We start from the raw sequence: 72089 nt of genomic DNA on the forward strand, positions 1-72089 counted from the left end.
AATAAGTTTAGAAGTTCTAGGCATGGAGTGGGGAACACCGAGTTCTAAGAACAAGCAGCTGAATGCCTACTCCCCCCCCCCCCCCTTCCAAAGCACCCAGCCCTGTGTAAGCAGTCATGTCTCACCTCCCTGCACTGGGCCTGGGGGAGGCGTTTGCATTGAGAGGGTGGATCTGCCCCTGCATTGTGACTTGTCAAAAGTCTGACTGCTTGAGTCCTGCCTCGCTCCAGCACAAGGCGCAGGCTGCCTTCACACAGCTACGCTTATTTTAGCCTCGCTGCATTTTCTGTCCTAATGAGAGTTGCATTACAACAGGCTTAAGTCTCTTTTGTGAGTATCTCCTAGCTGCTTGCTATGTTTCTGATCACATGCATGTAGCGTGCGGATGTACCAACTATGAATGGGGAATGCTTCAGTAGAAGGCCTAGTAGTTATATGGAAGGGGTTAAAGACCTTTGTGCTCTCTACAGATCTGTAGCTGAATGGCTGTGTAGGGATAGCACTCCTCGTTATTACTAGCCAGTAGGCATGTGGTAAGACGTTCTAGCAAGCTGTTTTTAGTATTGGCTTATTTGTATATGTCTATAGAGGTCCCAGTACCTATTACCTTGCTTTTAAATGCAACGCTATGTTTGGCCGTAGAAAGAAATTCTGATGGGTTTTGTAGTTCTTCTGTATGATCGGCACGTAAAGTTTTAAGGGGCACACTCAGTTCTTTGGGAAGTAAAGTACTTACGTGGCCTGAATAGACCACTACCTGTGACATTTGCCAAGACAGATCTGGAAGTTAGTGTATTACATGCAAGGAGATATGTTTGGTTAAATAGCTCGGAAGGAGAAGTGGAAAATGCATATGGGGATTCCATGGAATCCTCCCCATACATTTTCAAGGAGGACACCATGTAACTTTACTGGAACCAGCCAGCTATCATATGCATTAAAGTGCACTTTAAATGAACCCTCAATCCTTATCAAGAGAAAAATGCATATTGGAGTAGGTGAACTATTTGGACTAAAAAGACATGTTTGTGCTATCAGCAATAGATTTTTTTGGGCGAGGGGGTGGTACAATACATGAGATATTTTGAAGGCCACTTTTTTCTAGCAGGGCAAAAGTTGAATATTATTGATGATTGAGGTCAGTAAAATGGACTTTCCTCCCAGGGTGTGAGAGGGTCAGACTTGTACATGGGTAATGTTTAACCCTTCAAGTGACAGGGGTTGGGGCATTTTCCCCTGGGGATAGGCAGCTTATAGTTTTCTTCTAGTTCATTTAGAAGACAACCTTATATACAAGATACCCATTAACTAGGGAACCTGTGTAATTTTTTTACACATTGTTTTAAGCATTTCACCGATCCCTAGTTTAAGGCAATGCGTGAGTCACATGCTATAATAATACAAACATGGAAAAAACCCAGAAAAACATTATTTGCCTACATATGCCACACAAATAATAACAAGCGGAAGATGTTCTTTCTGCATACATAAGGTTGGGTTGGGTTATATGTATTAAGTATACCAAAGAAACACAATCAAGAGAGAAGGTACACTGTTGCCTAGTATGGTAGTGTTTCTTTTATGCAACTTCCATGACATTCTTCATTTTGGCTGAAGGTCACAGGGCTTGTAGTCTACAAATGCTATACATCAAGTTTTTTAAGGAAGTTAAAAAATGATTTGGTTCTGTGTATTTTTTTCAAATTATGGATGGTGCATCTGCAGCCAACCTATTTTTTCCTTACGCATGCTGGCAATCGTAGGTAGGTAATCGGCAAACATGTAGGCACTTCTTATGAATAGCTGTTGTTACAGTGGTAGCGGGTTGCCATTTTAACCCTGACTCCCATTCTAACCCTGACTCCCATATGTGGTTGGCTCCGAGGGGTAATTAAATATCAAGAGTTCCACTTGGCAACGCCAGAGTTTGACTACTGAGTTAAGTAGCTGAGAAAGAGGGCTGCACGTGGCAAATACAGCTAAGTAACAAGGTATAAGCTAGTAACAGAAGACTATGTGACCTAAGGGAATATCATCTTGGTTATCACAAAAATTCTGTACCTGTTCTGTATTCTGAGTGATGCGCTGCTTTTTTTAGTGTGGAGTGCAGCAACTTGCCTGGGGTGGAATATCATCATGTCGTGTAATACACTAGAGCCTATGGGAAAAGTGCGGGGTCTCATCTGTATGCAAGGTGCCACTTGGGCATAACTAGATGGTATCCAGCGCAAAGCGGCCTAGTAATGAGCGCAAAACAACGCTCCGTCACGCTTTCTGACCAAAAGGCGCTCTTATTGTGTGTGTCTTCTAAACCAAGCCCTTTTTAAATATATTTCATCCTAGAGTCTGTCGTCTTATGGGTTTAAATGGAGCGGCACCAATGAGTTTGCATAGAACATCTCTTGGAATGATGGCACCATTACATGTTTGGTTCCTGACTATGTCCCTTTAGTGTCCTCAGTTTTAAAGAAAGGGGTGGAATTGGCTTGTATCAGGATTTTCTTGCTGATTCACCGGTTATGTTCTGCTTTTATTATTTGTTGTATGTAACCGTGTATTTAGTTTTGCTTCCTTCTTTTCCCTTCTGCGTCATTAAGTTACTTTTATTCGTTTGTTTCTTTTGTGAAAAATGTATAGTAATGTTGGAAACTTAATAGACAGTTACCGCAAACACATCACAAAATGTTAATTGCCAACCTTTGCACACAGCTGCTGTGAGCACGATACATCATTGAATTTTGTTGATGTTTTTTTGGGTATTAAACCCCAAGAGCAAAGAATTGTGGCTTTGAACTTTGTCCTCATTCTCACTTCCAGCATTTAACCTGTTTGGTGATTGCTGAGCAGGCATTTTATCTTTTATTACTGCTGGAGAAATTATCCAGGAAAGTTTTTTTTTTTTGTTTGTTTTTTTTATTTGGCAAATGACCTCCCACCGGTTTTTGAGTTGATCGTCAAGCATCATGCTTACCAGAACACCTTATGAACATGTCCCCACTTGCCCACCACCTAAAGATTTTAATTCCTTCATGACAAGCGGTCATTTTCCACCCTAATGACCGGAATTGTTTTTACCCATGTGTTTGACCACATTTCTATGTTTAGTGCATCCAATGTTTCTAACATTTTGGGTTTCTCAAGGGCCGTTAGGGTTTTGTTGATGCCGTTTTTATATGCATAGTCCATCACTGGGTATATTAAAAATATAGAAAAAAAGGCAATGGGTATACCTACTGTTCACAGGTTTTAATGTTTTTTCCAGAGCTCTATAGCCCTTTCATCTTAATCACTTTGCCAGCCAGAGGGGTGATCAGAGATCCCATCAGGCTCTGAGTAGACTGTTTGGGATCTCTACTTACCTATTCCAAAGCTATCAGCATTGGTACTGCTTGAAGAGAATGCCCAAACATGAGTTTACCATTGCACTTCGTCTGTCGGCATTGAGCCTGGCTCTGTAGGCTCCAAGCTGTCTCTAGACAGCCTTTTCTCCTCTGTACTAGTAGGAGAATGTTCCCAGCTGTTATAAAATACCAATAAGGTACCATTACAAGAACCAAAAATCGAATTGAGGTAACAAGCACGGTAGTTTCTGTCACTCCTTGAGTTATCTGGTGCTTCTTGTATTGTACTGCAGTGGTGTATGAGCGTTATTTTGTGTAAATACAATTGAGAGGGAATTTGTAGCCATGGCTAATGGGATTAATTTATGTATAAAAAGTCTGAAACTGGGTCTTAACACCATAGCAACCGGTGGAATGTCCATAGGTTTATAAGACCTAACGCACAAATTCCGAGCTGCTTGTGCAGTGTGTTATGTCTTTGTGTGTTAAAGTTCACAGTAGAGAAAGGGTAAAATGAAGACTTTGTACATATTAACATAGAAAAAATGGCTTGCGAAACATATATACAACCAAAGAGTAACAAAATTAAACATTTCTGGACAACTTATCATTATAGTCCTGAATACAGGTTAAACAGCCTTTCTAATTAGGTACGGATCCAGAGCCTGACCACACGTCCAGACATGCAGGCTAGCACACACACTTAGACACTCACACAAACCTAGCAAGACAATCACACTAACCTACCCAAAGACACATGCTCATTTACACTGACATACACACATTAACATACCCCCACACACACTAACACACCCAGACACACCCTTAGCCTGCGAAGCCTCAGCCTGACTTTGATGCAGCTTGCCCTGGAAGCTAGCGCGGGGTCAAGCAATGCAATGTTATGTGACCCGCTAAACCCAATCTCCCTATGAAAATTAACAACATAAATTGCCCCATTACCCCCCTGGATCTGCCAGTGTTTCTGATCTGTACTATATCTGTTTTGGACTCTGTTCAGGAACAAACATTAAGTGTTTGTATTCTGAAAGTAATATAATTGCCTTCTGTCTTACAGCTTTGCACAAAAAATCGATCAGTTGGGGCAACATGTCTTCTTCTGGAATACTATGCTTTTTGTGGTTTAAAATGTTGTCTTCACTGACTTTGCGCTCTTTATTTATACATTTCAGGTGTTCCTGGAGCATTCACCATGAGCAACCCATTTCTTCACCTTGTGGAGGTTCTAGACCCTGCACAGCCAGACAAGAAGTTTTACAATCTGAGCAAGTTAGGGGACACAAGATATAGTACGTACTGAACCGCACACATGATATTCTTCTCCCAAGAAAACTGCTATTTCTTTTATAGACAGATCATGAGATGAGTGTCCTTTTTTTTCCCTTGCTGCAAGATATTGTTGACTTTTAATTAGATAACTTAGCAATGAGATCATGTATGACCTTGCCCCTGCATCTGACTCATGGCCCAAGATGAGCAGAATTATTATTCTTGAGGACTGCTGTAAAACAGGGCTTCCAGAAGAATCCATGTACCCTCTTTTATTATAGTAGTTTAGGTCGAGAAAAGATTTGTGTCCATGAAGCTCAACCCTTCTCCTATTCCTGTTTAACCGCTGGTGATCCAAAAGAGCGCAAAAAAAACACAAAAAAAACCCTTATCAAACATTTAAAAAAAAAAAAAGCTTTCTAATTATTTTGCCCTTAAAGTGGTGTGTAAGCTAAGGTCATTACAATTTATGGCGTTATTGACAAAAATATCATTATATGATTTGGTCTTTCTAGATATGTTTTCAGCTGACCTATTCCTAACCCTTGCTTGAGGGAGGTTTTGAGTGTTTTAATGGTTTCGTGTTAAATAAGTCAGCGGATTTCTAATGCTTGTTCTACATTTTTTTATGTGAGACTCGTTATATCTTTTATATTGTGAGTATGCGTAATGTGTTAACAGAAGCTTTTTTTTTATGCGTGCTAACCTAGTAGAAAGATGTGTCCCGGTTTAGGGTCTGAGTATGTGTTTGAGGCCTAAATACCTTTCACTACAAAATTGCAATAAATCCCTCAATGGCTAATTTGTTTGTTTTAATTGTGTTTTTCAATGTTTTCTGCTACCTTTTACTGTCCAATCTTCCACAATAAAGTCTATTTTCTGCCTCTGTAGCACGTTTACCGTTCTCTATCAGAGTGCTCCTTGAAGCTGCCATCAGGAACTGCGATGAATTCCTTGTCAAACAGAAAGATGTGGAGAATATCTTGAACTGGAAAGTTACCCAGCATGAAAATGTGGAAGTCCCATTTCGACCAGCACGTGTAATCTTGCAGGATTTCACGTAACTACCATTTTCTATTTATTTTTTTAACGTAATGGTATACCAGAAATAAAAAGTATTGCAGACCCTTTCACAGCTATATTGGTCTTGCCCTCCATATTGTACATGGACATGACATGTCTTTTCATAACCATTGGGTACACCAGTGACCTATGTGAAAAGGTGAGAGAAATCAGAGATAGAGGAGTCTCGGAAAACTACGTATCGGTATGAAACACCATGGTTGTGAAAAATGTAACTTTTTTCAAGCGAAAGGCCTTTGTTTCAGTGGGTTTTTTTTGGTTTTTTTTTTAAATGAAGAAAGGTTAAATTGTAAAGGATTTTTTTGAGAAACCACTTTGTTTTGTTTATTTTTAAACTCCCTTTTTTGGATTATGTCTGCTTGGTTGTTAAAATAGTAGCCTTTGATAAAACTTCACCTCCAACTGTAGCTGTCTCTGAGAACTATGTATGTAAATATAATTATTGTATTTCAGACAGGCAGTCTACTACCTAAGACTAAATATTATTACATTTTCATTACAGAATTAAAATTTTCCTTTGAAATTAAAAACCTGGTGAATATGTGGTTGTGGGGATATAGAATTTGACGTATATAATCCATAAATTATTTTCATATTTTTTTTTTTAATTATTATTGCATGCCTGACAAAACCAGTACATGTTTTGTTTCAATCTTTAAACAGAAACATATTAAGTAACTTTTTTTAATAAAACATTATATTAAGCTGTCTTCAACATACTGCTACACAAGATAAAGACTCTTGCCAACAAAAAAAAGTAACAGTTTTTTTTCTTATTACAGCGGTGTTCCTGCTGTAGTGGATTTTGCTGCGATGCGGGATGCAGTTAAGCGGTTGGGAGGTGACCCTGAAAAAATCAACCCAGTTTGTCCAGCAGACTTAGTCATCGATCACTCCATCCAAGTCGATTTCAATAGGAGGTGAGACTGTTCCGGAATAAAACTCTTCTGTGTTTTGACTAATATATATATATATATATATATATTTAAAATCAACCTAGAACTAAAGTGGACCAGATTTAAAAAAAAAAAATAAAAATGGATCTATTTACCACATTCAAATGCACCTGAACCAACAAATCAACTTCAGTTCAGTAGACCATACACTAATGAATATTGCCTCGGTTGTGCACGTTTCTATTCTAGAACAAAAAACCACAATTAACAATATTTAAGTTTTTGTATCGAATATCTTATATTAGATTACAAAACGCCATTAGCTGCTGAGAAAAAAATAAAATGAATTGAGAAAGAATGGTAAAAGTTGCACAGCTGTAGGGGGGCAGTAACAGTTCATAAATTGTGTATTTTCCACATTTTTGTTGATGTTAAGGGTATTGCTGCACTTACAGGGAAGATGTGTTTTAAAGGTTTAGTTAATTATGTTTAATGCATTTTTGCATTAAGCTTTAATTGCCATTGACAATATTTGTTACAGGATTATAGTTTATAAAAAAAAATACTAGTAATGTGCGTGATCCTTTTGCAAAAAAAGAAGAAAATAAAAAAATGCACTGGGCAAACACTTTATTTTATGAAGAAAATAAATCCCCTATGTCTACACACCTCCTTCCTCTTATCCCTTGTTTTTCAGGGCTGACAGCTTACAGAAAAATCAGGATTTGGAGTTTGAAAGGAACAGAGAACGTTTTGAGTTTTTAAAGGTCAGTCTGCTAAGGAAACTATCAAATGCTCAATTAAGAATTCATTGCTGTTCTTAGGATTGGCAAACATTGGGCAGAATAGGTACAGCCTAATTTAATAACTCGAACTGCTGTGTTTTTACCGGTTTTCAAACTCTGTGTGCGTACCAAAATTGTAAAAAAAAAAAAAAATAAATATATATAGTAATAATGCTACTGTTCATCGGAAAAATGCAAATGTTTTATACCTTTTAGATAGTTGTACTGGGTTAGCAAAAATGAGTGTTATTAACCCAGTATTCTAAACTGAGTGTAAATATGCGTAAATATGCATTAAATCCGTGTGGATTTGATAATGAGTGAAAAACTAAGCCAAGATCCTAACCTTGGGTACATGTGATTTATCATCCATTTGTATACGTGGCCATTTGTATCTGTTCAGACATACGTTTTGCTGATGCAGCTCTTTTGCTTTCAATTCTAGTGGGGTTCTCAAGCTTTTCAGAACATGAAAATCATCCCTCCAGGTTCTGGCATCATACATCAAGTTAACCTGGAGTACCTGGCACGAGTAGTCTTTTGTCACGATGGCTACTACTATCCGGATAGCCTTGTTGGAACCGACTCTCACACCACAATGATTGATGGTTTGGGAGTTCTTGGCTGGGGTAAGAATGATGCACCATGTAAAAAAAACCCACTATCTATTTGTCTTTTGAAAGTTAACATACCAATATAAATAGGTGGTGACTTTCTTTATTCATATTTCATATAACTCAACATATGATGAATCTGCAATAACCTGTTGTTCACAACATTGTTATAGAATGTCCTTTGTATGATATGTCCGGATCAAACGTACGGATCAAAGATGAAAAAAAATCTTTTCTCTTGCAGGTGTAGGAGGCATTGAAGCTGAAGCAGTAATGCTTGGCCAGCCAATCAGCATGGTGCTTCCCGAGGTGATTGGCTATAAACTGAGAGGTAGCCCTCACCCATTGGTAACATCTACAGACATTGTACTCACAGTGACCAAGGTAACATGACATGGACAACACCGAAGCAGATTTAACCGCTAAACATACTTATTAATTACTTAATAATTTTCATTACCGATTAGTCAAATTGATTTTTATCGATTATAAAAAGAGGGTTTTTCAGAGCAAATGCTCTGAAAAACTCCTCTCCTTATATAATCCGACCTCAAACAGAGATCGGATTATAGCACTAGAATCCAGATCCCCCGCAACGCTGCAGGGGACCTGGATTCCACTCGCTGTCAGCCAGTGGGTGTCCGTGCGATGCGAACAGACAACTTCCGTCTCCCCCTCCGCTTCCATACACTCCATGTATGGGAGGGGGGAGGAGTCAGAGGGGTGTATGGGAGCCACCCTCCCATACACCACTCTGGCTCCTCTCCCTCCCATACACCACTCTGCCTCTCTACCCGGCTCCCTGGTGTCTTGTGAACCTCCGTTGCTGACAGGAGGCAGAGTGGTGTATGGGAGGGGGGAGAGAGGCAGAGTGATGTATGGGAGGGGGAGGAGGCAGAGTGGTGTATGGGAGGGGGAGGAGGCAGAGTGGTGTATAGGAGGGGGGAGGAGCAGGGCCGGCCCGACAATGGAGCCAAGTGGGGCAACCGCTCCAGGTGGCACTTTTGAAGGGGCGGCACTTTGCCGCCCCAAGCCCCTTTTTTTTTTTTTTTTTTTTTTTTTTTTTTTTTTTTAAAGAGAGAAAGGGGCGCCGAGTGGTTTTCGCTTACCAAGCTGTCAGTACCTTCTCAGCGCCCCTCTCTCTCCTCTGCGGCGAGTCTCCCTGTTCGGTCTCTGTCCCGGCTTGTAATGCTGAGTGCCGGAAGATTTCCGGCGCTCAGCATTACAAGCCGGCACCAAGACCGAACAGGGAGACTCGCCGCAGGACTGCTGAAAGGTAAGTACAAGGGGGGGGGACGGAGGGAGAGGAAGGGTAGATAATGGGGGGGGGGGCGGCAGGGACGGAGGGAGAGGAAGGGTAGATAAGGGGGGGGGGCGGCATTTTAAAATTCGCCCCAGGCGGCATTTTGCCTTGGACCGGCCCTGGGGACGAGGCAGAGTGGTGTATGGGAGGGGGGAGGGAGGCAGAGTGGTGTATGGGAGGGAGAGGAGGCAGAGTGGTGTATGGTAGGGAGGAGGAAGCAGAGTGGAGTATGGGAGGGGGGAGGAGGCAAAGTGGTGTATGGGAGGGGGGAGGAGGCAAAGTGGTGTATGGGAGGGGGAGGAGCCAGAGTGGTGTATGGGAGGGGGAGGAGCCAGTGGTGTATGGGAGGGGGAGGAGCCAGAGTGGTGTATGTGAGGGGGAGGAGCCAGAGTGGTGTATGGGAGGGGGGAGAAGGCAGAGTGGTGTATGGGAGGGGGGAGGAGGCAGAGTGGTGTATGGGGGTATTATGAATTTCAGGGTAGCAGAGTGGTGTATGGGGGTGTAATGAATTTCAGGGAGGCATATCTGGGGGAGGCAAAGTGGTGAATCAGGGAGTATAATGAATTTCAGGGTGGTGCAGGTCATCTATGGGGGGCAGAGTGGCATATCAGCGTGCACAGTGGCATATAGGGAGGTATAAGGCATAAATGGCGGCGAGTGGCATATTGGAAGTTATAAGGCATATAGGGGGTATAAGGCATATCAATATTAGGCATATCTAGGGGTAAAAGGTATATCAGGGGGCTCAGTTGCATATCACTGGCATATAAGGAGTATAAGGCATATTGGCATATCAGGGGGCACAGTGGAATCTCTGGCATATAGGAGGTATAAGGCATATATGGGGGCAGAGTGGCAAGCTGGGGGTCAGATGTGCATAACTGGGGCAGTTTGGTAAATAAAAGAAAATATGAACAAGGCTTTTTTCTTATAGTTTTTATTAAATATGAAAATAGTTAACATATGAATTAATGTTTACTAATAACTTTGTATTAAAACCTAGTTTGAGAAACACTGTGTTTGGGTTCTTGTAGCTTTTATTATTATGTCAGTAAAATAAGTAGGTGAATAGAGAGAGGCCATTGTGATAAAGAGATGAAAGTGTAAATTGTACGTTTTTTATTGCAAATTTTTTTTAATTTAAAATAATGTATTTTTTTATCCGATTATTGGAAAAAATAATCAGCCAACTAATCGATTATTAAAATAAAAAGTTGCAGCCCTACTTTTGTTTCCTTTATCTCACAACAGAAGTGAAGATAGGAGCCGGATAATTTCAATTGTCATGATAGTAGTAGGAGTAGTAGTAGTATTAAAGTCATCGTTGTTCTAGGGCAGGCATCTCCAACTTTTCATTTAATGGAAAAGATGAATAATGAACTAAAATGTATTTGGGTTGGATTTAGGTTTAAATATATATTTTAGACAATTTGTCGTTTTGTTTTATTTTTTTTGAATGCTATTTGTTTCTTGGTACCAAGGCAGACACTTTATACACTATGTATTTGCCAAGGAGTTACCAGTAGCTTGCAAGCTAAATGTTGGGGTTCCTTCTTCCGGCTACTCTGTAAACCTAAAACATTCTTTGTTGTATTTATATAATTTCTCAGGATTAACCTTTATATACAGGTCAGTTACAGGATTTTTGTAAAAAAAATATATATATTAGAACTAGTGAAAGTACATGAACGTTTTTTCCACACAGAAATTCTTATTTTTGTTGTAGCACCTACGTCAAGTTGGCGTCGTTGGTAAATTTGTTGAGTTTTTTGGACCTGGTGTTGCTCATCTGTCTATTGCTGATCGTGCCACCATTGCCAACATGTGTCCGGAGTATGGAGCAACAGCCGCCTTTTTCCCTGTGGATCTTGTCAGCGTGGAGTACCTGCGGCAAACAGGTTAGCACATCATCTCTTTCGGAAGTTTTTTCCAGATGGCGGACAAATTAACCTTTCCTAAGATCGTACAATGCAGAGCTTACTTGAACAGTACGGCAAGTAATTTCCAATTAGGGCAGTTAATTTACACAATGGACACAGGGAACTGGTAAACACGCTTTAGAGACAATGTACATTATGAATTTCTTCATAGTTATTCAACACAATTAAGCATTTTAAAGCCAAAAATACTTGGCGATACATTTATTTGCAGAATTGGGTCATTGTTAGGACCTGTTAAATCCTGGATGATCATGTAATGCTTTAATTATTGTTTTATGTGCGGGTATTAAAATTCAGTATTTTGTCAAAAATAATTACCAACCCAGATGAGTACCTTTTCTTTGGTTTGGTCCCAGCTTCAGAAATCACGTCATGTCAACTGTGTGCTGAATTTATAACTGGCAGTAGAGCAACAGGAGCTTAGACCTTTCAGCCTGAAGCGTAGTTACATTCAACTGTGCTCCTATTCAACATTTTCTTCTTGATTCTGTGACTTCCCATTAGAATTTGCTTTACTGGTTCTCAGTGGTCAAAGGAAATGTACTGGATGCCTGATATTGAATTGATTCTGGTGACTGCGTGCTTCTCCATTTACAGGTCGCGAAGAGGAAAGGGTTAAATACATCCAGAAATATTTGGAGGCTGCTGGGTTGTTCAGGGACTTTAACAATACCGAACAGGACCCTGATTTTACCCAGGTAACAAACCAGCAACCTTAATAACTGTTAAGTGTTGCTGATGTAAGAAATTGTATCAGTTGTATTTATTAACAGGAGATTGAATGATAAATATTTCTTTAATGCGTTTGACGGCTTCATATGTGCGCAGGTCGTTGAGTTGGATCTCGGCACAGTAGTACCATGCTGTAGTGGACCCAAGAGGCCTCAAGACAAAGTAGCGGTTTCTGAAATGAAATCTGACTTTGAGAATTGCTTGGGAGCCAAGGTGAGGAAACCAAGCACTTTATTCAGAATTTGACTAGGAGTTGTTCTCCTTTTATGCAGTTATGTTTCTCACATTCTCTTGTTGAGCACAGTTTTGCATATAATGGGTGTTTTCACAAGGTTTGCCAACCAAGGCACGTTTCCCCTGTGAGAAGTCCCTCATTGGCCCTACATGATAAATAATTAATTCATAGTGACTATGCATTAGGTAGGGTCACCTCAAAAACTTTGTTCTGTTTTTTCTTCCTCTGCAGCAAGGATTTAAAGGATTCCAGATCCCACAAGGTCACCACAATGACAAAGTAAAATTCACCTACAATGACAGCGACTACGAGCTCTCTCATGGCTCTGTGGTCATAGCAGCCATTACAAGCTGTACCAACACTAGCAATCCTTCTGTCATGCTAGGGGCAGGTGAGTCTTCTTATTTCCCCACGCAGTTCCCCCTCACAAGAACTGTCTAAACCAATCACAACAACCAACTGCTCCGCTATGGGGCAAAGAACACTTTATTGGGAGAAATATTAATCCACGTCTAAGAACAGGAAGTTAAGATGGCTGCTCCTCTTTGGAAATGGAAAGAGTGACAGACTTAAGAGTTTATCATTGTATATCTCAGTTTTTGTAAATGTTCTTTGTTATCTTAACCAACTTTAGGATTGTTGGCCAAAAATGCGATTAAAGCCGGACTGTCTGTGAAACCTTACGTCAAAACAAGCCTTTCCCCAGGGAGTGGTGTGGTGACCTATTACCTCAGAGACAGTGGAGTTATGCCCTACCTCTCCCAGCTCGGGTAAGAGGGTGCTCTACCCCCAGCAGCCATTTTGTACATTACAAATGCAGTTTAACGGGATTATGTGATCAGTTTTTAACCCCTTAAGGACCAGGCTGTGTTTTACCTATTGTACCATTGGGACCAAGGCTGTTTTAATACTTTTGCGGTGTTCGTGTTTAGATGTAATTTTCTCTTCACTCATTTAGTGAACCCACACAAATTATATGTTGTTTTTTTCAGGACAAGAAGGGCTTTCTTCAGATACCATTGTTTTAATCATATTATCTAATTTCCCATAAAAAAAAATAATAAAATATGATGAAAAATGTAAAAAAAAACCACATTTTCTGACTTTTACCCCAAAAATCTTTTACTCATCCAAAAAAGCTAATGAAAAAACCTACTAAATATATTCTACTATTTGTCCTGAGTTTAGAAATACCCAATGTTTTTATGTTTTTTTGCTTTTTTCTGCACGTTATGGAGCATTAAGTACAGGTAGCGTTTTGCTATTTCAAAACCATTTTTTCCAAATCTGGTAATTCTTCCCCCCATGTGCCATTTCGGGTATCTTTGAAGCCGGCCAATGCAATTTACCCCATCAAATCATATATTTTTGAAAACTAGACACCCCAAGGTATTTCAAATGCTAGTATTTTAACCCTTTCCATGCATAAGATTCTACCACCAGCCTTTGCCACACTTTGTGTTAGTATTTTTTTGGTATTTTTTTTTACACAAATTGTACTTTGGGTATACATTTATAGCTCCAGGTATACGTCACTATCAAACAACACCCTAATATGTGTTCAATAACATCTCTCGAGTACAGTGATACCACCCATGCATGGGTTTGACTGCTGTTTGGGGTTAAAAGGCCACATTTGGGAAGTGCGCTTTTTTTCCCCTATTTTGGTCAGTCTGTGCCTATGCCCTATCTTTGAGCCTGGCCACTACAATTTACCTCATAAAACCATATATTTTTGAAAACTAGACACCCCAAGGTACTTAAAATGGTAGTATTTAACCCTTTCCATGCATCAGATTCTACCACCAGCCTTTGCCACACTTTGTGGTAGTATTTTTTTTTATTTTTTTTTTCACACAAATTGTACTTTGGGTATAAATTTATAGCTCCAGGTATACGTCACTATCAAACAACACCCTAATATGTGTTCAGGAACATCTCCCGAGTTCATTCATACCCCACATGTATGGGTTTGTCTGGTGTTTGAGGTTAAAATGCCACATTTTGGAAGTGCGCTTTTTTTTTTCCCCATTTCGGTCAGTCTGTGCCTATGCCCTATCTTTGAGCCCGGCCACTCCAATTTACCCCATCAAACCATTCATTTTTTTAAATTAGACACCCCTTGGGTATTTGAAATGCTTTTATTTAAATTTTTCCACGTCAGGATTTTTGGGAAGATACAGCGCTAATTTTAGCACTTGCTCATAATAATAAACTTTATTTTTTTATTTTATTTATTTTACTCTTTTTGGACTTTTTTTTTACATTTTGCTGGAACTGGATAGTTCCTCTAAAGCATAATAATTTTTAAATGTTACCATGTTTTTTTTAAGCTTTTTCTTTTTTTCTTTTTTTTTTAAAATATTTTACTAATCACATAGTGATTAGAAAGCTGTCCTCCATTGACTTGTATGGTTGAATGCAGTACCTGTATTCAACCAGCAAGTGGAGCCAGAGTTCTCTAGAAGGTCAGGAGACTGTCTAGCGAACTTTTTCAACTTTATTATTTTTTTCCCGGACCGCCGCCATCTTGCGGATGGTGAAGACTGCGTGCAGCTGCGGCTGTGACCGCTCTCCGGAGCGGTCACAGTCCATCAAGAGGTAAGTGTTTGGTGTCGCTGGATGCCTCCTGATCGAGGCATTCCAGCGACACCATTGAAGTTTAGGAGGTGATCGTTGATCGCCTCCTAAACGCTTTTAAAACGGGCGTCCGCCGCCATACAATGTATGGCGGCTGTTGACGCCCCGGGGAGGGGCCAGACATGGCCCATCATGCCGATCTCGGTGTTGCTGAATGCCTTGACATCGAGGCATTACAGCAACACCGTTTAAGCTTAGAAAGTGATCATTGATCACTTTCTAAGCTTGTTTAAGTCTGATGACGTGTCAGGCACGTCATAGGTCGTTAAGTGACCGTTTTGCATGACGTGCCTGACCCGGCAATGGACGTTAAGGGGTTAAAGTGATGTGTCCTTGGTAAACTGTAATACGGTACCATCCCTATTAGTTACCTGTGGTATTGTGTCTCTTAGGTTTGATGTTGTGGGATATGGATGCATGACTTGCATAGGTAACAGTGGACCCCTTCCTGAACCTGTTGTGGAAGCCATAACTCAGGTATAAAATCCAATACGGTGTTTATAAAATGCATTTTCCACCAAATTTGCTCTTTCCTCCTATGTCTTGACTACAAAAAACAAACTGTCTGCACTTCTCACCCTAATAAAGTTGGCAACAAATATATAAACATAATATAAATGAGAGGTTTTGGTTATATGAATTGGCCAAAGCATAATTAAGCTCACACGCCACGACAAGGCATGCTCTCAGTAGGGTGAGAACTATTATTATGTCTTGATTATTTTTAAAGAAAACAGAACACTATTCATAGTCAATCTCAGAGGCATTATGCTAGGCTTAAGGCGATCTTTTATGAGCATGGGGATAAGCCTGGGAAGTACTTGGCTCGCGCCTTGCGTCGGAAGAGGCAACTGTCCTACATACCCAGAATTCGTTCCCCGGGTGGTCGCATGCATTATCTCCCGTCGGCTATAGCCGAGGAATTTGTCACTTTCTATTCCGCCCTGTATAATCGTTCCCCCACACACGATGCCCCTGAGGCGCTTGAGAGCCACAGACTGGCTATTCGCCAGTATTTGTCGCGATTTTTGCCGCGCCGTTTGTCCCCGGCCGACTCTGAGCTACTAGAGGCTCCGATCTCCAGTGAGGAATTGGCTTTTGCACTCAAATCCTCTAAGCCAGGGAAATGCCCGGGCCCGGATGGATTGTCTTTAAGTTACTATAAGGTTTTCTTTGATGTTCTTGGCCCCCAGTTGGTAGCTGTGTTTAACTCCATTTTGGATGGTGCGGGTTTCCACCCCCACACTTTGGCCGCTACGATCTCTGTGATTCCGAAGGAGGGTCGGGATCCGGAGCTCTGTGGGAATTATAGGCCTATTTCCCTTCTCAATGTGGACTTAAAGCTGTTTTCCAAAGTTCTCGCTATGCGGATTGGGCGCTTTCTCCCTGGTTTGATACATCCGGACCAGTCGGGGTTTGTGCCTGGTAGGGAGTGTAGGGACGGGACCCTGCGGGCGGTAAACTTGATCCACTTAATTAAGCGGTCGGGAGCCAAGGCTATCTTACTGTCTACTGATGCCGAGAAGGACTTTGATCGGCTTGATTGGACTTTTATGCTTGAGGTGCTGGGGGCGGTGGGCCTTGGCCCGCATATGCTGGGCTGGGTGTCCGCTCTCTATACTTGCCCGTCGGCTAGGCTGCGTATTAATGGGGCCCTCTCGGACCAGTTCTCTATATCTAATGGTACTAGGCAGGGTTGCCTGTTGTCCCCTATGCTCTTTGTCCTTTCTCTGGAGCCCCTTCTGGAAGCTGTTCGAGTTAATCCGGACGTTACCGGTGTGGTGGGTGGGGGCGTGCACCATAAAACGGTGGCTTTTGCGGATGATATGTTATTCACCCTTGTGAACCCGCATGTGTCCTTACCTGTGCTGATGGATGAGTTCAAGAGATACGGCTGTCTTGCTAACTTGAAAATCAACTTGTCCAAATCTGAAATTTTGAACATTTCCCTTCCTGCGACTGAGGTGGAGGCGTTGGCTTCCTCCTTCCCCTTCCGGTGGTGTGTGAGTAAACTGCGGCATTTAGGGGTCTGGTTGGCGGATGATGTATCCCTCTTATATGAATTTAATTTTCCCCCTCTTCTTGATGCGATCCGGGAAGATCTTCGGTCTTGGGGTTCCCTGTTTGTCTCATGGGTGGGCAGGGTGAATACTCTTAAAATGAACATCCTCCCCAGGGTGCTGTATTTGCTCCAAGCCTTACCGATAGCTTTGCCGCGTGCTTTCTTTTCCTTCTTAAGGGCGTTGTTCCTCTCCTTTATCTGGGCGGGACTGGCTCCGAGGCTGGCTCTGGCCTTGTTGCAGAAACCTAAAGACGAGGGGGGCTTGGGCCTTCCCTGCATTCGCACCTACTATTTTGCTTGCCACCTGTTGCGTACCCTGGAGTGGACCTACCGCCCTGCCCATAAGATGTGGGTGGCTCTGGAGGCCGACGCCGCATCTGTGCCGATACAGGTGCTTATGTGGCTTGAGCCGTCTGTGGCTCGGAGGCAGGCGGGGGGTCACCCCTTTCTTTTGGCTACTTTGGCGGTTCTCCATTCTGTGTCCCGTAGTTCCAGGCTACTCACCTATCCCTCGCCGCAGACGCCGTTGCGGTATAATCCTGACTTTCCCCCGGGTATGTCGGGGGGCTCGTTTCTGATATCGGGCGCTCCATCATACCAACACGCCTGTTGCGGTGTATAAGAAGTCTGTGCTCCGCCATTTGCTGGACGAGGCTAAAGCCTTGATTCCCTTGCATTGGGCTTCTGTCGCCCCACCCTCATTTAGGGAATGGATCCTAAGGGTGGAGAGAGTGCACGCTCTGGAGGAGTTGGTGGCCCGCTCTGATAGACAGGGTGAGCGCCATAGGCGGACCTGGTTCTACTGGTCCCAGTACTTTCTGGACCCCTCCACCCAACTTCTGTTGCCTTAATTGAGCTGGGGCCCTGGGCTTCCGTTGTTGGGGTCTCGTTTTCCTATCATGATTTTACTGTTTGGGATGTGTCAATGTACTTTGCCCTGCTGCGTCAGGGTCTGGTGATGTACTCCTGAGGTCATGCGCTGTCCACTTTGGTTTTTTTTGTTTTTTGTTTTTGTCTTCCTCCCCTTCCCCATTCTGTTTCTGTTTCCCCTTCTCACGTTGTGTTATAAACTGCTTGAAAACCAATAAACTTTTGATTTACAAAAAGAAAACAGAACAAAACTTTGTTTTTTATTGAGGTTTTATTACCATGCAGTGATTTGCCTGTTACAGGGAGATCTGGTGGCTGTTGGCGTCTTATCTGGGAACAGAAACTTTGAAGGTCGTGTTCATCCAAACACACGTGCAAACTACTTGGCTTCTCCACCTCTTGTCATTGCCTATGCCATAGCCGGGACTGTCAGCATTGACTTTGAGAAAGAGCCTCTGGGTAAAACATCTACTTGTATGTCACGTTGTGGTTGGCAATAACTTAAATGACTTTATCTGCATACGTGGTTTTAAACAATGGTTATCAGCTGAAAAGAGCTAACCATCTCCCTTGCGTAGTACTATGAGGCCCAATCCCTTTTTACCATAATGCAATTTGAAATGTTTTTTTTGTTTGTTTTTTATTTAGGTTTTTTTATGTATAGTTTTATGTGTTGCTTTGCAGGATTTAATGCAGATGGTAAACCTGTGTTCCTGAATGATATCTGGCCCACAAGAGAAGAAATCCAGGCAGTGGAACGTAAATATGTTATACCAGGAATGTTCAAAGAAGTGTATGAAAAAATTGAGGTAACGTGATCTCTGTGAGGCAAGATGAAATATGAAAAGCTTCAACTTGTCTTAAAGAGAAATCTAATACTATGGTGGCAGTCATAGGTACAACTAGTCAAAATCATTTTAGTATTTGTTTGCTGCCATTTTTGTTCCTCTGCTTGATGGCCTTGAGGGGCTTTGGGGGTTGCCGTATCCTACCCTAGAGACTGCATTGACAACCAAGGCCATATAGGAGACTTTGGAACGTAGGTAAGCGTGACCTATAGTCGTTTAGAAAGGGCTGTCCATACAAGCAATAAAGGCCTGTTTTGCTTACTTCCTGCTGTGCATCTTACAAAATGAATCCCGACAGTTGTGGATTGAGTTTTTAGCTGTAGATAAAGGCAGGAGCCAAGTAATCAAATGTTACTGTTGGCTTCTAACTTCTATTTTTCCCGCTCTGAAAATTCTCTGTGTCTCTGAAACCTAGCCTAGATTTTCTAGCCCTGTGTGAAATAAAATGTGCACGTGTTAATACCAGTATTATTATTATCTTCTATTTATATAGCGCCAACAGTTTGCGCAAGGCTTAGTACAATACATATATTCAAGGGGTATGACAAGACGAGAATTGACAGACTAAGACAAATTATTATGTGTTTCTGCACTAAAATGATTAAATAAAGCTTCTTGTGTGTTGCATCCACTTTACCTCACTAGCTACGTTTTTTCCACAGAAAGTCAATGAAAGCTGGAATAATTTAAAAGCGCCTACTGATAAGTTATACCCGTGGGATCCTAAATCAACGTACATCAAATCTCCGCCATTCTTTGACCATCTGGTATGTGCTATGTTCTGTACTTAGTAATCTTGCTTATGAAATGCACAATACTTCATTATAAACGTAGAGTTTGTTGGCAGATAAGAACCATTTGGCCCATCTAGTCTGTCAGTTGTTCCTGATGTCAGTCCTTGGGGTTTGTCGTAGATTCAAGATTGCTTTAAGCCTATCCAGTGCGTGTTCAAATTCCCCACTTCTGCTGGGAGGCTTTTCCATTTATCTACCACTCTATCAGTATCACATCCCATCTTATCCTGCATGTCATTCACCTTTATGGCTACTCTCCTCTGAACTCTCTTCAAAATGTCAATGTCCTTCTGGAGATGGGGTCTCCAGCACTGTACACAATCATCTAGGTGGGATGTGGCCAGAGATCTGTAGAATGGCATAACCAGCACCCCCTTTCTGCTACAAATGACTCTCGCTATTACAACCCAGCTGGTTTTTTTTCTCCTTTTCAGACAATGGAACTCCAGCCTTCCAAATCTATCACTGACGCTTATGTCCTCTTAAACCTGGGCGATTCCGTAACAACTGACCACATTTCACCTGCTGGGAATATAGCAAGAAACAGCCCAGCGGCACGCTTTTTAACCAGCAGAGGGTGAGCGGAACTGCATTCAATGTCAATTATCTTACATATGTATCTAATCTATATGTGTATGTATGCATGTATAACAGACTAACTAAAAGGTTTCCTTGTCATGTTTTCCCTTCTTTTTGTGTCATAGTCTAACCCCAAGAGAATTTAACTCCTACGGCTCCCGTCGAGGTAACGATGCTGTCATGGCAAGAGGAACGTTTGCCAACATCCGCTTGTTTAACAAGTTTATTAACAAGCAGGCTCCACAAACTATACACTTTCCTTCCAATGAAACAGTAAGTGCGAAACCCCTAAATCATAGTTTGTATCAACTGGCATATACAATTCTTAAGAATATAACATGTATTATACTGTAGACCTTTAGCACTATTTATAGGGCTTATTACTGTGCATGTTAATTCTGGCATCTTGGGATGTGATAAAGCAAACTATTTGTAGTAAAGACTTACTTGTAGTAAAGTTTTACACCTCCTATGCCAGAGCAGTTTTTGGGGGATTTTTGCTTTCTCCAACCGTTTATTTTCTCTCTCTATCCATACTAATTTTTTGAGGACAAGGACCAAAAAATATGTTTGACGCAATATTTCTACGTATTACCAGGAATAAAATATCATAAGAGGCAACAATTAGAGATTAATTTGTAGTTTTAGTTAGTGCATTTTCAACATAAGTACTGTATATGTTGAGCAACAACCCCAGGTAATTATTTTTAAAACATTTCATAACAAACTACTCTATTTTTATGTTTTTTATGCATTTGTGTTGGTTTAAATTTCTACAGAGTAAGGTATAAGATAATTGCTAAAAACAAAAATTGTATTTTTTTTCTGTAACAAAATAATGCTCTGCCACCTTCTCTCCAGTTTTTTTCTCTCAACAATATTCCTATGCTTTTATTCGGGTTTATTCCTTTTGTCATGTGTACACATCACAGATGTCAGGTACCCAAAACCAGAACACCTTGGGAGTGTGGCTATGATAGGACCGCCCACCTACCTTACCAAAAGATCAGCCTCGCAGAGCATCTCAAAGTGGCCATATGGGAGTGAAAATGGAGATCCGTGCTGCAACCGCACAGACCACCATTAATTTTACAGCCCCAAGGGTTAGTCCAAGGAAATCAGAGGATCCCCGCAGCCAACCCATCATGCCCTTTGCCTGCCCGAGACTTTTGTGCAGAAAACAGGATGGGTGGGGGTTTTGCAGTGGTTGTGTGCCTTTTCTACCATATACATATGTACGTGATCATCTTTTTATTTCTGCTCATTCAGCTTGATATATACGATGCTGCTGAAAGATACCAACAGGCTGGACTCAATCTGATTATCCTGACCGGAAAAGAGTACGGTTCAGGAAGTTCTAGAGACTGGGCAGCAAAGGGACCTTTCTTACAGGTGCATCTTCTGTTTATTACAGTTTATTATTAGTAAAAAAACCAATATAATATGAAACCAAGTTTGTGTGGAATAGAAATATTTGAACGATGAAATATGTAAGGTGCTTTTATAGTTTAAACTAAGACATCCTTACAACTTCTGAAGCTACTTTTGTGATCACTGCAGCATAACTGTATTACAATGAAGGCTCTATGGCGTATGGATATACTCTGAAGCAACAGAGTAATCTTCGTGTGCTTTGCTTTATGGGACAGAGCCAACCTTTAGATTTTAACTTGGTGGTAGCCCTGGCAAATTTAGGTGAAATAAGGCGTTTTGTTTTGCACAGGGTATTAAGGCCGTTCTTGCCGAGAGCTACGAGCGTATTCACCGCAGTAACTTGGTTGGAATGGGGATAATACCCCTTCAGTATATGCCAGGAGAAAGTGCAGAGGCATTAGGACTTACTGGACAAGAACGCTACACCATCATCATTCCAGAAGACAAAGATCTCCGGCCAGGAATGAACATCCAAATTAAGGTAAATACTTCTGAGATAGAGGAGAAATGCCGTGGTGTCTACTTTTTCACAGCACTGGATACTGTATTTGCCCTATCCCGATTTCTAGTATTTTTGCATATTTATCGCACAACACTTACAATATTGTGAGTCAATTTCCCTCCTGATTTCTTATATTTTTGCTTATTTGTCACATATAAATGTTTCAGATTATCCTACTAATTTTAATATTAGACAAAGATAACCTAAATAAACACAAAAAGCAGTTTTTAAAGGATGATTTCATGCATAGAATGAAAAAAGCTATCCAACCCTACCTTGCCCTATCTGCAAAAGGGATTGCCTCCTCAGTTACTATATCAACCAATTAACATAATTTATTGACAATTAGGTTAGAAACACCCAGGCATGACTACTACCAGTCCTGTTGAATCTAAACAACAATTAAATAGAACCTGTCTTGCAAAGTGAAGTAGGCTAAAAGGTCTGAAAAAGCAGCATGTGATGCTGCGGTCCAAAGGAATGCAAGGACACATGAGATGTCATTGATCTGAAACATTTAAATGTGACAAATAAGCAAAAATTTAAGAAAATCGGGAATGGGGAGAATACTGTATATTTGTGTGAATTAGAAGTGACAAAAAAGCAGATGTTAAAATATTTGTCTTGTTTCATAGACATGTTAATCTAAAACTATGATAGCCTCTAATAGCCTATGTGCCAGTGAATCTGTTTCACAACACAGTGTATAAAATAAAAGGAAAAAGTCACCAATTCAGTGAGTTAAAGTGAAAAAGGAATATAAAGTAGAATAATATATAAGTGATAATTAGAAAAAATCTCCTACACGTTCTGCAGCTCCCAAACGAAAAACTCTCCTCATAAATGTTCAAAACAAGATAAACTTCACAAGATTGGGGCGCAAGTACATGTGGAGAAAAACAAAAACAACAATAATAGTGCAGTAGAAAAAGTATACACTTAATAGTGTAAATGTGCAATGCACTCACAAAAGTTGCAGTATGGGAAGCTCATCAAAAGAAACCTTTGTGATCTTCTTTCAGTCTGGAAATGTACAAAACAGAAACCCAAATGGTGCAGAATCTTTTTATCCAAATTTTAATAAAGTAGAATAAAACTTACAAAATTGGTGACATAACTCAAATGACGTTATGCTAGATAGACCATACAGTATAAAAATCCTGAGAGTGGGACAGCAGATCAAACATCCACAGGTGAATCAGGATCCGAGAGTAGCAGCATACAAAGCAATATACTCAAATAAAATACGTTCTCAACGCGTTTCGACGTGTGGAAACGGCTTCCTCAGGAGAAAAAATAAAGTAAACAAAGTCCAGAGGTTTTATATAGGCACTTCCTGATAGCGTGATGACATCATTCCGTTGCGTCGTCCCGTAACCGCGTCCAGACGTCCTCACAGTCTTCTAGTTCGGCTCGTATTGTCTCATTTTCATTAGTTGTCAATAAAGTTTTTGTGTTGTTCTCGTAAGCTGAGGGCGGTACTCCTCCTCGCATCAGTGTTATTGTAAACAAGTGAGGAATGACGAGCCGCTCATCGTACAGCGGAGTGCCGGACGGAAAGAAAGAGGTTTTTAATAAAACATATGGGACTTCTAAATATATTGTTGTGTTGTTATTTCGAGCAATCAGATAAACGGTCTTAATAAAGGAAAGAATGTGCAATCGTAACTGAAGGCATGGAATGTTAAAAGTGCACATAATAGAAAGTGCAGGCAGGTGAGTATAACAGTACCCATAGTGCAAATAGATATAAATAACATTATAAATACGGGTATAATATTCATTATTAATTGAATATGAATTAATATAAATAAGTAAAAAATTACTGTTTATAAAAATAGCCATTGATAAATATGATAGGAACATGATCATTATGTACACCATTTCATTAATTTTTTATGTACACTAAATTAATGTGGATATAAGAAATATATATTAATATGAAGTTAATATCATTAAACTATTATATTAAATGTTAATATAAAATATATAATAAATATCCAAAATATATTATTTAAAAATGTTTATAAATTATTGTTTACATAATAAATAAGTAGTGTACAAATTTATTTGTATAGAAATTGATATTAACACAAAGGGTGTATTAAATATATATATATCAAATTAATATCATCTATTTAATTCATTCTCATAAGTATTAAAAATTATTTAGAATTAATAAATATGGAATGTAAAAAATATAATAAATATATATTTAGATAAATGTTAAAATATCAAAATCTACATTAAGACCATCTTTTTTAAAGGTCTGAAATTTAAAATCCACTCTGTCTCTTTCTTTGATAAAAACTCTTTTATATCTCCACCTCGCCAATGGGGAGATATCTTATCAATTCCTATCATTTTAAAACTAGAAACAAAGAATTTTTTACAGTTTATGCAATGTCTGGGTACACTGTGTTTTATATTTTTGTTTCTTATACCTCCTAGATGTTCAAGACCACGTACTTTTAGTTCCCTGGATGTTCTTCCTATATATTGTATCCCGCATTTACATTCTATTAAATAGATTACATTTTTTGATCAGCAGTGAATGAAATGCCAGATTTCGTACTTTTTTTGTGTGCATTTAAACAAATTTATTTTTTTCTTCTGTAGAGTACATGTATTCCAAAATTTGCATCTACCACATCTGAAAAAACAGAAGGTTTATATGGTAGAAAAGATTCATCTCTGATAGGATTTTCTTTTGGAAGAGCACTGGGAGCTAGGACTGTTATACTCACCTGCCTGCACTTTCTATTATGTGCACTTTTAACATTCCATGCCTTCAGTTACGATTGCACATTCTTTCCTTTATTAAGACCGTTTATCTGATTGCTCTAAATATATTGTTGTGTTGTTATTTCGAAGTCCCATATGTTTTATTAAAAACCTCTTTCTTTCCGTCCGGCACTCCGCTGTACGATGAGCGGCTCGTCATTCCTCACTCGTTTACAATAACACTGATGCGAGGAGGAGTACCGCCCTCAGCTTACGAGAACAACACAAAAACTTTATTGACAACTAATGAAAATGGGACAATACGAGCCGAACTAGAAGACTGTGAGGACGTCTGGACGCGGTTACGGGACGACGCAACGGAATGACGTCATCACGCTATCAGGAAGTGCCTATATAAAACCTCTGGACTTTACTTTATTTTTTCTCCTGAGGAAGCCGTTTCCACACGTCGAAACGCGTCGAACGTATTTTATTTGAGTATATTGCTTTGTATGCTGCTACTCTCGGATCCTGATTCACCTGTGGATGTTTGATCTGCTGTCCCACTCTCAGGATTTTTATACTGTATGGTCTATCTAGCATAACGTCATTTGAGTTATGTCACCAATTTTGTAAGTTTTATTCTACTTTATTAAAATTTGGATAAAAAGATTCTGCACCATTTGGGTTTCTGTTTTGTACATTTCCAGACTGAAAGAAGATCACAAGCCCTTTGGTTTCTTTTGATGAGCTTCCCATACTGCAACTTTTGTGAGTGCATTGCACATTTACACTATTAAGTGTATACTTTCTACTGCACTATTATTGTTGTTTTTGTTTTTCTCCACATGTACTTGCGCCCCAATCTTGTGAAGTTCACAACACATTGTTTTATGTAATTGTGTAAACTGAGTGATGACTTACGATATTGTCAGTGTTGTGCACATTAGATGGCATTAGTCACTGACAACTGATTGGTAGATCCCCTGATCGTGTGATTGATGTGATGACCGCTCACACCAATCACAGCTACAGCTCTGTTTCTTTCCCCATTTGAAGGTGTTCCCTCCCAATAATGGTTCAACTCGTTGGTCACTAATCACAGCTGCATCTCTGTCCCTACCCGTAGCCAAATTCTTCCTCTTGATCAGGTTATATATACGTAACTCGTGTGAGTGCACCAAATGGAAAATAGCGGTTGTACAACCACTGAGCAAAATGCTTATATCAATATGTAGTCTATGATTCACAGATGCAAATATGCACCCGACATGCATAGCTTATCATTGTAGCAATGAATTCTGGGAGCCCACAAATAGCTGCCGTCTTCCCATTTCACATTTATTGACATAATGTTGGGTTTAAACCCGTGTATCATGTAATATGAACTGTTTGCACTTTTCTATGTTAACCTTTTTATCCTACATTATTTACTCTCTACCCAGCTTGATACTGGAAAATCATTTGAAGCCATCATGAGATTCGATACAGATGTGGAGCTCACCTACTACCGCAACGGCGGTATTTTGAACTACATGATCCGTAAAATGGCAAACTCTAGTTAAGACAAAAGAAGGGCATGGTCTTGTTGTTGTTGGGAACTGTGGAGATTTAAAAATCCAAACCAGCTATCTCTTATGTCTCCACTATAAATGGCCAGAATGCACATTAAGTAGTTTTCATGCTTGTGTACATTACACAAATGACATCTTTTATAGTTGGCTTGTAGGTATTTTGTGATAAGGAATGAACTTAACACCTTGACCAGCCAGATAACAATGAAGTTTGTAGGAAGCGAGTAGGATATTGTAATGAACCTTGCTACTGCTGTTGATACTCAAACTGTCAGGAAATTCACCCAACATACAGTTGTGTTTTGAGCTGTCCAAAATGGTGTAAAGTTAAGGCTAAGAATAATAAATTAAAAATGATCTATACTTTCTCCTGTGTCTATTGATTTGGTTCTGATTTGCAGTGTGCAAGTCGATCATGTCTTAATGTAATTTATAGTTTGAGACCCTGATTTGAGCTGGCACTTCACTATTTAATGAATTGTTCAATGTAAATCCATTCTCCGTTCTACTTAGGTTTCTGCTGAACTCAGTAACTCCAGGTTCTCATTCTCCACAGTGTTAAAAGTGAACTTTGCAGTGTTCATGCTGCCTAAGGCCTCTGCCAGCTTGTGTTGGCCACTTCAGAAGGCGTACAGCTGATTTGCTCCTTACAACTCATTCAATGCTCTTTGCTACAAATACTGGACACCATAGATAGTACATTCTATTCACAAAATACAGTATAATCCTACCTTGTGTTGGCAACATCTTCCATAGCTTCCTAGTCCATCGTAACCTGTATTAGCTCTGTAATTTACAGCCCATCAGGAGATATGTTCAGTTGAATGCACCTTCTACACAGAAAATAGCTGGTGGTGCAGATAAAGAGACAATGCATATTGGGGGGGATTCTGCAGAATGTGTTTGCAAGGGAGACGCCTCTATTAAAGTGCATGTGATGACTGGAGTGTCCCTTTAAAGACCAGGTGAAGCCAGATGTTGTGGAAGTACATCTCCCATAATCTGTGTATATCTTGTGAATATAGGCGCTCTTATATAATGTTGCTGCAACCCAAAAATAGTGTACCCTTCAAATATACCACTAAAAGTAAAACTATAACGAAAAAAACACCACAAATGATATATACATCACCAGGATTGATCACTCTCCAAAGATACATATGCAACAAAATTAAAAAGCAACATGGTATAGACCCTTTGGTAATCTCCCATAACCGTCCATAAGAGGCACTCCTCTTTTTTCAGGATGCTGTCCAAGTGTTCTTGGAGTAGTAGTTTTAGAAACTCCTTTTGGCTATCCCGACATAGATGTTATAAGAAATATGACAGCTTTGGTGGCTCCAAAAAAACAGACATTCTTTACCTTTGTCATGTGAATTGGTTGAAAACTTTTAGTTTAGCGTTCCATGTTAGCTTTGTTTCTTAAAGAATATTTGTTTCAAATTGATAAAATGTGAATATTTTTTTTCCCTACGTAGTATTTTCCTGTAATCCTAGTTTTGCTTTTTCACCTTTGCGAAAATCTTTACAAACTACTTTGTAAATTCAAGCCAAATAAATCTATTTTCAAGAGACGTGATTTGGTGGTTTCCATTCTAATTTTAATTAAATTGTGTATAAATGTGATAAAAACCTCTATTCATTGAACTACATTTTGGTAAAGGATCAGTCAACCCCAACTGTCTTAGAGTTTAAAAGTATTAAGTAAACTTTTGTTTCTGTAGAATTCTGTGAAATATGGTGCTATATAAATAAGTATAGTCAGTTCTCACTTAACGTCATTAATAGGTTCTTGGAACCTGCTACTATAAGTGAAACAATGTTTCTCTTATCTTAAATCTTCTGTCTTGTTCCTTCTGTCTTCGTCCGCTTGTCCCCTCTTTCTTGCTCTTTGCCCGGACCGCTTCTTTGTCCCTGTTTTCTCTGATCTTGCACCTTCTGTCTTGTTCCTTCTGTCTTTGTCCGCTTGTCCCCTCTTTCTTGCTCTTTGCTCTCTTCCGCAAAAGGTCGAAGCTTGTGGGAACATCCTATCCCCGAAACGGAGGAGACAATATTCCTGAAAGCTGCACCCTTTTGTGGAAGTGCACCAGGAGGCCGGTTCCACGGCGTCACGGACCAAGAAAGAAGACACAAGGAGAAGCGGACAAAGTCAGACAAACAAGAAGATGCAAGATCAGAAACAAAATTATGTTATTAAAAGGCCCGGCAGTAGTAAAGTGACCACATGGTTCTAGGATTAGTTACTGGACAGGGCGTTTATCATAAAATGTATTTTTGTTCTATACAATAGAATTGCTAAATGTGGTAGGTTTTTTCCTTTTACCATTGTTGAGGCAAATTAAGGTTTAGTTAGGTCATTTAATCAACCCCATTTCCACAACCATGTGCAATTTGGAAATCTATAAAATACCCATTTATGGTTTCACAAATCTATAGTCAAAATATGGCAGTATGCAATGTGACAAAAGGTCTTAGCGCCACCTTGTATTTTTTTTCTTTTTAATTTAAGATTACAAATAATATACACAGTGTTTTTTATATTAAGAAGTCTGTGGAAGTTGACAGAACTTGAAGGACAGTTTTGGTTTCAAACTCCTAAGTGAAAAGAAATACAATATTTCATTGGGCAAGCTATTGGGCCACCGAAATGATGCTGAAAAAGCAAGTCACTAAATCCTCTCTGAAAGTGTACCTTTTGATGACATTGCAGTATTTCTTTCAGGAGAAGGTCATAACCCAGGAGATCAGGGAGTATGAAATATTGAGCTATAAATTAAATCGGTTGTTAGTGATCAAGGTAACCACTAGGATCATTTTGCTTTTTGCGTATGAATGAAAACCCTCATACTTTAAGCAGCTTTACAGCATTTGCATATCAAAAGTGGAGCATCCCATTTGTACAATAGGGATTTTTTTTTCTTTAACCCCTTAATGACAAAGCCCGTACACGTACAGGCTCAAAATGCATTGTTTTCAATGGGTTTAGGGACCGCCCATTGTCCTTAAGGGGTTAATTACCAGCTTTGGTAGACAGTAGATGTTCATGAAGAGTGCTTATTCTAATGCAGTAGAGAATGCCTCTGATATTTCCTCTATTCTAAATTGCTTCATTTTAAAATTGACCTTGACCCATTTGGAGAAATATTCTTGGTTTCCATTTTCGCTTTCAACCACAAACTTCTCAATTTTGATCAATGGGATATTCTGAAAGCTTTGATAGGTACCAGAGACTCCCCAATCCTCCTTACATTCCTTATTACGACAGAATATTTTAAACTTCTTTGTATAGCCTGAAAAGCCTCGAGGCTTTGGATGTGGCTGTGTAGTATACCGATCTTTGAATTTGTTATCGATCACTGTGTGATGAGACTCCTATAGAGTAGAGAAGACAGATAATTGTAGGTTACAATACAATCACTAAATGCCTGGGATGGAAGAGAAAAAAACTGTTCACACAATGTACATGGAACAATGTTATTACACCATGTGACATCATCCATGATTAACAACTTGAGAATGTTACAAGGTAAAAATGGTAAATAGGATATTACCATATCCTATCTCAGTATAAATAAAGGGCATGTAACTGTTTATAGAAAGCCATTAACAACAAAAGGGAATTATAATGTGTGTTTTTACTAAGTCTGGTCTGTGTTTTTGCCTTGTGTTTCACTTACTTGTATGACTCGGATGTCATCTGTATTGCATGCAAATATCTTGCATTTTCCACATAGCAGTCTCTTATTTTCATCAGATAGTGATAATCCCTTGAAAATCTTTTTAAAATCACGTTGTTTTTTTTCTTCCTTTTGAATTTGCTGAATCTTGGTTGAAAATAATAGAAACGGGTGAAAAATTGACAACGTCCATGTATAGCATAATGGTAATCTTATACAAAAGTAAGGAGGAGAACTTAAGAGACAGTTTGCGTATTTTAGCACTTGGTAACAAAGTAGTTGTTTGCACAGGTGTGTATATATATATATATATATATATATATATATATATATATATATATATATATATATATATATATAGCCCCTGGACATTCAGAGGAGCTCGACCATCTGCTAGTTGAAGAAATGTCAATGATGCTGTCATCATTATGGGGACTTTAATCTCCAGGACTAAAGACATTTTTAATTCCTTACAGGGACTGTAGCGAATGGATTTCAGATGTCAATGTAGGAGAGTGTTTGAGCTGCACTGATCATCAATCAGTGTGGTTTAATATAGAGAGAGGTTACACTGTACCACACTAGAACCAAGGTTTTTAATTTTAGAAAGTAGGATTTTCCGAAAATGGAGAGACACTGCACATATGGCATATATACAGAGAAGAAGCAAACGTTTATGATATTTAAACAGACTCAAAATGAGGAAGCAAATTGGAGCAAACATAAAGCTAAGCTTAGAGAGGCAAAGCATATTATTAGATACGCTGAAGCATATTGCCAGGAGACAATTGCCAGGTTAACAAAAAGATAGATATTTGAGTGAGAGAAGAAAGCATAAACCAGGATTATTAAAAGTAAAGACAAATGAAAGGAATTATATAAATGAGGATGGATCTAGTTGGCTGTCTGAAAAAATACTTTCTTTTTTTACAGAGGAAGATGAAGGACCCTGGCAAACCTACTAAGACTTATTTAACCAGTCCCTATTGACTGGGGTATCAGAGGGATCAGTTTACAACCCCTACTTTTTAATATTTTTAGTGATTTTACAGAAAGTCTTAATGGTAAGGTATGTCTTTTTGCAGATGAAGACCTCAACAGGGTAGACGTTCCAGATGGAGCAAGTTAAATGGCTAATGATGGCATGTAAATTAGAAGAATGGTCATTAAATGCCCAGGTAGCAGGAAGAGAATGGTGGATTCTGCCTCTTACAGATCTCTTGTCAGAACTCACCTAGACTACTGTGTACAGTTCTGGAGACACCATCTCAAGAAGGAAATTGGCACAGTGGACAGAGTTCATAGAAGGGCTACAAAAAACGCTAAGTGGTTTGCAGGATAAAGATGATCAGGGATCTTACGATGTAAGGTTTTGAGGACACGTGAGGGATTTAACAAGGCATGGGAAACAAGCTCCTTGAAAGGGGGAGAAATGTTAGAACAAGAGGATATAATCTAAAACTAGAGGGTCAGAGGCTAGATGTAATGTAAGGAAGTTCTACTCTTCACTGAGAGAGTGGTAGATAAATGGAAAAGTCTCCTAGCAGAAGTAGTAGAGACTAATACAGTGAGAGGATTTTAACATGCATAGGATAGACAATGAGATGCTATGAGACCAGACCGAGGACTGATAGGAGTTTGAATCCCTTGCATTACGAAAAATGGTTAGACAAGATGGGCCAAATGGTTCTTGCCATCAAATTCCGTGATTCTATATAAAAACTACAAAGAAAATCTAGAACAAAGACAATATGGTGCTCTACATTCAATGCTCGGTCATATCATTTACATAAAGAATTTGTAAGATGTGTTAAAATTCTGCTGGTCTGCCTCCATCAGTGATAAGGGATTTATTGCAAAGGAAATCCCAGAAATGGTTCCAGTACCCATTTCAGAATGTTTTGTGATTCGATGAGATTAACAACCCATGTGTGTATCAGACCTTCCTGGACATGGGATATGTGAGAGAAAGATGAGAACCTAGGCCGAAATCTGGGTGAATCGGTAACCTTGGTTTTAGAAGGTAAACCCTCGTTGTAAACATCCATAATCAACAGCAAAGTTGAGCTTGATGGACGTGTAGCTTTTTAAACCTATATTACTATGGTACTATGTAGAATATGATTTTATTAAGACACGGAGGCTTCGTATTATGCTATTCTCTTTCTTTATTTCCAACAGCAGCAAAGAGGTATTAAACAAAGAAAACAAAAAACAGCCAATAAGCAGATAGTGCCTCTAAATAACATCACGCCCATTCCCATAATGCCCCTCTTTCTTTGCTGCTCCCTCAGACAGCTAAGTACCAATATTTGCTCTCCATATATTGTATTTGATTTTCTTTTGATTTTTTCTTTTCCAGCCTCATGATTTTATGATCATATGATTATCCGACTTTGTATATTTAGTATTTTTTCATATATCTGTGTTTTTCTGTTTTCATATGATTTAGTGTATTTAGGTATTTTTCGTATATCTGTGTTTTTTCCGTTTCAGTGTGTTGTATTCTTGTTTTACTTACCCTCTTCTCGGTTTCTTATACCTTTGTTTGTCCCCTGTTTTCCCTGCCAGCGTCTCTCCGGAGGTGCAGTTGCTCTTTTCTGCCCGATAGTGGGCTGTTTTCTTCTTGTTTCGGCTCTTCGGCATCTATTCTCTTCAACGCCGTCGCGCCTTCGTTCTTTTTGCGGCCCACTGAGGCGGCCGCGCATGCGCGGTTGTGTCGCGGCAGCCATCTTTTGTTGTCTCCATTGGGTCCTACGCGGCTCATTTAGGTGTCCACGCTATTGCCGTTGCGGTCCTTCCTATTGGATCTTCTGTGTGCGTTTTTTCCCTGTACGCGGCGGCCATTTTAAGTCTGTTTCACGCGGATTTTGTTGGTACCTGTTTTTTCTTGCTCTGCCTCTCCGTTTTTACTATTGTTTTAAGGGTTATTTCACCCTTCATATTTTCTTTTCAGGTTCTGTTATTTTTTTACTGCTGGTCATGCAGAATTCAGGTGATGATCTCCCTACCGGGGCTAATGTCCCCACTGCTGTTAGGGATGATCATTTGGTTTCCTCTGAGGAATTCCAATTAATGATGGACACTACTATGTCCAGGTCCATTAGTCAAGCTTTAGTTCAAGCTGTGGGAGCTATATCTTCCATATCACATTCTATTGCCCAGGCTTTTGCTCAGGCTCAAGGTCCTGGCCTACTTCAGCCTGGGGTTAGTACTTCAGGTCATTCTGAGTCCCGGTCAACAGGGCGTAAAGCCTCTGCCAAGACCAAACACTTATCTCCCTCACTGCATGATGTCAGGGTCTCCCCTGCTATTATAGACGGTTCCCAGACTGTCACAGATGGCGCGTATGCACCGCGCAATAGTGCCTCTGATCGGGCTAAATCGGTCAGGAAATGGAAAAGGGCACTTGTCCTAGTTGAGTCTATGGATTCTTATAGGAATCCTCTGGAGGATGCAGACTCGGATGAGTCTGCTGTTCCCCCTCAAATTCTGTATGCACTTCCTACTGTGCCTGCTATTAAGCAGGCCTTGGGTGTTAGAGGTGTGGAGTCTCAGGGTCCTTTGCTGGATCCTCAAGGTTTGCCACTGTTTGACCCAGACGACCTCCGCCATCCTCGTTCTGCGGAGTGGGAGCCCCCTGTACACATTGTCAATTATCTGGCATCTCGTATTCGTACTCCTTTATCTAAGGAGACTAGGAATAAGCTGAGAGCTGAATGTCCACGGCCTATAGTCCCCGATGGGGTTTGTAAGACCCGCAAATCATTCAGTTTCTGGGAAAGACTGGGTGGAAACCCAGAAAGGGTCTTGAGTTTTCTCTAAAGAATTGCCAGGACAGAGTATTGGATTCACTGGGTCCTGTCACTAAGTTATATGAATTGTTGGAGGCCGCCAAAATGGGTGGTCAACCTCTGGATATTGATACCGCTTTAGGGTGGATTCAGCGTTTGATCTGCCTGCTGGGGAATGCTAATTCCTCCCTAGCTATTGAACGGAGGAAGGCCATCCTCCTCAAGATTGAGCCTAAGTTGGTCAATATGGCTGATAATGAACCTGGTCCCTCGGCCAAAGGCCTGTTGTTTGGTGATTCTTTTATTAAGAATCTGGGGTCCTTTGTGAAGACTTTCACAGCCTTGGATTAGGCTCAAAGCTTTTTTTACACCTAAGGTTTTTGGAGGGGCCGGCAGAGTTAGGGGCCGTCTGTCCAGCCGTGGATATTGCCAGAATCGAGGCTCCTTCCCCAGTAGAACGGCATATGCAGAACCCAAGACTACTCCTTTCTTCCCTTCCAGAGGGCGACCATGGCAGTCTCGCAATACCAGAGGAGCTTTTCCTGAGAAGAGACCCTACGGTAAGTACCTGGTTTCATCCTTTTTCCCATGTCAGAGTGGGGGGGAGATTAGCTCTGTTTGCTCGCGTATGGCATATTGTGACTCAAGATGTTTGGGTTCTAGAAACTGTACAGGCTTATCGTTTGAAATGGGCAACCATTCCTTTTCAGATGGCTCCTGCAAGACCTTTCGTGTTTCCAGCAAAGGATCAAGAAATGATCTCTGCGGAGGTAGCAGAAATGATGGCCAAAGGGGCCATTCAGGAGGTTCCTTGGGATACCCCAGGTTTCATCAGCAACCTCTTTCTTGTTCCAAAGAAAGGCGGTGGAGTACGTCCGGTAATCAATCTGCGGGCTTTGAATTCCTTCCTAGTGTATCATCACTTCAAGATGGAAGGTATCCATTGTCTTCGGGATCTGTTGCTCCCGTCCGATTGGATGGTCAAGTTGGACCTCAAAGACGCTTATTTTTCGATTCCCATAGCCCTGGAGGACAGGGGTTTTCTTCAGTTCACATGGCACGGGAAGAAATGGAGATTCACGTGCCTCCCGTTCGGCCTTTCTTCCGCCCCGTGGTGTTTTACCAAGGTTCTAAAACCGGTGGTATCATTCCTAAGAAGTCGGGGGATACGACTTATTATCTACCTCGACGATATCCTGATCATGTCTCAGTCAGAAGCAGTCCTCAAGATTAATCTCGGGTGGACGGTATCCTTACTACAAAACCTGGGTTTTCTAATCAATTGGGAGAAATCTATCCTGGACCCTTCTCAGTCCATCGAGTTCCTAGGATTTCGTGTCGATGCAGTCCTACAGACGTTACACCTTCCTCTTACGAAGGTCGTAGCTATCAAGAAAGAGATTCAGAGAATTCTACGTCTTCCACTGATTTCCCTGCGGCATCTAGCTCGCATGCTGGGACTTCTCTCCTCTTCCATTCAGGCCATCTTCCCAGGGCCGCTACATTACAGAGCGCTGCAACGTGTGAAGGCAGCTCATCTGAGGCAAGGCCTCTCTTACGAGACCAAGATAGCTCTGGACGCGGAGGCCAAGGAAGATTTGACGTGGTGGCTTCTACGTATGGAAGCGATATGCGGACCGGTATCGGACTTACTAATAGAGTCAGACGCAAGCTTATACGGTTGGGGCGCGCGCTGCGGGAACGTCTCAACAGGTGGGCGATGGTCTCCAGACGAATTTTTCCTCCACATCAACTGCCTGGAATTACTGGCGGGTTCATTCGCGGTTCGCAGCCTCTCTCCCGCTCAAGCTTGTTGTTCTATCCTCCTCAGGATGGACAAACATCTCAGCGGTTCGTTACATCAACCATCTGGGAGGTATCAAATCGAGAGCCTTGGCAGTCCTGGCACGGGATTTTTGGAACTATTGCCTTCACAACAACATCTCTATAGTGGCCGAATATATTCCCGGCCTCTCCAATACCACGGCGGACCGGAATTCCAGATATCTCCGAGATGCGAGCGATTGGTGTCTTCATCCGGATTAAACGACCTTTGGGGTCCCTTGCATACTGACCTTTTTGCTTCCCGACTCAACACTCAGCTTCCTCGGTTCGTCAGTTGTAGACCGGATCCGGACGCCCTGGCTACAGATGCCTTTCTCCAAGACTGGTCTCAGGGCAGGCATTATGCTTTTCCGCCATTCAATATGATTGCCAGAACCCTTCTCCAGCTCCGGAGCCGAGGGGACACTCTAGTATTGATCACCCCGTTTTGGCAGTCTCAACCGTGGTTCCCTCAGTTGTTGGAGATGTCCATAGATATGCCTCGGATGCTCCCGGACCGTCCGGACATTCTGACGGATCCGGAGGGGAATTTGCACTGTTTGGTGTGTTCCGGAACACTTCGTCTGATGGTTTGGCTGCTTTCCCGGGACCATGGTCTTTCCCTGGAGTTCCGCAACTCTCTGTCTTATGGCGAATGCATGGGCGCCTGGTACCAGAAGAGCTTATCGTTCTGCATGGGATTCCTGGTCTAAGTGGTGCATGGGGAGACACGTGGATCCCGTATCTGCTCCTCTGAATGAGATCCTCGAATTCTTCACTATGCTGTTTGAAGAAGGGAAAGTTTATCGTACAGTGAACGTATATAGAGCGGCTATTTCGGCTGGCCATGTTCTTTTCGAGGGTGTTCCCATTGGTCGTCATCCTCTTATATGTCGACTTCTTAAGGGTATTCGTTTTTCTCGCCCTCCTGCTTCGCGGTATACTTCCTTCTGGGATGTCAATTTGGTCTTGGACTTCTATTTCATCAGTTTTTTATTCGGCTATGTCCGGTGCGGTGTCTCTGTGCTTATGAGGATCGTACTGCTTCCTTCATGGGTGTCGGTGTTGCGCCTTTATTCTTATCATTTCGTTCGCCTCATCTCCCGGTCTCTACTGTTTCTCTCGCTCGCTGGGTCAAGTGGCTACTGGCCCAAGCGGGTATCGATGTTACTGTTTTCGCACCTCATTCTGTCCGAGGTGCTATAGCTTCTAAAGCTTCCTCCTTAGGGTGTCGCTTGGAGGATATCATGAAGGCGGCTGACTGGTCATCTGAATCTACATTCCGTAATTTTTATTTTCGGCCCATTCAGCACTTGGCTTTACGTGTAGTTCATCAGCTTTGAACTAGCATAATACGAAGCCTCCGTGTCTTAATAAAATTACCAGATTTTACTATTACATGACGTAAAGTCATGATTTTATTAATGACACGGAGGCGAGTATTATTCCTTCCCCCCCATACCCTTGTTTTTTCTAGGGGGATTGTGTTTTTCCACCATGTGGTAAGTTCTTTGTTTGACGGTGAGTGATATTCTATGTGGAGATTATTGCCTTTATTGCGGTGTGTGTTATTATTTAGCCTTCTATAGATCTTTTCTTGACATACATCTATATTGTTGTTTATAACCTGACGTTTAGTTTCGGACCTGTTTTACCGTATGTCTTTCCATTGTTTCAGCTTGAGGCGTTTTTCTGGAGGTTCTTCTGTTCCGGTTTCTACGCTTGTGGATGTGCTGTTCGCGTTTTCAGTCTTCGGGATCTTCGGTTCCAGCAAGAAAGAGGAGCATTATGGGAATGGGCGTGATGTTATTAGAGGCACTATCTGCTTATTGGCTGTTTTTTGTTTTCTTTGTTTAATACCTCTTTGCTGCTGTTGGGAATAAAGAAAGAGAATAGCATAATACTCGCCTCCGTGTCATTAATAAAATCATGACTTTACGTCATGTAATAGTAAAATCTGGTAATTTATGGTCATGAATATCTACCAGCCCCAATGAATGTGAAGGGGATGACAATACTATGCAGCCTTCCATTGTTGGTAGCAGGGGGACACATGGCAAGTAAATAGTTGCTTGTTGATTGCTTCTGGCATCTACGTGAATGCAGCCAAAACAGTAAAAGCTTACCTTAATCAAGAAATCCCTGTTATCCAGCTTCTGTAGTCTTAATACAGCCCTAGTCATCAGAGTCTCATGCAATAGGTTGTTCCTCTCCTTCTCTGCTTCATCACGTTTGCATGTCACTAAAATGCATTTGCTGTCCTTTGCTCTTCCACGACCTGTGTGACAAAATATCCATAATGTACCTTTTGATGTCCTAGTCGCCCAAGAACATTTCCCACAAGATGCACAGCACTCTAGCGATTAAAATGTACAGGTGGTTGCACAGGCTGTACCAAGAGGAACATTGTCACTACACATTCAGCCTTACCGAATACATACTCAACATTTAAAGCAATGACCCATATTGCTAAATATGAATTGTGATCACCCTATGTCACTTGTATAGGCAGGCAACATCTTTACTAAAGCTATTCCATCAATTAGGTACACAGTATTTAGGGAAACTATCAGTGCTGATAACTATCTTAGGTACTAAATCATCTGATTATTCCCAGTGTACATACACCTGCAGCTGTACTGTCATATTATTAGGTGCTTACCATGTAAAAAGGTTAAGCAACTGCTTAGGTCCCCACTGGTCCAAATCCATTCAAAACTTTCAGAGGGTAAGATACAAATGTCCTCAGAATGCATCTATTCACTACACTTTTTCATTTCATTTCAGTTTATGAATAACATTTTTGTCATGTGTAATTCATGTGGGTAACTTTAAAATCCCACCCAAAAAAAACCCATTTATTAGAAGGTATAACAATACTTAAAAACTATACCTCTCCTCTATAGGAATCCCCAGATCTTGACCTCTCTCCTCCAACATTATATTTCTTTTTTATTTTGTTATTGTCCTGAATGACTGTAGTATCAATTGTAATAATATATTTAAAGGTCAACTTTAAAATAAAAAATGCATTCTCTTTTAATATGGAAGCATGTACAACAGAAGAAATTCCGATACATTAATGTACAGAAATATTTGATAAAATATTTATTAAATCAAATATTTATTAAATAACATATAATGCTAACAAATTATATACTTGTACCGCACTTATTAAATAATCTAATCAATAAAGATATTTTTTTGGGGAAAAGAATACCTCTGACTTGTATCATCTTGGTGACATTGCCCACGTATTCATACAGAAGTACAAGGTTACAAGCTGGGATATCTATTCCTTCATCAGCCACGGATGTAGCTATCAACAGCTTGCTTTCCTCACTAGATTTGAATGTTTCCAGGGCACCTTTCAGATTGAGTAAGGTCATGCCTAGAGCAATAAAAAGGAAGCGTTTTAAATACAGTGTATGTCATCTTCTTTGTTGTGGCTGGTCATGTATAATGTGAATATTTAGTGAATAAACGATGAAGAAACACTACAAACACTCCACTAATGGTGACCATGCAATACCATGTAATTGGTGCCCACTAATCACTGGCACCCTGGCTGGTTTTATCATAATGTTTTGCAGCTTTGGCAATCTAGATGTCTGAAAATCATTGGAATCTTAATCCCCATATCCAGCGAGAGTGCCAAAAGAGAGGCTTTAAAGTAGTAGTAAACCTGGCTATGTCATTAGGCAACAGACTTGCTCATTTGGATTCATACAAATTGCAAACTTACTGAATTTTGGCAAATTCAGCAATTTGTACCACGAAAACAAGGCCAGGCACCCTCACGAAGTGGATGAAAATGAGGCAAAAAGAATTGAATTTTCATCCGAAATTCACTCACACTATCATTCCTGTTCACTCTCACACTCTCTAAATGTTTCCCTACTTTCTCTGCTGACCACTTCTGCTTCTGCTGACCACTTCCGCATCTTCTTGTTCTTCATCTTCGATCTTCTCTCTTTTATCTTCTTTCTTCTATCTTTGCTCGCATATCCATGGACATAACCTGGTGCGAACTTCCACCAAAATAGCAGGGCTTTTTCTGGTCTGATCCTCCAATCAGGGTAGGGAGGCCAGAAAAAGCTCCGCGATTTCACCTAAGTGCAAAATGGTGGCGCTTTCGGTGACATCCTTTCACATGATTGGAGGATTCCACATAACCTGGCGAGAACTTGGCCAGAATTGCGTCTCTTCCAGTGGCATCCTCTTGCCCGATCCTCCAATCGGGTGGGAGGAGTTCACAGAAAAAGTTGCCATTTTGGCGGAAGTTCCCACCAGGTAATGTTTGATCCTCCAATCGGGTGAGAAGACGTTACTGAAAGCGCCACAATTTTGCCCTAAGGAGAGCTTCCAATGATGTCCTCCCACTCGATTGGAGGATCGTGCGAGAAGACATCACTGGAAGCACCGCCATGTTCACACCAGGTTATGTCCACGGAGATGCAGACGAAGATAAAAATAAACGATGAAAGAGAGAAGATGAAGATGTGGAAGTGGTTGGTAGAGACGGTAGCAAGAGTGAACAAGAATGACAGTGTGAGAGAGTGAATGAGGGCACGGGGCAATTTATTTGTCCCCACCGACTTTTGTCCGAACTGAAAGGACAGGGAAGGTAATTTGTTGCCGGAAAACTAATGGGCCAAGAACGAACTGAAAAATTAATCTGACTGGTTTTTGGTCCATTTGCACATGTCTATTAGTCAATGCTTATGTCTGTTCAATGTTGGCAGAACAATGCTCTAGTGTTCATAGAGCTAATTAATTTTAAAGGCTTGCATGCTTCAGTTATTTCTATTGCAAACAAGAAAAATCATTCCACGCACCTGCTTAGCTAAAACTGCTTATGCACAAAACTGCATATTCAAGGCTTCTTGCTTTGGTCTATTTTCTAAAGTGTAGTGTGATGAATTCAAGTTTCATAGGGTGGCTTTAAAGAAACAAGTTGTATGCTTGGCCACTACTTCCATGACTGCATCTTATCTAATGATCTAATATTCCAGCAGCCTTATATTTACATACCCAAGCTATCATTCCTTTTGTTCCGACCAATCAGTACCTCTGGCTTCAAAAAGCATAGTGTTGGGGTCTCTTCAATCCACTTTTTTATAGCCTACAAATAAAAAAAAAATGCTTGAAATTTTGTTTAAAAATCCCTTAGTGTAGCTTGGAAAACACTTGTTATTCCAGACAGTGAAGCATTTCTTGAGAAAACACAAATAACTTGTAAGTGCAGCATTCCTATCTCCTTCTGTACCAGCACATGCTATTGTCAACATTCTCCCCTTATTGTTATAGCTCTATGAAATGAAAAATAAAATATACCGGTGTGTGTGTATATATACAGGAGATATATATGCAAGTACAGGCACAGGCAGGACTGGGGGACACAGAGAAAGAGTGATGTGTTTTTGGGCAATTAAATTTGTTTCAGAATAAAAAATGCCCCCAAATTTCGCCCAAACCGAAAGGGCAGGAAACGGAATTCGTTGTTCTAAAACAAATGAGCCAAAAATCTGAAATGATTTTGGGCCTTGTGCTCAAGTCTAGTAGCAAGCATGAAATTTCTCACCGATACCAAGGCCCTGGTCTTGACAAATAAAAGCGTCCGCGTCTCTGGGCTTTCATGATAGGCCTCGTTCAGGATAAACTGCACCTCGTCTAGCTTGGGATTTATATTGTCAGCTGAAATTTTCTCCAAACTAGGCAATTTAGCTGCAAAAGGTTTTGATGAAAACAGAAGAAAATGTCACTTTATATGAGTAAATGAACCTTAGACTGTATAGAGTACAGAAAAAGAAAAGAAGAATTTTGGATTGTACGACCAATAATATGTTGTTAAATATGTACCTGTCATGGTTATAGCCTACCATATCGGTCACTCATTAATTAAATCGCCTATGGGAGTGTCACAAGGTAGGCCACTCAACAAATTTCACATGCCTCTCAACATATAAAGGATGATGTAAATGTAACTATTTCCCAGTTTCAGTGTGTGTGTAGATTTTTTTTTTAATTTATTCTTTTTTATTCAGTTTTTCTAATTCTTGATGCAAATATTTAAAACAGGGAACAGGAAGAAGAAGGTTGAGGGGAAAGCAGCATGTTATTTATTCACAGAGAGGTCATACGGTCCCCAACCCATCTTCCCCCTTTGAACTAAAACATCTTCTGGAAACCACCCCTCTCACTGAAAACCCCCTCTCAAAACATTTTAAAGAGAACCAAAGTAAATAAAATCTCTCTACACATGTGATGTTGGTCAGTTGTCCATCCAAGGATGTTTAGGGAGTGATGAGCATTCTGGTTTTGCTTGTTGAGTGCAGTTCCATGACATATACTGGAATGTGTTTTGAAGTTGGTGCTTAAGTACGGTATTTAAGGTCTTTATAAAATCTATCCATGCGGTAAAGATTTTTTTGTGTCGTGTCGTTCAATGTGTAAAGTTGTATGAAGCCAATACAGATGGAAAAGGTGAAGCATATTGTGAAGTAACATCATAGTAGGAAGAGTTGGGTGAATTCAGAAGTGCAGTATCGTTTTACATGCAATAGCTAAAGTTATATGCTTCAGACTGCGACCTCTAGGATCGTTTTCCCCTAAGTAGCCAAGTATGATTTCAGGCACTTTTAAACAACTTTCAATTAAATGGGGCTCTACCACCTATAAAAGTCAAGCTCCATAATGACATGTGTAATGCATGATCATTAAGGAACCTCTTGGGTCTTAAAAGCCTATATATCTTTATCTATGAATAAAGGATGAAGAATTAACAAGTTTGGGATGTTTTAGGATAAGAGCAAATATGCACATACTAAATAATTAGCTGTAAGCAAGGCATGTGATTAACAAATATTAAAGGGGACAAAAATAAACCTGTATTAAAAAAAAACAACTTTGCTTTTCCATAGCATTCTTATGTACGTACCTTCAAAGTTCCTTGTTAGACACTGCTCAATATGGTTGTAACTTCCATTTTTGACATTTTCAAAAAATGTTTTTAAATAGTCCAAGGCATCCTTTGTACGGGCATCTTCATTGATTATGATCGAGTCATTGTATTTCTGTTAAGAGGCAACAAATATTAATGATAACTTGGTTTTGATTTCCTGTCCCATACCCTGTATATTGTCAGTGCCTATTATACAAAGTGGACCTGTCCTTCTTTGATTGTATCATACTTTTTAATTTGACCCTACCCTCAACCTTGCCACCAAAATGTACATGCCTGGACATAGAAAGATATATAGAAAGATGACACAATGTGTGTACTTGCTCAGCTATTCTAAGGCTTCATTAGATAATTGCTGCATACCCGTAGATGTTCAGTATATGTAAACAGAGCTTTGCAGATGCGTGCCTCTTCCATTTTGTTCTCCATTTGTAATATCCGACATCTGTTTTGAGTATTAGTGATCCATTGTTCATAGGTCTGAGTTCCATAAGTCGTTTTCTGGATATTGGACAGAGAATCTGCAGCAAATAAGCAGACCACATACGGTTAAACAGTATATATTAATCTTCCAACTTAATATTCTTCCGTCAATATCAAGCAGACTATATCAATTTATATTAACCCCTTAATGACAAAGCCCGTACATGTACAGGCTCAAAATGCATTGTTTTCAATGGGTTTAGGGACCGCCCATTGTCCTTAAGGGGTTAAATATGTTAGAATTTTTTAACCGTGGGAACATAGTATTCTCTGTTGGAATCACAGGTAATATAATTTAATTATAATTTAAGTTTAAACTGAACATTAGGTGCTACAGTCTATTACCTGGGATAAAATCTATCATTGTTTTTTTTGTACAGTATCAATGAAGAGAAGGTGCTGTGGTCACACATTTTTAGTCAATAGGAAACGTTACTATGGTTTAGCTCAGAGCTGGACAGGAGATAATGAAGGGACCTTGGCACTTTAAGGCCAGTGGCTGCCTAATGGCATAGGCACGGCCAATGGCTGCATATGACAGGACACATGTTGCATTTTATGGTCATATGACATGCATCCAGGCATATGCACTGCAGCACACACAATCTACACACCTGGAGTGGCAGTTCGGGTGCATAAAGGGCGATATTGGGCAGATGGCCGGTCTGGGCCTGGTTTAGCTTCTTCCCCACACACTTTGTCTCCAGTGGACCTTCAGCTACCAGAACGAAGCAAAACTTACCTACATTTCCAGCCCACATTCTGTATTGCTAGTACAGTATATATTTTCCTACACAACGACTTCAAAAATATAAAAAGCAGCAAACATTTTTGAGAACCTTACCGAGCTCTGGAAAAACAGATTTGGCCATTTTTTCTGTCTCTGCCATTATTCCTGACATTATTTCCAAAAAAGGATCGTTTTCACGACGTTCTGTTTCTTGGATTACTGGTATGTGGAAAAAAATGTTTACAGATTAGGGAAATACATCATAACAGAAGTAAAATAAGAGGCAAAAAGTATTTTTTTGTTTAAAAGTATTACAAGGTAACTGTGCAAGTAAAATGTAAAAAAAAAATTGGGTATAGATACTACAGAACACCTGCGCTATTTCTTCGTTAACTTTTGGTAAATGTTATTCAACTTTTCATATTTACCGGTATATAAAACCACAATTAAAGGAAACGTCAGCCATTAAATGCACTTTAACTCATATGATAGCTGCGTAGTTCCTTTAAATTTTTGTGTCTTCCATTTGGCAAATCTATTTGTAGAGCGCTGCAGAATATAATGGCTCCATACAAAATAATAACTAACAATAACTTGCTCCTTTCCACAACCACAGCTAAATGCTGTGCATGCCGCTGAACACATCTCTCTGCACATCATATACTTACTTACAGTCACCTCCAGGCTTGGGGAAAGCTGGGGGCAAGACCCCGTGTACGTGTTTCGATAGTGCTGCCATTGATTTCAATAGCAGTGCCCTCCTGTCAGTGATTGGCAGCTTTAAATAGCTTATCAGTGGCAAGATCCATGGAGGAAGGCAGTCTCTTGTGTGCCAAGTATGTGCTAGTGTGTCAAATATGAGTTTTTGTTTCATTTTGAAAGAATTATCATTAACCCCTTCAAAACCATTGAAAAGATGGTGCTACAGGACCCATAACGTACCTGGTGTGTCATTGGTTACAATGTCTGCCTTAAATCGTTGAATTTTACACTTCATTATTTTATTTAAAGATAAGTAGGCACTCAGTATCCACTTTTAATGTACAGAGAGGAACAGGTGGAGTTTACAGAGGAAGCGGCGGGTCTTAATCAGGAAGGGGGGTGATCTTAACAGGAAGGGGTAGGCCAATTTTAGATTAGGGGGGTGCCTAGGGCAGCACAAAACCAAAATACACCACTGTGATAACCAAATGGTTCCTCTAACACTACAGCCTTGGAACCTGAGAATGTGACCCATTGTACAGCGCTACGGAATTTGATGGCGCTATATAAAAATAATAATAATAATAATAATGTGATATTGTGATATAACAGTGAGAAAAGCAGCAATGTACATATACCATTAAATCAAAGTATAATATGAGGGAGCCCCCTCTAGAGTGTAATCTGCTCATTTCCCTTATATTAGGCTACAAAAAGACACAGAAAAGTGACAAATAGAAAAAAATGGAATAATAGTGAGCAGCAGTGTAAACTATGAGGTTAGATAAGCAACTTCACTGGTGAGATTTCAATATAGCTGATCATGTCATTAAACTGAAACAGTGCTTCAACTACTTCTTATGGAAAAGTTGTAATGCAATACTTACATTTTTCTGGCGTGTATACAAATGACTTTAACTCTTCCAGATTTTCCTCTACTGTAGATATAACTTCAACATCAAGGCTGGCACACAGTTTAAGGACGTAGCTTGTAGCTTCATCTAAACATTTGGATTTTCCCGTTCCCACCGATGCTGTTAACCCGATTATCTGTGTTCATAATACAAACAGACATAAAGGTTTCCCTAGAGTCAGAGGTCTTGGGGCTCTTTCAAAGTCATTTGCATGGGCCCTAAATATATATATATTTTTACAGGAATGCAAATTGTAGCACATGGAAAGACCGCTACCGCTAGAGGTAGGGCTAGCAGGAAGATGTTTATCCCAGTATTACCTGTGGGCGTTTTGCGTTGGGCGAGCTCAGCTTCATATCAATGTACGCAAACATTAGTACATTGTAGGGGTGTGATCCTGTTGTGTTGTGACATTCGTCAAAAATGATCAAACTAAACATGGAAAGGGAAGGCACACGACCATTTTGAAGACAGTTGACGAGAATCTGAGGAGTCAAAACAATGATGTCACTGTTCTCTATCATCAACCCAATAGGAAGGTTTTCTGGTGACTCGCCGCAAAATCCCACCACTTTATACCTAAATAAAAAGGAATCTGTCAGTACCTGATGGTGCTTTGGATATATAAATCCTTTCTACATTAAACTTTGTGCTGAAGTATTTTTACATTTTGTCTTGTGCAGTATAGTTCTGCGTCAATGCACATTGCAGAGGCAAGGTTCTCTATAGTGCCAAGATCTGACATTAAACGCATATAATTATTCATATATGCAAGCAAATGCATTACCACATACCCAGTTCCGGCAAAGTATTTGCAGAAAATATCCTTTTGCTGCTCGTAAACTGGTAATTTAGTTGCCATGAACACCACTTTTCCCCGATCACCTTCTGGCTTGGATTTTAGGTGATGCTCACAAATGGAAAGCGCAACCAATGTCTTCCCTGATCCTGTAACATGTAATTAAAAGGCAGAGTAATACAATAATTAAAATGTATAATGCTAATATAAACAAGGTATGGGCTAAAAGAAATATGAATCAAAATTAAGAGGTTTGGGGCTAAAGTTAAGGATAAAAGGTTTATTCCTTTTAGAACAGGTTGAGAATACAGCTAACGCTAATTATATTTGAACCTATTTAAACTGATACAATAGGAGAAAGCAAATTACCGGTATTCTAGTTGTCTCACCTGTTGGGGCACATATAATTGTATTCTTCCCATTGTACGCTGGTCTTGCCAGCTCTTCTTGATATTTCCTTAGTGTCAATATTGGATGTGGTGTAAGAGTGTCACCTAGCAGAGAAAACGAGAAGCATCCATCTGGTTAACAGCAAACAAGACATCATTTCATGACCAACTAAAGTAGTTGATTGTCCAGAACAAAATGTATCTAAGTGTATAATAGCCATGCATACATACCAGGGAGTATACTGTTTATTTCAGGAACTGCAGTTGTCTTGTTGTCATGGACAATGCCAACAGGGGCTAAAATGAGAAAAAGGAACATGCAGATATTTGAGGGTGTGATACAGAAAATGGAAAAAAATACTTTAAAGAACTACAAGGTTGTCCACGAGCCGTTGTAAGCACCTCCACCCTTTGCTACTCTTAGGCAGGTTGAGGGTGACAATGGTTGGAGTCATAGTTACATGTTTACATTATTAAGGTTGAAAAAGACAGAAATCCATCAATTATAACAATTTCCTAAAGGCTACTGTATGTATGATTACCCTTGAAGCAGTTTGCTAATTTTACATTATATATGGTATTTTTTTCCTAAATTTTAAACTTACACTTTTGGGATTTTATATTTATACTCTAGATTGTATGGCACCTTTATTTCATGATGCAGTCCGTATTGCATATTAAGATATTCCATAAGATAAGATATCCGCATAAACCTTTGATTTAGAAAATTGCACATTACGTCTAGTTACAGCTGAAAAAAAGAAGCAGCATTGATTTAATTTACCTGAAAAACATGGCTTTCCGGGCTCAGGATCTTCTGCATACTGAACAAAATTAAAGGCACTTGATTCTCCCTCTTCTTCTCCAGACTTGGCTGCTTTCCCTTTGTCTTTTAAAAATACAAGTAATAAAAATCCACATTAATGGATATCTTTGAGTCAGAAATTTGCCTCAGTGGGGCTGAGGTGGCCCTTATACTGCTTGGAATTAGTATAAACTGCATTTTAGTGAGCCAACTCCTTGTCTTTGATTCCACATAATATCTGGTATTTATATCACTGCCATACTGTCAGTGGAAGATGACATAGCGGTCTTGTTTACGTCGTGGGCTCCACAGTAGTCTAGATTCCACCAGTCATCACATTTGCTGATGTTTTTGAAAATTAATGTCAACAGTACAGCGATTAAATGTATATAAATATTAAAAAAATAAAAGGGTCTATGTCACAAACAAAAACGGCTGGTAGGAAAAATGAGAAAGTCTGTTCCTTGGTACTGGAAAAGCTTTTTTTGTAACGTTAATAAACCCTAAGCAAAGTATATACGAAACATCCTCTACATGTCATAACCTATGGGTCAGTGAATATAGAGTTAAAAACCTTTTTTAGTCCACACTTCGAGGACTGGCGTACAATCTTCCTGTTCCATGGCCAGAGTAAAGACCTTTGGCCATTCCTTTTTATCTGAACGAAGAAGACAGTCAACAAACTTCTCAGCTCCAGCAGTGGGTCCCTTAAGCCTAGTTTCCTACATGAAGGCAAACACAGAATCAGGACCGTCTGGTTTCCAGAAAAAGACTCACACGACAGTAGACTATCGATATCAAAATTAGGTAGAACTTTTTGGATGGTTCAGGTTTACTCTATAAATTTACAGTATATATTTATTGCAACAAATACAACAACACAAAAAAGTTTAAAGATAATTAGTGGGAAATAAAGGGTACCACAAATGGAATGCTTAAATTTGAATTTGACCAAATCCAACCTGAAACTCATATCTATAAAGTGAAATTTCAAGAGGGGGGGGCATTACAAGTTTGAAATTCTAAAAGCACTATTGGCTTCTATAGTGATTCACACATAGATCTCTATATAACAATTTAGGGACAGAAAAAAGTACATGAGTTTAGACTGTGTTTAATCCTGTTGACTGATACAAAGCCCCACTCCCGTTTTTTCTTTTTGGGGGGGCGGGTTCAATTAAATTGTTGCTAGCACTTCATTGCTTTACCTGTAAAATTTCCTCAATCTCTCTATTTAAAAGGCAGTCGCGGAAAAGGCTCATGATTTCTTCAGGATTGATGTTGTTTGTTACTGTACTCTGAATGATGCTTAGATGTTTCCTTGCCTCATCAAGATATTCAATATCAGTAAAATCTGACCTCTGCAGTGCTTCATACAAACCAGTATAACCTACAAAAACATGAAAATACAAAAGCTTCACAAAGAAACGCTCAAAACATTTTATAAAAGATCAGTAGCTGTATGAACAATGTGAAGTTATCAGGGATTGGCAAGGTGCCTGTACAAGGACATCAGCGTCAATGTCAAGGTTTGTGAAGGTCCAAAGAACGTCTACCACAGACAGGATTTCCTTACTTAATATGAAAATAAGCAGAAATGTTAATTTTATGTTTCTAAAACTCCACAACTAGCTTTCACTAAAACAGCAACATCCTTCTCCAGCTGTTGCTATTGACCCTTTCCTGCTGACCTTACTTTAGACATTATGTTGGAATTTCATTAAAAAGAGTATATGAATAAGCATAAGGCATTAGCATATGCTGAAAAGGTAATTGCTTCTGTCTTAAAATATAATAAACCTATTTAAAATTACATAATATTATCAATCTGACTACTTACAGAATTATCTAAGAAATATTTTTTTCTTTCTCCGTGGAACCATATACCACACATTGCAGCGTGAGGATGATGATATATCAGATGACTTCATAAATGTGCTATGGGTCATAGAAATACATACATATTTATTTTACTCTGTCTCTTTTTAGTTCCAATATGGCTGTTTTCTTTGTTTTTGTAGGTATTGCCATATTGGACCCAGACAAGAAACTTTGGGAGATCTCAACAAAGATTAATTGAGTGGAAAATTCTTATAAGCCTATTCAAGGATAACTAAACCAACAGGTAATAGTGACTATGCACATTAAGTTGTGGAGTAGTAATGCACAGCCAAATATACTGTGCTAATCTCACAGAATAGAAGCATGAAAATCAACCTGCGGCATGCAGTCCATCCAAAAAGCCTTGGTACCACCCTTCAGCGTCCAGAGTCAACAACTTCTCTAAGAACAAGGCAGCAGCGGTTGTTGGCCCCTTCTGCTCTTCATGCTTTATTTGTTCTATGGCATCTTTTAGGAGACACAAAAACATAATCATGGAAAATTAAAAAAACGGGAACCTCAATACTCAATGAATAAGAAAAAAGTGCTGGCCTAATTCTAAAATTGATGTCCAGAACTGAAAATGCAATATAAACACGTTAGAACTAGAGTCCCTCATATTGTCCCCCCATCTTGCAACTTCTTGGTCTCAGTATCTATCTATATTATTTATCCTCCCCATTAACCCTTCTGCTTTCTGCATATTCATGTTTTGAAGACTGTCAGCTTGTTTTCATTTCTCCCCTACTGCCTAAGCATCTCATGGGCAAGAGGTATTGTGAAAGGGATCTTACCGTCTTGAAACCAATTTCCCATGTACCCCAGCAGATAAGTGGGACGAAGGATTTTCTCAATGTAACTTCTGTACAGGTTGAGACAACTCTTGACCTCCTCTCCCATTTTAGCGTGTCTGGCTGCAGATGAAGTCTTTGTTCACACTGTCAGAAGTAATAAAAGAGCTTATATATATATAGTGTTAAAAATCATGTTCTATGTATTGGGTTTATGGAAACTAGATAAAGTACATTTAAATCCAGTTATACAAAAGTACATTCAAAATAGGTCTGTCACTTTTCCCAAATCCTACATTTTACAGTTTGATACATCAAACAAGCGCCTATAACTGTGTTTACAAATTAAAATAAGCAATACATTCATGCATGCATACATATGTATCATGGCATGGGGCAAGGTTTTTTAACTTTCTTTTCTCAGCATCTGCTTGATTATACCCAATTGGTAAGTTGCTGATTGCTGTTGGTTCAGCCAGCCTTTGCAATGGTAAGTAAAAAGACGGCAGGGAATCTAATCTATTGGATAGGCTTGCTGCTTTGAGACACAAATATCAGCTTCTACTATACATTTGTTGACGGTTACAATTGTGCGGTCATTTATACCACTATATGATACAACTGTGTAAAGGTGATGTTATCCCGTACGGTTTCCATTCTGCTATACTGTATATCTCCGTATATTACTGTAGATAGAGGCATTAGTAGTAGAAAGGGAGATGATTTTTACATATTGGAGAGAAGAGGGCTACTAATATGGTGAATGGTTTGCAGGATAAAAATTATCAGGAGAGACAAAAGGATCTCGGTATATAAAGCATGGAGAAGGGGAGATATGAAATAAATGTTTAATTGCATTAGAGATTTAACACAGTACATAAATGAACTATATTACAAAGTTAAAAGAAATAAAATAAATAAAAAACAAAAAATATTAAATTATTATTTTTTTTTTTTTTATTATTACAAACATCTCCTGCCAAGTGACGTATCCTGGCCCAGGCTGGCAGGTCCATGGGGGGCAGCAGTACAAACCCTCTTTTGTTGGCTCAGCACAGGCTGCTTAGACTTCATTTAAAAGCCACGGCTTTAAGAAACAGAGCAGTGGGATATGAAATCATAGCATGTTTGGAATAATTTTTACATTTTTAATTTTTTTTATATTTTGTTGTATATTTTAGCTCTAGTTATAATAATTTTGTAATTATTTGTGTATTTTATAATACCTAGGACACTGACTATATGGGGGGGAGGGCAGACTTAAGGTAAATACATTACTGCTCCCCAAGTAAAAATATATAATTTCACCCCATTTTTTCCCAACCCCAATAAGTGGGGGGAGGGGAGCAAATTACAAAAGGGGCCCCTACATAAAGTTATTGAAGTGATATGATGACTGGAGTGTCCCTCAAATAAATATGTTTTTTTTTAACAGGGAAACATAGTCTAAGAAAAGTTGCAAAGGATGCAGAAAATGTTTGACATGCTTTATAAGAGGTAGGTGGGAAATGGGTGCAATGAAATGACACATAAAATAGTTTATGTTTCTGCTTTTTAAAAAAATAAAAATAAATACTTTTGTGTGGCAGTTGTAAAGCTTACAATTAGCATCTTCTAATACCTGCATGTGATTGCCAATAATAGATGCAAATCCCAGGCATGTAGGCTGTTTCTATATCTAAAACAAATAAATCAATATATTTCGTTTTCTTTTTTTTTGTTTGTTTGTTTTTTGGTAACAATTTCTTGTGAGGAAGCTAACTGCTGGAAAAAGACATGGTTGAAAAAATGATAAAAATGCTCTGGTCCTAAAGTGCCAAAAAACAAAGCTCTGTCTTTAAAGGGTTAAACAAACATTGTCACTTTTGTTGATGTGTCACCTTTACAGAAACTAAGGAAAAAAAAGGGACAACAAGATCTGGGTCACAAACATGGACTGTCGTTTTGTAATTTTGGACGTTTGAGTTAAACAAGGTCTTTTATAAAAGTATGCAGCTCAAACACATGAAGTGACATTTTGATTAATAATAAAACTAATAATAATAACTTTTTTGCAAGTACATGATATTAACTGCCTATTTGTTGCAAAGAGGGAGGTTACAAATGATTATAGTTTCAGAACATCAGCAGAGGAAACAGTGCCAGAGTGGTGGACGTAACACTCAGTTAAAAGTGGCTGAGTATCATAGGAGTTGGAGTGCACAGGTACGGGCGAACCAATGGTTCCATATACCTGTTGCACTGTGCATGATAAATAAGGCATTTGCTCTTTAAACGTCTGGCAGCCATTTGTCACTTTCAGTTTCCATTCTTTAAACAGCTGATTCCGAGTGCACACCGTATACATTTAGCTGGCTTTAACACACGCCTTTCCACACTCACTCTCTACTCACCTTTCACAAAAAACGACCCCTCGAGACCAGGTTAATAGCGACCCCCCTCAGTTGGGTTTCTGGGAGAGAGCAGCTAAATTCAATGTCGCTCTCTCTGCGACTGTCTGACTGCACTCAGACTGAGCTCTCTGTCAGAGAGAGAGAGAAACGAAACCTAGCTGCAGCATATATACAGGCGGAGGAACTTGGCCCTCCCTTCCCATAGCAGTGACGCTGCGCCCTGCTCAGTAATTCCATGTTTGCTAACAAAAATCCCCTGCAGCAACTTTTGCTGGCAAGCCTGGCTGAGCATATTATTATTTATTGTTTTATATAGCGCTGTCGTATTTCGTAGTGCTGTACAATGTAGACAAGACATGACAAGTAGTATATAACAACAGGTTAGGAGGGCCCTGCTCAAACAAGTTTACATACTGGGAATTGTTGTCCGCATGATACTTTTAAAATGAGTACTGCTATATAAAACATACAATAATATATTAACTCTCTTATTGGACTAGCATACCTTTTTAAGGATGTGTTTTTCAAGAGTATTAAATATTGCATTTGACTTGATAGAGATTGATACTCCCAAAATCTCATCGTGCAGTACTCATCTTTACTGTAGAATGCATGTTGAAGTAGGTGTTGAATGGGTTAAGGCAAGAAAAACCAACCATGCACTAATGGTCAAAATGGTAGTAATCAGAATGAGGAATGAAAGAGTACTTTCTTCTGTGCATTATGGAGGAGAAAATATTGTTCTTTGAGCATTGAACAAAGTCCTGTATACAGTAATGGAGTTAAACATTTAATTTTGCAGACCTGGAAGCTGCCATTTTAAGCGACGCTCACACAGCCGGCCATCCACGTGATGTAGCAGAAAATGTGATTCATCAGACCAGGTCCCCTTCTTCCATTGCTCTGTTGTCCAGTTCTTATGCTCATTTGCCCATTGTAGGCACTTTCAGCACTGGACAGGAGTCAGCATGGGCACCCTGACTGGTCGGCAGCTACGCAGCCCCATAAGCAACAAACTGCGATGCGCTGTGTGTTCTGACACATTTCTATCAGAATCAGCATTAACTTTGACAGCAATTTGAGCTACAGTAGCTCATCTGTTGGATTTGGCCACACGGGCCAGCCTTCACCCCCCACGTGCATTAAGGAGCCTTTGCCACCCATGACCCTGTCGCTAGTTCACCGCTTTTTCTACCTTGGACCACTTTTGATAGGAACTACTGACCACTGCAGACCAGGGACACCCCACAAGAACTGCAGTTTTGGAGATGCTCTGACCCAGTCCTCTAGCCATCACAATTTGGCCCTTGTTAAAGACGCTCAGATCCTTACGCCCATTTTTCCTGCCTCTAACACTGCCTCACTTAACTTTGAGGATGAAATTTTCACTTGGTGCCTAATATATCCCACCTGTCAGTGGTCATAATGTTATGACAGATCGGTGTACTTATTACCGTAGTCGTTTTCTACTAACTAAACATTTGGATAAGGACTGGCTGGCCTCAGGTGCAGGGGTACTATTGCCCCCCAGTCCGGTTCAATACAACAATCCATGACCCCTGGGCAAGCTAAGGCTGTGATAGAGTGAGGTGCGATATTCTTAAGTGTGTTAGAGTACATGTGTGTTAGTCTGAGTGTGCATGTGTATTTGTGCAGTGGTTTATTCTGGCCTAGGCCTGACAGACCCTCTGCTTCATAACTAAAGGGCCAATTGTCTTTTTGTGTGATCAGGCTCCCTGTAACAGCACTGCTCAATGGGCTGGTTAAAGGGAGATTGCTAATCTCCCCAAACGGCACATTGACACTATGGAGCACCATAAGAAGTTGGCACAGCCTCCACAGGTTACTTCCTTCTGTTGGGGGCAGCAGTGGCGCTCCTTTGAGTAGCTCTGTAGATTAACTTGTTACTATGGGGGGGGGGGGTACACAGCTTCACTTGCCCCCATGGCCAGAAGGTTCTAGCCCTCCTCTGTGTGGGATAGAACTTTATTCAATAGTGCCCACTCTCATTTCCCCACCGTCATTTAACAAACCAGTTTAGCCTGCCACATTCTCTGTACATCTGTGAAACACATGGAATGTTGTTACAGACTATAATAGTTCCTGCAGGGAGTTTCTAAGCTTTTAACAAATGAAATTTAGGAATTTTGCAGGAATTGAAAGTAAAAGTTGTAGATCCAGATTAGCAGTGCATGAGAGCATGTACTTTTATAAAGAAGCATGTATTTGTGTTTAAATTTAGGATCTTTACACTGTGAGTACTTCTAGATGAATGGTGCTGTCAATACCCCCAACCATACTTGGGAACTCTCAGAGTTTTTGCCCCAATCTCAGGAGTGAGGGGCAGATTCTCAGGGTCACACAGTCTTGAAACTGACTCCTTCCTATACCACCCTGCTATAATCATACATAAAATTCTCAGTTGGTGCCTTTGCTACTAGTAATATGGTTGATACCCCTACTTGAATGCAGATGACTCAATTAAATGTGATGAAGTCAAGTTTTCCAAGGGACCAGTATTAGAGCCATTGGGTTAACATATTTGTCAAATCAAGTATTGTTATTTCTTCTTTTATACAGGGTCATCATATTGCATAGCGCTGTACAATAGGTAGACAGGACATTACAAGTAGTATATAACATGACAATTTGACTTACAGAAATAACATGAGGAGTTTACAATCTAGAGGGTGGGTCTTGAGGGATTTTTTGAAGGACTGAAGGCAGGGGGAAATACAGATCAGCTGGGGAAGGGCATTCCAGAGGATCAGGGCAGCCCTTGAGAAATCTTGCAAGCATGCATGAGAGCTAGAAATCAAAGGAGAGGACAGAGGGACATCATTGGATGAGTAGAGAGACAGGGTAGGAGTGTATTTAGAGATGGGTGAGGAGATATAAGCAGGGGAACCGCTATGAAGGCTTTGTAAGTAGGGGATTTTGAAAATACACACAGGAAGCCAGTGAATGTCTGAGGTGTTAGTAAAGCGATGGGAGAGGAAGATAAGGCTGGCAGCAGTGTTCATGGTGGATAGTAGGCCAGCGAGATGGGTAAGAGGGAGACCAGCTGAGACAGGGTTACAATAGTGAAGACGGGAGATTAGGGCATGGACAAGAACCTTGGTGGGATCTTGTGGTAGGAAGGGACGATTGTGAGCAATGTTTTTAAGAAGGACGCAGCAGAGGTCAGAGTCAAGGGTGACAACAAGGGAGCGAGCGTGAGGGGACGGGGAGATGATTGCACCATTACTATTAACAGAAACTGATGAGGGGACCAGTATTAGAGCCACTGGGTTAACATATTTGTCAAATCAAGTATTGTTATTTCTTCTTTTATACAGGGTCATCATATTGCATAGCGCTGTACAATAGGTAGACAGGACATTACAAGTAGTATATAACATGACAATTTGACTTACAGAAATAACAGATGAGGAGTTTACAATCTAGAGGGTGGGTCTTGAGGGATTTTTTGAAGGACTGAAGGCAGGGGGAAATACAGATCAGCTGGGGAAGGGCATTCCAGAGGATCAGGGCAGCCCTTGAGAAATCTTGCAAGCATGCATGAGAGCTAGAAATCAAAGGAGAGGACAGAGGGACATCATTGGATGAGTAGAGAGACAGGGTAGGAGTGTATTTAGAGATGGGTGAGGAGATATAAGCAGGGGAACCGCTATGAAGGCTTTGTAAGTAGGGGATTTTGAAAATACACACAGGAAGCCAGTGAATGTCTGAGGTGTTAGTAAAGCGATGGGAGAGGAAGATAAGGCTGGCAGCAGTGTTCATGGTGGATAGTAGGCCAGCGAGATGGGTAAGAGGGAGACCAGCTGAGACAGGGTTACAATAGTGAAGACGGGAGATTAGGGCATGGACAAGAACCTTGGTGGGATCTTGTGGTAGGAAGGGACGATTGTGAGCAATGTTTTTAAGAAGGACGCAGCAGAGGTCAGAGTCAAGGGTGACAACAAGGGAGCGAGCGTGAGGGGACGGGGAGATGATTGCACCATTACTATTAACAGAAACTGATGAGGGGATATTAGCATTGGAGGGAGGGAATATGAGGAGTTCGGTTTTGGAGAAATTGAGTTTTAGGAAATGTGCAGACATCCAGGTAGAGACAGATGCAAGGCAGGTACTTACACAATCTAAGACAGAGGGAGAGAGGAGAGGTAAATCTGGGTGTCATCTACATACAGGTGGTATTGAAAGCAAAAGAAGAGCATGAACCTCCTCTTCAGTGACAAAAGAGTTAAATGGATGGGAGGGCGCAGAGTCAAAGGGAGGGCGAGGCAGGGGGGACCGTCCAGATATTTCACATCATTTTAATTCTATTATCAAAGTATGTGGCAAAGCCAGAGCAAGGGTGAAAGCAAAGTAGTGGGAACGAAGCATGAACTTAGAGAAAGTCAGAGATAGAATGAGACTTCCACTAACTATGTTCAGCTGTGCGGGAACAATGTCAAAGGCGTCAGGTTACAGTTGCGTAACCAGGATTAGAAACGTGCGCGTCATGAAGAGTGAGCAGTAGCTGGGGCTACATCCTCAAGAGCAGATGTGAGGGTGTAGCTATAGAGAGAGGTAGCACTGTTAGGGCATAACACGTTTGAGATAGGCAGGAGTAAATCGGTTGGGAATTTCTGAAGGTTGAGAAAGCTAAGGGCTCTGGTTAGGCCAGGTTGTTAGGTTGGAATGGAATGAGTAGGAGGCAAGGTGAGAGAGTCATAGTACTTGGGAAATTATGGTGATGGCAATGAAATGGTGGTGGAGCAAACCCAATAAACAATTGACGGCGCTTGATGACAGTTCAGCAGAGTATTGATTAAAGGGAGCCTCCAAGTTCCTATATGCCCTTCCTTGTTGAACCCTCTTTGTAAACTCCTATTCAGTGGTGCTTAGGAAATTGGCCTGTCTTTCCAAGAGGCTTGTGCCTACAAAGTCAGATCAGATATAAGGGATGGCTGCTTGTTAGGTGTTTACCAATTGATTATTTACCCCGCAATAAAATCACAGAAACATGGGGGAAAGGGGAGGATAGCTAACAGCTAATTAGGGTACTAATAATTAAAAAAAGACAAATCAAAGGACAAAAGGAATATCTAAATAATAAATGAATTAAGCAGCAATGATGCAGATAACAAGCAGGATAAAGGCAAAAAGTAGAATGCCTAAATAATGAATTAAGCAGGGCAATCATGAAGATCACAAACAAGGTAAAGGCAAAAAGGTGGAATAGCTAATTAATTAAGCAGGACAGCAAGCAATGATGCAGATCACAAACATGGTAAAGGTAAATAAGTGTAATACCTGCAGATGAGAGAAGAGAGATTAGAACTAAATCTGATGATGAGTATGGGATGAGGATTAGCAGAGGCTGGAGTATGTGGTGACATGAATCCCTTGGTTTATAAAATTGGCACTTATATGGAAAGTGGCCTGTGCCTCTGGGAGGCGTGATCAGATCAGTTCAAGAGTCTCAGGGTCAGCTCATTTACAAAGGTCCAAATGACAATTTGGAGAAATTGATCCAATATAATTTGAAATTTGAACCGCTCCACATACTGGGATGTGTGTCTATGCTACTTAATGAAAAATGACCACCATAGGACAGAAAATGAGGGGCAATTTAAGGATGGCTCCAATCCGAATAAAAACATTTTTATACGTGCACAGAAATAAAAATTGAAGAATCAAAATTAGAAAAAAAATGAAATGGCACGCTATAGAAGCTTTTACGGAATTTGATGGTGCTTTATAAAACAATAAATAATAATTTGATGCTTCTCATGCACTGGATGCTGAAAAGGTGCAGACTTACAGAATTGCCGAACACGTTTGTGTGTGTGTGTGTGTGTGAATAGTCTGGACAACACATTATAAATTAATATTTATACTACATATATAAATATATATATTTACAATTAGGTCAACTTGTTATGCAGTATAAATATTAATTTATAATATATATATATATATATTTAAAGCCAACATTTTGATTTGAGAATTATTCACAATATTGTTTAATATGAGGTTAAATAAGATTATTTTGTCTATTCATACACTTTTGTAAATTCAATATACATTAAGGCTGTCTGAGATGGGTTATACAAACTTACCAACATTTTTTTTATAAACTCTTTTTTATTGAGCCATCTTATATCACAATACTGATTGGCAAAAGATACACGTATACAGTATAAATCACCCTTTATCACATCCCATGCATTTTTGTCGCATAACCGTCCGTAAAGACAATAAGTATGACCCCAATGAGCAGGGAACCGAACATGCTATGGGTTACAGAAGTCGCCGTCTCTGTACTAGATAACTGCATCGAACGTCTTCATAATACACCAACAGCGCTCAATTCGACTTGTACGCTAACGCAAAAAAACTACGCGGCTTCCGTAGTAGCGTCTGCCTTGTTTCCTAAGGCAACAAGTTCGCGTTTGACATACGACGCCCTATTGTATCCGTGGGACTGTATCTACCAATAAGAACGTCCCTCAGGGCGACAGGACTTTCCATCTACCAATGAAACACTAGAAGTTTTCTCGGCGGCTTCTGCAGCGGGACGGACAAGTATAGCACAACGGAGGCGACGTCATCACCATCGGGCTCAACAACAGTCAGGAACGGGCCGCCGCCGAGTGAGTATGCATTAGCGTGTATTAGTGTAATACAGGGCGCAGGGAGTAGTGATGAGAAAGGATGTGTCAGGATAGTTTTTATGATACCCGGAAAATACCTGTGCTTGGAAATCTGGTAAGTAGTTTCATAGAAAGTGTGGAAAACAACCGTCATAACCCTCAGCCAGCATTTAGGAGCTGTAGCTCCAGCAGTTGGGCTGCCATCAGTGTAAAACAATATTAATAGGTTATGTGTAAGGAGTGATTATGGTGCAAAGTTGGCCTTATTACCATAATAACCAGTGGAATGGTCCAGTCGGCAGAACCGTTCTGTTGATTGCTATGGCAATGAGGATCAAGGATGGTGCTTTATCACACCTTCCAAATTTTCAGTGTCCCACGTTGACCTCTGTCCTCTGAGTGACTGATTTCCACCCCGTTTATTGCTGCACAGTGTCTGCAAAATCTGCCAACTGTTCCAGTAAGAAAGCTTTTTACCGGGACATAAGCTTGATTATCACGGCAGTCCTTGCAAACCTGGGACAGCTGGTATGTCTGCGCTGATCCTGCCAAATTATGTTGCCGTCTCTAACAGGTAGATCCTGAGATACAGGTAGCTAGCTGGCTCCCGCTGAGTATCTTGTGATCTACACCGTACCCGAGAACCTGGCACATGCTATGCTAGAAGGATGTATCGAATCCTAATAAAAATAATACATCATGCGTTCCTAATCCCTAAAATGCTAGTTTCCGTTAAATCATCGTTAATACTAAGTAACTCCCAATATATAACAACTCTTTGTGTACTGTATTTTTAATCATATTGCGTGAGAAAACAGCCCAAATTTGAATCCATCAAAGGCATCTTGATTAATCAGGTAGATTGCAGCTATTTGACATTGTAGAATAATAAGCAAAATGTCATATGGTTCTGAAAAGGCCACTTGCAATGTAAATGTATTTTTACGTTATATAGTGGCACATTGGCGGCCAAGCTTTGTATACTAATATACATAGACGCACATCCAGGCAATGCAAACCGTCGGGGGGGGGGGGGGGGGGGAGAAATCTAGAGCCTCAGGTTGTAGGCTATGTGCACCAAGAAAATAATTTGGAGGAATCAGCAAAAATACCCCCATGATTTCTATGTTTATTGTTCCACGGTGAGAGCTGCTACATGCTGTTGTCAGTGGATACATATTTACTAATTAATGCTGTACATAAATAACATTGAATCAGAATCTAGAAGCTACCTTCTGCTGCATCAGATACACACGCTAGATAAATAGGAATTAAGCTATGTGCAATAGAGCATAACAATGTCCCTTGCTAATACGAGACCCAAGAGTCAGTTCTGTATAAACACTATGTGGAATAATAATAATAAATGGCTAGGGGATGAGAGTTCTTCTATGCTCCTCTATGCCTTTAGTAGATGAAATCTAGGAAGCATACCTATTTGAGATGTAGACCAGGTTCTGGTGCTGTTATTTCTTCTACATATCAAGTGTTTACTAGCCTGGGTTACACCTTTCTATGGCATTTGGAGGCCCTCATGCAGATATCCGTGTATATGTATTATATATATATATATATACACACCTTAACATATACCCATTAGGATTGTGACCAAATGCAGAAAGGCTAGTAGGGGATGACCAGTATTCCACATGAAGACCTGGTGCTGTATATTTGTAGTTATTCTTGGGGTAAGATTACAGTGTTTTTAAGCAGCGTTACATTTGTTATTTTAACCTTTTCCTCTGTGTTTCCATAGTCCCCCCCCCAAGATGTCAGTTACACTTATACATAGACATTGAAGTAAATATAACTGCTGCATATTTTTGTATCACTTCTGCCTTATCTGAATAATTTTTGTTTTTATTCTCTTTGTTGTCAGTATGTTTCAGGGTTTTTTTTGTTTTTTTTTTGGAGTCATTCGTTCTGATAAGATGCTGAAGCATGGCATTTGACATGTTAAAGAAACGAACGCCTACAAACATGGATAAGAAGACATTCAAGTCTGATCAGTCTCGTAATGATGATAAAAGGTAATACTATAGTTTGATAATAATTTTAATTGTAAAGCTTCCCTTCTGACTTAACACAGATTGTTATTGTGTTGCAGATGTGTTTGGCTTTAGTATTCCTCCCCACTGGAAATGTGACTTTGCTGTAATTACCCTCAATAGTTTATAAAGCAACTTGGCCTCTAGAAGGCCAATGTGGAACGAAACACATTATATCGTACTTTACATGGCATCATTTATTTAAAATGGTCAAAATCAATATTTAGGATAGATTTGTTTATTAAATATAATGTTAAAAGGTACCATTTTTTGTTAGGTTGCTAGCTGCTTCATTAAACCAAACGGTTGCACAAAAACAAATGTTGAAGTCAAAGATAATACTTTTTTTAACTATATATTTTCGAATAGATTGTAAGCTTGCGAGAGCAGCACCCTCTCTTCCTTCTGTATCTGTGTTATCGTGTGTCACGTTATTTTCAATTGTCATTTCTTTTCAATACCTATTATTTTAACAGCACTACGGAATCTGCTGAGCGATATAACTAAATTTAATGTAATGATTCCTGCAGGCATGGGAAGGAGGAACAGGCTGATCCGACTGTCATCACTGAACTCCGTTCAAAACTTAACAAGGCTAACAGTGAAAACCTTGAACTAGTGGCAAGACACAATGCAGAGGTAAGTTCTCTTTTTTTCACAAGCATATAGCAAGAGTGTGACCTCATAGGGCCAATCCCTAGCAAAGTTATTCCTTTTTGATCACTTTAAACCTACTGTGCCCATAAAACACACCACCTTAGTAATTTTATCACCATATAATTTACTTTATTATATATACACATTATGTTATCTATTTAATGACATATTTGCCATCATAGTGATATATGTATGAACACATTATTTACCCTATTTCCTTTATACACTTATTCTTGATGTAATTCACTTTATTCGTTTTATATTAGCTATATATTTATTCATTTGGAAAAATCACTTTCAAAGTGTAGTTTTAATTTTTTTCTATTGATATCAGGACATGATAATCATTTGTCCCTTAGCAGGTCTGAAAATTAGGTAAATAAAACCTCAGATGAACAACAAATGAAATATTACACCATGGCATGATTTATTCAACAAAATAAAGCCAAAATGGAGAAGCCATATGTGAAAAACTAAGCACACCATATGATTCAATAGCTTTTAATACCACCGTTAGCAGCATTTGTATGTTTGTATGACTTTATCAGTCTCTCACATTGTTGTGGAGGAATTTGGCCCACTCTTCTTTGCAACGTTGCTTCTGTTATTCGAGGTTTGCGGGCATTTGTTTATGCACAGTAGAGGACTGCATTAGGAATCAATGTTTCTATTGATTCTACATTACAACTGATTAACATACTCACTCATTTTGCTAACTCCGCCTTTTAATTATTAATTGAGTTTATACATACTTTGATTAATTGTCTGATACCAAAATGTGTTTCCTGGATCGGACAACTTAGCTTATGATTGAGCACTTATGTGTGAAACACTATGTCCTTTTGTATTTTCCACTGATAAGAAAATTTGTACCTTTTAGATGATGCTGACTGGTTTTATAGTCCATGGATTTTGAGTAGCACTCTTTGGAGTGTGAATAGGATATTAAAACAAACATCCCTACTTTGTATGCTTTAATACCATGCTTGTGGCTTCTGTAGGTAAAAGCCAGTATTTTCATAGCACAAATTGTTTGGAAAAAGAAAATACACTGGACTATCTGAAGTCATAGAGATAATATTTCTATGCTATGATTTCTATGCCGGCTGCTGATCTGTGTCGTCCCATAAATTAACCAAATTCTTGTGGGTGGTGTCTGTGTGGTCACCTGGATTCAAGGAACCAGGCCATGCAAAACTGAGAAGCACTCAGTTTTAGATGGGTTTTATACAAGTGGCCTTGAAGAGTCTTGTAGTACACTCTCATCAAAGCAGCTGAGGCAGAACACTCCTGGAAAATATATCTAGAAACCAGAGAAAACAACTACCAGTGCGCAAGAGAGCATTTGGGTAATATCTCAAGGTCGTGGTGATAACCCATAAACTAATTTCTGTCGTAGTACCATGTAGTCCAGAGCAGGCTTCAGTAATGGAATATCGTTTTAAAGCTGAGTAAATCACAAATCTGTTCTGGCTAACATTGCACTTGTCCTTTTTGGATCTCATAACTGTTTTCTTAACGCGATTTAACTTTTTACGAGCAGCTGTCAACTTATGAAAGCCAGTTCACCCGACTCCGTTCTGAAGTTGAGAAAGGTGAAGCCATTCGTCAAAGCTTGGAGTACGAACTGGCAGTGGCAAGGAAGCAGTGCAGCACCGAGAGACTGGCACTAAATGAAGAACGAGCAAGTTCTCTCCGAACTCAGGAACAATTTAAAGGTAAACTATATGTCATTAAAAAGAATTTGGAATACGATATTGTAAGCCTTCACTTACTGTTCCCGCAGTACTTGTAAGATAATCTTAAACCATTTTTAAGATTTTTTTTTTCTATTATTATTTCTTTGTTTGGCATGCCATATATAGCTGGAGATTGTGCATCCCATATACTTTTTGCATTAGTACTCTGTGAAAGATCGGTTCTACTGCTGATCATTTTTAAAAATACTTTTATGTGATCCTCGTATTGATTAGGAACTGTGACAAAAACTTATTACAGGATAAAAATCTCTTAACATAATTCATCTGGCAGACACATATTTAACATTTTTTTTTTTTAACACAAGTGTTCCTTTGATGGAGATCCAGCGGGCCTCCTTTACTTTCTCATAACATCCAAATTCTGTGTGATGGCTGTGTGCTTGGCTCAGCCCATTCTAGCATAATGGTCCTATAGACTGCTCCATTGCTTGGATTTGCTCACATTTCCAGTCATATAGATACAGAATGCCTTACAACCATAGGTAAAGGGACATAAACCTAGATAAAATATATATTGATAAACAGTAACAGAGGAACATGTACATCGAATAAACAAGTGGAAAATAAAGATACATCTATGTCTCCCCAAACAGCACAGATTGAAGAGCTTCAAAAAAAGATGTTCAACGTGGAGCACGCTTTTCAAACAGCACAGTATAACTGGCAAGATGCACAGAAAAGGTTTGAGAGTGATTTACAGCATCGACACGGTGTTATTGAGAATTACAAGAAGGCGGAAGAGCGCATCCTGTCTGAAAAGAACAAATTGGAAGGGATTCTTCAGGTACAACACTGGCAGGTTAAAACCGAGATGGCTCTGTATAGAGAATAATTCAATGTCTAAAGGAGGCTTTGAAGAGAGCTCACTGATTTAACTAAGCATATGGTGCTAAATAAAACAATAAAAAATAATAATAATAATACAGGACCAGTCAAGCTCTTCTAGCAGCAAAAGCGCATAGTGGGATTGGACTTCATAATGTATAGTGACGTCAAGGAATTAAAACCACAACTCTCCCTATGAAATAATTGCCTCTGATTTTTTTATTTGGTTGGGGCAGTTTTTACATTATTGAGGTAGTTTATAAAGTCTTGTTAAGAAGCGCTTTAACACCTTTAATGTGTGTTACAGCTGGAATACCTGTAATGCGTTTAGAAATTCTTTGTGCACAGATTAGATCAAAGTTACAACGTTAAGATAAATGCAAAAAACTCCATATTAAATACCATACACACTACGCGGCATTGGTGTGTCTAGTCTACCACAAACAGTTGCAACTCTTGTTTAGTATACCCCTCCCGCTGTATGGTAAGCCTGGTTAAATGTCCTCACCTTCTGTTTCTGTAAATCCAAATTATTAAATAATAAAAAAGAGAAGTGCTTTGCAAAGCAAATTGAAAAACGTAATAAAGAACTTTTTTACATAAAAAAAGAGGCAAAGGTTTCTTCATTTATGTTCTCCTTTTATATTATCCTTTAATTCCTAACCTAGCTAGGTCCTTGGGAATAAAAAGCAGAAAATATTCTTGGACAATGTCTTTAATGCATCAGATATCAAAAAGAAAGACAGCTGCTTACCATATTGTAACACCTCCATGTAGGGCAATGGCTTTTCGCCGTCTGGTACTGTTATGTATTGGACTCTTCTCCTTGCTTAAATGTACCTCTGTGACCTGGATTCCAGACCTCAGCCCTTGTGGCACCATGATATAAAGCACTGCGCAAGATCAACACCCTCCAAGAGAAGCATGTCCAAACTTCACAGCTTCTTGATTAATATATGTAATTAAAGTATGATTTTAAAACATCTGAGATTCCGTCTTGGTTGCACATTTACTCTCAAAGTGGTATTTTTATATATAAGGGATATAACTGTATTAACAATAGTACCAGGCTAACAGGAGATTTAGACTAAAGCAGAGGAAAGGGTTTTTTACAGTAAGGGCAATAAGGATGTGGAATTCTCTGCCTGCAACTGCAACTGGATGGATACCTGGAAAAACATAATCCAGGTATCAATCCTTATTGATCCAAGGAGAAATCTGACTGCCAAGAAGGAATTTTTTTGGCTAGTGCAAATTGGAAAGAGCGAAACCGGGGTCTTTTTGCCTTCTTTTGGATCAACAGCAACAAATTAACAGATATAGGAAAGGCTGAACTTGATGGACGCATGTCTTTTTTCAGCCTATGTAACTATGTAAAGGCTGTGTTAACTACACATCCGTAGAGTAGAGCTAAATATAGGTTGTGTTGATATCATTATGGATTATCTTACTGACATTTCATTTCCCACCAGAAACAAAGCAAGACCATACAAGACCTGCAACAGAATTTGCAAAAAGTGGCAACGGAGCATAGTAGCCAGACGGATACTTTACGGCTACAAAAAAATGAGCTGGGATATAGTCGTGAAAGAGAGGAGAGGCTGAAGATGGAGCTTGAGGTAAGTGATTCTAGGGATAAACAACAAATGCTGAGACTTGGATATTATTACCCGTTACAACAATAATTACATCAATTCTACATACTAATTATTTTAAAAGGGGATTAAAAAAATAACTGGAAATGGGCCATGGGAGTGAAAAAGAATAGCAAAGAGTCAATTTTTTTTTTTTTTTGTGACCATGTTTTGATAATGGAACACCCATACAGCGTCTCCCACTATCTTTCCCACTAACTTACACACATGTACACGTGCTTAGTCTTGCACTTAAGTGCACGGATTCCATTGACTGTCGGTCACACCTAGTGATATAGTGTTGGGAGCATGTGTTCTGGAAATGGCTTTAGCTTGTGAAGAAACCACCACGGATTTGGGTTACATGCCAGATTGGGTTACACTGAATTTTAAATTTTCTGTTAATATTTTCCTGTCTCTCCCTTAACAGGAAGCAACACAGAGAATAAAGAGGCTGGAGGAAAGTATTGAAGCTGAAAGAGCAACACACCTGGAATCAAAGTTCAACTCTGAAATCATTCAGGTACCTGCCTAAGACCCGGCCTAAAACATTGAGGGAAGAGATGTTAAGCAGTGAGCAAATTGTCCAATTTTCAGACAAGTTTAAAACATGGGCCTCCATGTCCCAACCTCTATATCTTTCCTTGGGGCCCCTTGAACATCTGCTCCATCAGAAGCCTGGGTAATTTATCAAGTTATTCTTTCTGTCTCTCCTTCAGTCTGATTATGTTTCTCATTGCAGCTGCGAATTAGAGACCTGGAAGCATCACTGCAAGTAGAAAAGGCCACCCAGTCACAAACGGCCTCTGATTTAGAGATGATGAAAAAACAGTTCATAGACGTGGAAGTTGCATATAACAGAGAAAGGAGCAGGGCTGAGGAAAATTCTGACAAACTCAAGAAGTATGTTCTACTTTTACTTGGCTACGTTAGTCAGACAGGATCACTGAGTTAATGTATGTGCAAAATGTCTAGTCCAGTATGCCAGCATCAGAGAAGGGGAGGAGCATAGTCATTAATATAGTCATGTAAAAAAAGAAAGTACAACCTCTTTGAATTCTATGGTTTTACATATCTAGACATAACATGAAAAATTAGGTAAATACAATCTCAGATCTCAGCATCTCAGCACATGACATATTGCACCGTGTCATGATTTATTTAACAAAAATAAAGTCAAAATGGAGAAACCATGTGTGAAGAACAAAGTACACCGTTACTGCTTCCATAAGAATTAAGATGTTAAGTAGCAGACGTGCTCCTGATCAAATGCCCTTGATTAATTGATCATCAACAAGTGTGACCACCTCTATAAAAGCCGACGTTTTAGCAGTTTGCTGGTCTGGATCATTCAGATGCGTGTTAACAAAATGCCGTGGAGGAAAGGCATCAGCAATGATCTTAGAGAAGCAATTGTTCTTGCCCATGAAACTGGAAATGATTATAAGGGCATTTCCAAACAATTTAATGTCCATCATTCATACAGTGAGAAAGTTTATTCAAAAGTGGAAGTTTTCAATCTTCCCAGGAGTGGACATCCCAGCAATTTCACCCCAAGGTCGGACCGTGCAGTGCTCAGAGAAATTGCAAAAAAAACAGAGTGTTAGACTCTACAGGGCTCAACATGTTAAGGTTCATGATAGTACAATTAGAAAAAGACTGAACAAGTATGGTTTGTTTGGAAGGGTCACAAGGAGAAAACATCTTCTCTTTAAAAAGAACATGACACTAAGTTGCATCTGAGCTAACTGCAAGACTTCTGGAGCAATGTCCTTTGGACACACAATGCGGAACTGGAGATGTTTGGCCATAATGCACAGCGCCATGTTTGGCAAAAACCAAACACAGCATATGAGCACAAACACCTCATACTGTCACTGGAGGGGTGATGATTTGGGCTTGTTTTGCAGCCACAGGACCTGGGAACCTTGCAGTCATTGAGTCGAGCATTAACTCCTCTGTGTACCAAAGTATTCTATAGTCAAATGTGAGGCCATCTGTCCGACAGCTAAAGCTTGGTCAAAATTAGGTCATGCAACAGGACAATGATCACAAGCACACCAGAAAATCAACAGAATGGCTGAAAAAAATCAAGATGTTGCAATGGCCCAGTCATAATCCAGACCTCAATGTGAGAGACTGAGAGTCATACAAACAATGATTACTTTAAGTTATTGCTGCTAAAGGTGGTTTTAAAAGCTATTGAATCATAGGGTGTACTTTTTCACACATGGCTTCTCCATTTTGGCTTTATTTTGTTGAATAAATCATGCCATGGTGTAATATGTCATTTGTTGTTCATCTGAGGTTTTATTTAGCTAATTTTTAGACCTGCTAAGGGACAAATGATTATTATGTCTTGATATGTATGAAGGAGGGTGTACTTTATTACACCACTGTATAATGTGTGTTATAGATGTTAAGTGTGGTTTTATTATAATAAAAGAAAAGCCAATTTTCTTCAATGGTCTTCATATAAGAAGAAAAAATGTTTTATTTCATTGGACTTCCTGTTTAATTTGGCTTTAAACTTCTTCATTTTCTTTTTTTTTCTTTTCACATCTTAATTTATAAAAGCTGCACAATATCTAGATAATATAGACATATGGTGCAAATTATGTATGGTCATGTGAGTAAGCTAATAGATCTATAAAATGACAAATCTTAATGTTAACATGTGCATGCTAAAATCTGTAGGCTCCTCACAAATGTAATTCTATTTTTATGATAGGACTGAGGAAAATTACTCTTGTGTACTGAATAAGCTGAATGAAGAAATTGAGCACAAAAACAACCTAATTACGGACCTCACAGAGAAACTGAAGACTGATGAAGAACGCTTTGTGTTAATGGAACAAGAACTCGCTTTGGTAATGATAATGGCTTGGGGTGTCTTCTTGGAGAAAAGAGGTGATAGCGATCCTAGTGAAACCTCCATGATGCTCTTCTAGCCACTCTTTGGCAAATGAAATAAGGTTTATCATTATAGAACAGCTAGAGAGCTCCATGTTAAAGAGCTCTGAGATTGGTTTCTGAGAAGCAAAAAATAACATTAAGCATTTACCGTACAAAACTAAGTTAGTGATTTAGAATAAGTAAACTAAAAAACTAAAACCTACCACATTTTTTTTTACCATTGTAGCAATGATACATCTAGGCATGTTGTTAGGTGGTTTGAGTACATTACAAGAAAACTAACATTGTGCATGTTTTTCTGCCTCAACCCACCATTTTGTGATTGCATGTCTACACTTTGTACAAAAATACACAGAATAACCTACCACACATTATTTACTTAACACACTTCAAAAAAACTTAATGTGTACCACTGGAATAACTAATGAAATTAATATAATGTTCTATATATTTTTTTCCCCCTGGGTTGCATAAATACTCAAACAGACAAAGAAACAGCAGTTCACTGTAGAAGAGGACTACAGAAGCTTCGCGAGAGATCTTCAGTCACTTGTGGACACCTTTAATGTGTCAACTCAATGCCCATCAGGTTAGTTGAAGGTGTTGGATGACAGATGCATCTGTCAGTGTGTTAGAATGACTCCATTGTGGGAATTCAACAGATGCCTCCTCCACCCGTGCCCCCACATGTTCTCATCAGATGACATGACCAAAGTAGTCCTCACAGCAGTCTTCTGCTCCGGTAGGGTGAAGGAAAGTCAGCCTGCTGTATCAGGCCATACATTGATGGACACTTTCTATAGTTTATGTGACCTAAAGAACTCGCAGTCTGTGCTTGGAATCCTACAAAGAGAAAAGTCCCCTCTCGTGTACCTGCAAAAAGAACAAATGTTTTATGTGCCAACCTCTCCAGAAGCAAAAAGGTCACTGGCAAAAAAAAAATACACGTGGGACACTAAAGACCTGACAAGGCATATTGTGTAGGATCAGTTATAATAAGTGGAAATGTCTTTTCTTAAGATTAAGTATGTATAAAATCAGAATATAATATATATCCTTTGGAGTTCTAGTCATACACATAAAAAGCGTGTGTGCTTTAATTCCAAAATACTTAATCTATCAGACTAGGGACCAGGATGGTTTTAAATTGTTAATACACTTTTACATTTTAGAGTATTGGCGGTCACTGTGTTGGCGGTTACTCTGTTAGTGGTCAAAGTTTGAAAACTTGTAGCAGCATCAAATTCAACCTTTTGTATTTTACTTGTGTATTTATCTCATGTTTTCCCTTTCTTTAGGGAGCTACAAAGACCAAAGTACACATACAGCTTCTGCTGTTGTCCTCGAGGCTCTAAGACGCACCTTGACAGATTATAGGAGCTGCCTGGCAGATGCGTCCGATGAGGTAACACAGGCAGTGTTTGCCTTGAGTCTGATGATGATGCTTTGCACTTGTTACAAAAGGCATGTACGCTGAATATTGACAGCCGTTCAGCCAGTGGAAAGATCAGTCATCACTTCTGCCATGGAATAAATCCAGCTAAGAGCTTCCAATAAATTTACTACATAGAAGCATTGTCTTCTTGACTCTTTCTTCTAAATGAGTATTTCTGCTAGAAGACCCATGTGAGCCTTAATCCATAAGTTATTAATACCTAATAGATAATACCTAATAAAGTCAGACTGTGAAATAAACATGTCATAGATGTGTAGATCTTAGTCAATCACCCCAGGAAATCAATGTTTCACAGGACTAGAGTAAGGACTAGAAGAATTGACTTTTGCTTCCTTTTTTTTTTTTTTAAATATTCTAAACAATACAAACAAGCTAATTATCATGCTGTGAACACTGTCCATTGCAGTAACAAAGTTAACTTTTTTTTATAACCAGTTTAATAAAAGTGTAGAAGAAACATTTGCCTGAAAATATCTCACTGGGATTTCAGCTCCTCTGAGACTATGTGCAAGAACCTACAGAGTAACAGGGAATATGTTGTGTGTGGCAAGTGGCCTAAAAGGTGAAAAAGGAAGCCATTTTCCTAAGTAAAACTGACATGCAGCTTCAACAGAGTTTGGTAATGGTGCTTCCAGATTCTACAGGCTGTCTTAAAGCGACAGTTTGTCCCTGACAGACCCTCTAAAGAATATATACTAAATTACTTTTATGAGTATTTTAATACAATTTAGGAGAAGCTGCAGCTCCCCTCCTCCAAAATCTGAAGAGCTTCAAACAGCCAATCTGCGTCAGAATAGCGCACCCATTGAAATCAATGGGAGGACTTTCTAGGGATGTATATAAGGGTCTCAACATACCCCCATCTGCACAATTTGCCAAGCCGTCGTACATATCTTCTGCAGAGAAAATAGTTGGAGGACAGGCTTAGGAGTGAATACATATGAGGTCTCTGTAGAGTGTCCCTTTTAATTGGCAGAGGATTGAAAATTAATGTAATTCACAGATTAAAAAAGCATTGCCCTTTTTTTTAACCAGATTGAAGTAACAAAGCGTGCTTGTGAAAAGATGAACGAAGAATTGGAGTCTTCCAAACAGACCATACAGTCGCTGTGTAAAAGCCTTGAGGTACTGTAACTCAGCCGCTGACGTGCCAGTAATTAAATGTGAAGAGATACATAAAAAATATTATTCACCTTGACCACTGGGAATTTTCTTTATGCAATTTGTAGAATAAATGGAGAAAAAGCACCTGTAACATATATTGCTTAAAATTGAAACCCTTGCAGCAGACATTTTCACTTATGTTTTCTGTTCTGTAGGGAGCCCGATCTGACCAGCTGAGTACTGCAAAGGAGCTACAGCATTTACGCTCAAGATGTACCAACGCTGAATCGGAAATCAGCAGATATCAAATGGACTTGGAGAAATTGCAACAAGGCTGGGACACAGAGAAGCGTAGGGTCTCTGAGATGGCGAGTGAGATTCAGAAACTTACTAGGATATACCTAGAGGATGCAGAGGTATTACTGAACGGCAGCTAGCTGCTATTAATATAACTAGTCTGTAGCACACAAGAGCAGCGCTCTCTTTTCCTTTTGTGCCAGTGCATCTTTTTGTTAAACATGTTATTGTTAGTTTTAGATCATCCTTTATTGTAATAGTGCTAGGGATGCACCGAAATGAAAATTCAGGATGCACTTGGCCGATACGGAAAATGACCCCCCGCCAAATTTTTATTTTCTGCACTGCTTTGTCTTTGA

At 39.7% G+C, this 72089-nt stretch overlaps 3 protein-coding genes across 3 annotated transcripts in view; 2 read left to right on the forward strand and 1 right to left on the reverse strand.

Annotated features, from left to right (window-relative positions):
- Positions 1-4551: 4551 nt before the first annotated feature.
- LOC149284275 (cytoplasmic aconitate hydratase-like) lies at positions 4552-26234 on the forward strand. Its single transcript, XM_089496930.1, has 20 exons — positions 4552-4648; positions 5520-5688; positions 6494-6631; positions 7305-7374; positions 7838-8021; positions 8251-8390; positions 11036-11207; positions 11847-11947; positions 12078-12194; positions 12448-12607; positions 12851-12986; positions 15249-15333; positions 18091-18247; positions 18473-18597; positions 19299-19403; positions 19865-20007; positions 20135-20282; positions 21279-21401; positions 21733-21924; positions 26115-26234. Exons 1-20 carry the CDS (start codon positions 4552-4554, stop codon positions 26232-26234), a joined length of 2682 nt encoding a protein of 893 aa, XP_089353056.1.
- A 3063-nt stretch (positions 26235-29297) lies between these two features.
- On the reverse strand, positions 29298-50105 carry LOC149284276 (antiviral innate immune response receptor RIG-I-like). Its single transcript, XM_089496965.1, has 19 exons — positions 50000-50105; positions 49542-49673; positions 48533-48714; positions 47932-48046; positions 47304-47408; positions 46751-46816; positions 46520-46624; positions 46126-46279; positions 45652-45910; positions 45305-45467; positions 43830-43934; positions 42866-43023; positions 42479-42614; positions 41123-41265; positions 40573-40663; positions 38759-38929; positions 37665-37816; positions 29921-30067; positions 29298-29615 (listed from the first exon to the last, which is right to left on the reverse strand). The coding sequence occupies exons 1-19, from the start codon at positions 50103-50105 to the stop codon at positions 29298-29300; spliced, it is 2808 nt and encodes a 935-aa protein (XP_089353091.1).
- A 10869-nt stretch (positions 50106-60974) lies between these two features.
- Positions 60975-72089, forward strand: part of LOC149284277 (coiled-coil domain-containing protein 171-like) — a 21368-nt gene continuing 10253 nt past the window's right edge. The window contains exons 1-12 of the mRNA XM_089496966.1: positions 60975-61063; positions 61612-61720; positions 63282-63456; positions 64092-64282; positions 65796-65942; positions 66388-66480; positions 66700-66860; positions 68689-68827; positions 69360-69462; positions 70172-70278; positions 71365-71454; positions 71649-71849. Coding sequence (XP_089353092.1) covers positions 60975-61063; positions 61612-61720; positions 63282-63456; positions 64092-64282; positions 65796-65942; positions 66388-66480; positions 66700-66860; positions 68689-68827; positions 69360-69462; positions 70172-70278; positions 71365-71454; positions 71649-71849 — 1605 coding nt within the window. The remainder of the gene's footprint in view (positions 61064-61611; positions 61721-63281; positions 63457-64091; positions 64283-65795; positions 65943-66387; positions 66481-66699; positions 66861-68688; positions 68828-69359; positions 69463-70171; positions 70279-71364; positions 71455-71648; positions 71850-72089) is intronic.

The sequence above is a fragment of the Sceloporus occidentalis genome, unplaced genomic scaffold (genome assembly GCF_023333645.1).
Source record: "Sceloporus occidentalis isolate IW3139 unplaced genomic scaffold, rSceOcc1.0.p SCAF_96, whole genome shotgun sequence".
In the NCBI taxonomy this organism is placed as follows: Eukaryota; Metazoa; Chordata; class Lepidosauria; order Squamata; family Phrynosomatidae; genus Sceloporus; species Sceloporus occidentalis.

Excerpts from the sequence above, each read along its gene's own strand:
- LOC149284276 (XM_089496965.1), bottom strand. The coding sequence starts at position 50,105 with ATGGGAGAGGAGGTCAAGAGTTGTCTCAACCTGTACAGAAGTTACATT. Across the intron at positions 45,468-45,651 it reads CCAACGCAAAACGCCCACAG|ATAATCGGGTTAACAGCATC; the intron begins GTAATACTGGGA and ends TTATGAACACAG. Across the intron at positions 41,266-42,478 it reads TCTAACAAGGAACTTTGAAG|CTAAATTGCCTAGTTTGGAG; the intron begins GTACGTACATAA and ends AACCTTTTGCAG.
- LOC149284275 (XM_089496930.1), top strand. The coding sequence starts at position 4,552 with ATGAGCAACCCATTTCTTCACCTTGTGGAGGTTCTAGACCCTGCACAG. Across the intron at positions 5,689-6,493 it reads GTAATCTTGCAGGATTTCAC|CGGTGTTCCTGCTGTAGTGG; the intron begins GTAACTACCATT and ends TTCTTATTACAG. Across the intron at positions 12,195-12,447 it reads AGAATTGCTTGGGAGCCAAG|CAAGGATTTAAAGGATTCCA; the intron begins GTGAGGAAACCA and ends CTTCCTCTGCAG.